Here is a 72,089-nt window from a genome sequence, read left to right as displayed (position 1 = left end):
CCAGCACAAACACATTGGACAGTGGCTATTTATCTGCCTCTCTTGTTCTCCTACCATATTGTGAGCTGAGCCTTCTTCATCATTGTATTTTTAAGGACTAACTCAGTGCCTGGAAGGGGAGGCACCACCTGAATATTTGTTAGATGAATATAATGAAAAATGAATAAGTAAAAAAACTTTCCTTTATTTATCTACGGTTACTATCCTATTTCTTATATGCTGGACTCCACCAGCCCCAACCAAACAGACATTTCTCAAGCAGACCAAGTCCTTTCAGACCTTCTTGGTATTCTTCCGACATGATTGAATCTTACTGCCTTGTTTTCGTAGAAACTTTCTATTACAAGGAACTTGCTTGCACATCATGACCTTTTCTGTGAAGACCTGCTCAACATCCAAAGACTGAAATGCTCATTCCCACACGTCCTCTCCTAACGCTTTGTTCCTTTCTCTGTTCTGGCAGGAACTACTTTTAGGGAGTTGTTAGCTTATTCTTCTGCCTGCTCCTGAGGAGATGAAAACTCTTGGGTGAATTGGTGTTACATAGTAGTCTGTTTAATGTGGATTCCAGGGAACACTAACCTTTATTGGAACACCATACCCAAAGATACATCTTATTATTTAAAATTTTATTTTTAATCTTGCTTGATGAATCACCATATCCTTTCAGGATTTGGGAAACAAAGAGTTAGCAAGAATAATAAGGTTGCAGAATTCTCAGGATCTCACAAATGTCTTTCCTCATCACCTCCTATTTAGATAAACCTTTGCCTAGGAGACACTTACCCTCCTTTTTTTACAAAGTGTTCAAGTGTTCAGCTCACTTGACCTGCTGTTTTAATTTGTGTTTAATCACTAGGATTCCTCATTTTGGACCACTGTTCACAATTTTTATGATAACATTCTTTATCAAGAGTATGATTTCCTGTGAATGAGACACAGACTGAAACTAAAGAAAGTACATTTTCTATCAGGTACAAAAGATTTCAAAGAAGAGAAAGTTGTAATTAACTCTTAGGCATGGAGTCAACTATTATTGTGGTCAATTGTGTATGAAATAAAGCATTTCAAAGGAATCTGTAGTAGAAATGAATTTTTAAAAGATTTCTTTAATCATGTTGTTCTGGAAACTGTCCCTCTCCCTTATCTCCATCTACTTATTTATTGTGGTTGCTAACATTAGTAGAATTTTTCTTTCGTAGGAATTCATTTTGAGGAAAGTATATTATAATATGAAATAGGAATTAAGGAGGTGTTTTTGGTGTTATACTAGATAATTTGAGGAGAAAAATTTTCAGAGAAGAATGAAGCAAGTGCAGGAGAGAGGTAGAAATAACATATAAAAAGATAGCACTTCCTAGTTTCCTCAAAGTCATTGTGTCCATCAGTAAAGCCCCTTTTTAGCCCAAGCAATTTAAATTTCAGCTTGTGTTATTGCAAATAAGAGTCCCAACTGAGAAAAAAATTTCGAAGTCACATTCTGGCATTTGAAGAAAATGAAGACTTTGTATGAATATATAAGGACATAATTTGACTAGAACATTATCTCACTTCTTTCCATTATGCATCCTTTCTGTGACTATGATAAGGAAGCTGGTCTTATATTTAAATAGAGACTTAGCTCTGGCCAAAAAATGTGTTAGTTCATTATTTGTAGACAAATAAGTAAGCTACTACCAATGAATACTTCAAATCCCTGACATCTACCTCCAGGACTGTACCTTGAAATTAATAAATCTGTAGAATAAGATATAACTACATTGTGCCTCCACATGATTGGGGAATAATTTTAGGAAGAAAGGATGAAATTGCATTATCAGATTTTGAATATTGATAGTTCACTGAAGTTACTGATGGTTTTTATAGGAAAAATGGCGTGATAATAGTATATATGTTATCAGGTATTTTGTTTCATATGTTTCTCTAAAACTGCTCTGTGAAGTTTTCTGAACCTAACTAGAATCATATTCATAGTTTCACATTCTTCAGTCTCCTCTCTACTGTCTCTCATGTGTATCATGATTTTTACAGGATAAAGTATTTTGAGGCTATTTGTGTACTGGGAAGATAGCTTCCTACTTTGTTATAGTCTCCATTATTTCCAAACTCTTGGTTTTTGGATTGTGTAATTGAACAGTAATTGTGTTCACTTAGTCATATTTGTGTAACTGCACAGAAGCAATGTTGCTTAATAATAATATCTAACATTTATTGAGGGATTACTATATTCCAGGTAGTCTTCCAAGAACTGCTGATATATTATTTTGTTAAATTCTCACAGATCAGGAAGAGGTAGGTACTTCTGCTGTCACCTCCATTTTAGAAATTAGAAAAATGAGGCAAAGTGAGTTAATCAATTTGCCTGAGGTCACATAGCTAGTCATTGTCAGCCAGGGTATAAACTAAGAGTCTGTGGGACCCTACACTCTACACCTGTTTTGGTAAAAAGGTCAGTGGATTAGAAGGCCAGAGTCTGAGTCCCGATTCTACTACTCACATCATGGTAGCTCTTAGCTAGCCTCCTGTCTGATGGGTGTAGAAAGACCTATCTCATTGGGGTGTGGAGATTTAATAGGCAACACTGCTTACCTAGCTACGTGAGAAGTGCGTAGGAATTGATCAATATAGTTTTATTGGTTCTGACATTTACATCAAAGGTTCTCAGTTTGAAGTTGCTGATACATTTGACTCAAATGTTATATGTATGTATATCTATGCAATTTTTATGAATACATGGTCTGAGTTTGTATAGTATTATCTAAGGGATCCCCAATACCAAAAGAAATATAGACTAGATAAACATCTAATTTATCTTCTAAACCAGGAGATCTTTGAGAACGAAAGGAGGTATTATTATTAATTATACTGAGACAGCAGGTCCAAGTCAGAAAGTATGGTCACTCTATAAATGATGAATAAAAATACACAAATCTGGATTTTAGTTTGCTCTTACATATAAACAGAGAGGTAAAATTAAATTATTCCCAAGGGCCCTTCTAGTTCTAAGGTTATATGACTTTTTTTCAGTTAACTTTAAATCCAACTGGTTTAACATGTCAGTCACATCACTGAAGACTGCTTCTTGTCATCTGTTATTTGAGAAGATAAACCACATTTACCATTGCATTTAGCTAAAATATGATTAGGAAAGGAAATATGCAGTGACGACAAAGAAAAAGATCAAAATGCAAATCCAAATATAAATAGAATTTTGATAATTTGTTATGTTATCGTTTAGGATGCCACATTCATCCATTTGCATGAAGAGTTATGGGATGACTCTGTTTTCTTTAAAGTCCAGAACAGCAGAACCCTCAAGCAGAGTAGAGAGTAGAAATGTTCAGATGTCCAGTAAGGTTCAGATTGTCAAGGCCACTTTTTTTTTTTTTTTTTTTTTTTAAATTTTTATTTATTATTTATTATTTTTATTTTTGGCTGTGTTGGGTCTTCGTTTCTGTGTGAGGGCTTTCTCCATTTGCGGCGAGTGGGGGCCACTCTTCATCGCGGTGCGCAGGCCTCTCACTATCGCGGCCTCTCTTGTTGCGGAGCAGAGGCTCCAGACGCTCAGGCTCAGTTGTTGTGGCTCACGGGCCCAGTTGCTCCGCGGCATGTGGGATCTTCCCAGACCAGGGCTCGAACCCGTGTCCCCTGCATTGGCAGGCAGATTCTCAACCACTGCGCCACCAGGGAAGCCCAAGGCCACTTTTTGAACTCTGAGTGTGGTGTGTGATTTGTCAATTCTACACCTGCTGTAAAACTATATTACCATAGCATCAACACACCAGTGGTCTTCCAGTGGTCAGATATCTTTAATGACAAAACGGACTAAGGATCCCAACATTTGTGGTGGATTATAAGATAGTATCATTACCATGTTGGTGATTGATGAGATTCTCTTGGTATCCATCTTTACTGGGGTCTGTGTCCTCTTTAAATATACCTTGGAACTCTTCCAGGCCTTAAGTAAGGATGGTAAGGATGAACACACAGACCAGTGACTGGAACCAAACAGTTATTCAAAAAATATTTGTTAGATTGAAGGAAGAAAAAAATATGAAATTCCAAAGAAATAAAAAAAGAGGAAGAGTGCAACTACTTTCTTTGCTTGAGGTTTTATGCTAATATTTGTCTTTAAATATAATAAAATATTATAGGTTGAGGTTTGATTCAGTAAGCCACGCTTTCTTTCTAAATTGTGGTAAAATGCCCCCAGACTACAAAGTCACTCTCAATCCTCCCTTCTTCAAGCTCCTGGCAATTGCAAATCTACTCTCCTTCTCTTAACATTTGCCTGTTGGTATTTCTTATAAATGGAATAATGTAATATGCGTCTTTTTCTGTCTGGCTTCTTTCACTTAGCATAATGTTTTCAAGGTTAATCTATGTTGTAGCATGTGTCAGCAATTAATTCCTTTTTATGGCTGAATACTATTCCATATTATGGGTGGGCCACATTTTGTTTATTCATTCATCCTTTGATGGATATTTGGGTTGTTTCCACACTTTGGCTGTTGTAAGTAGTGCTGCTCTTAACATTTTTACATAAGTTTTTGTTTGAATTTTTGTTTTGAAACTTTTGGGTATATACCTAGTAGTGGAATTGCTGGGTCATACGGTAATTCTGTTTAACTTGTTGAGAAACTGATAGTTGTTGCCTGTTTAACTAATTAAAATTTGAATTATGTGTAATATTACAACCCCCCATTCATATTCCTTCTCTCATAATTTAGAGTTGCTGCAGAAATCAGCTGCCCAGCCAGGTATTGTATTTCCCAGTTCAGTGGCATTTAGGTGAGGACACGACTAACTCCTGCCAGTAGAATCTGAGTAGGAGAGATGTGTGTAGGGCTAAGATTGTGAGAAAGTAGGTGTGCCTTCTTTAGTCTCTTTCTCCCTTTTTCTAGCTTGATGTAGATGAGTATAGCAACCTTGAAAGTCACGTGTGGACAGTATTGGAAGGGCCAGATGAGAGGGGGCTTGGTCTGAGAATCATTATTGATAATGATAAAGGTCTATATTGATGATAAAGGTATGTTTAAATAACTGATCACAGACCTTAACATTCTTCATATATTTACATGTATTTAACAAAAATATTTTAGTGTGATAAACATACATATTGTGTCCCTTATTGGTTTAGAGGTAGGATATGATATTCTTTAATCTTTTAAACTTTTTTCCTAATGGCCTAACTTTATCATAATGGTTTAACTTTTTCTTGGTTATTAAAGTTCCAGTTGCCCTTGAACAATAATACCATTTTAAAATTTTAAATGAGTAACAAACTTTTATCTTCTATGAGCTGTGACATACAGTAAGGTTTGTTTAATTCGGTAAATAACACAAACTTTAAGTTGGAGAAGATAAGACAATCAAAGATGATAAAAGAGTCCTCTACAGCTTCTGTCCATCCTCCGCTTATCCTTTTTGCCTTTAATTGTTAAAGTTTTGTTGAGAAACTGGGAGAAGAAGGTTAGGAAACACGTCAAAATAGGGTCTTCAGGGGCACATAGACTATTGTCAGGCACAGCCTGTGGAGAAATCAATTTCAAGTATGTTATCACAGCATGTGCATCAATACAAAGCCTCTTGATCTTTTTGTCTGAAACTAGAAGTAGTGGAATGTTGCTGGAGCTTGGATGGAGATTGATTTAGGATGAGAGGACTGGGTGGAGGGGAGGCTTGAGAGTGCACAGAGGTCAGATTATGGAAGGTTCTAGATACCACAATGTAAAGTTGGTACTTTTCCCCGTAAGTGATGGGGAAACTTTGTGTTCTAACTTGGTCCTATGTATAGTTTTGATTAAATTTCAGAAGTGTTAACCATTTTGATGCCCAAGAAGGATCTCTCCTGTGACAATAGCATTTTTGTGGGTTGGTCCTGGAGTATCATAAAGAAAGGTGGAGGCCACAGGTGAGCAGAACCGCATAATCTGTTATCGGCACAAGACAATGGCCTGATCCAAGCTCAGTTTTGCTTGAAAGGCTTTCACAAAGGACGCATGGACAGGGCTCATCTCACCAGTTCTCTGGTAGGCGGTGAAACCAAGCACAGGAGACAGAGGAGAGCACATTTTCTGGGGAGATTGGAAAAATTAATCTGGAACCTTTCTTTTGTCGTGGGATGTTTGTTTCTATCAGTGTGTTGGATTGGAGAGATTTTGGCTATCTTATTGCATGTTGCTCCAAATAGGCCTCGGTGAGACTTTGTGGCATCATAGGCTAAATATCAAACATCATACATTACCTGTCCCTGACTCTATGCCAACACGTCTCTAGTCCTGAACTAGGTTAGTCTAACTTGCCAAGCAGAAGGTCCCGGTGTGAAGCTCCTTTTTCATCCAAAGCTACTGTGAATTCAGTGTCATCTCTTAGAGAATGAATCAGGTTTGCCTGAGATCTTGATCCTTTACACAACTGAAAACAAACCCTAATATTCTTCATATATTTACATGTATTTAATAAAATTATTGTAGTCTGATAAACATACATATTGTGTTCTTTATTGGTTTAGGGGTAGGATATGATATTCTTTATTTAATAAACCTTTTAAACTTTTTTTCCCAACGGCCATGTTTACCAACTCTTATCCTAATGGTTTAACTTTTTCTCAATTATTAAACTTCCAGTTGGACTTCATTAAGGCATTACTTTCTCTGCTTAATGAGACAACATGCAGTTTCCTTTTTCCTCCCTGTTTAAAGTGCATCCTTAAAAACACTGTTTTTCCTTAGAAACCATTTGTCCTTTATTTTTCCAACAGAAATATTTGGGGTTTAATTAAAACAATCAAAAATGCCATTAAAAGATCATTAGTAAAAACACCTGCTGCTATTATTACAGAACGCTGTTCTCCCTACAGCCCAAAGGAACTTGCAGTTTGTGGAAATGTGTATATCATGTGCTTTATGGAATTGTGGTGCTGGATTTTTGCTGAGGTTTGGAAATTTTCATCCACTCATCTCAGTAATTCCTACGGTGGACAGTTGAGAAGTGCCACACCCAAGTGAACCAAGTACCTTTACACATTCTGTATAAACATGAGATCTAGATTCAGGCTCTATTAGAATTTCGCCTTCAATTTTAAATCAGAAGCAAGAGAAGCTGGGTAAAGTACGGGGATAAACTTTGCTCACCACTGCATTCCTGCCACATCAAAATGATTCCAGATCTCTGCTGTCTGCAGCACATTTGTGATTTACCACTGGAAGGAGCTAGAGTAAAGATATTGAAAGAACACACTGTAACTGCGTAGCAGTGTGGTTAAAAACGGCATGGAGGAAAATGATAAGGGGAAAAAAATAAAAGAAAAAGAATGGCCTTACCTTCTGAAAGACAGAGGCTCAGGTTTGAAATTCCATGGCACTGAGAATAACGTAAGATCATTTAAAAAATTTGAAGTGTGGGACTTGTGTTAAAGTAGTAAGACAATAGCTTGAAAGCCTGTCATTTCCTTTTATTTTGCTTACATCAAAGATTTGAAAAGGAAGCGCTAAAGAGATAGAGAAGGAATTGGAGACCATTACTCTCTCAGAGAACCCTTAAATCTTTACAAAGAAGAGATCTCAGAAAAAAGATCTGCTACAAATATTTAACTCTTTATTGCCCAAACTTCACAATCTTCCCATCTCAGAGAAGAAATTTATTTGGTTTAACTGAAAAACTTTTTCTGAGCCAAAACATTTGAGATCACTTATAATTCAGTTAAGTGTGAGAGTACTGGTAAAAGTTAAAACTGAAGTCTAAGACTGATTATAAAAATATTATCATCCACTCTTTTATTTTCCTAGAAGAAAAAAAAAAAAACACTAACGAGAGATACTCAGTAATAAATCCTAGAGACTCTCCCTATAGTCAAAAATTCTTCCCAGCTTCTAAGTTAATACAACTATTTTTGTTCTGTTCTCATTGATAAGAGGTAAAATAAGTAAAGTGCAAAAGAATTACTTATGACAGGCCATGCTTATTATCTCTGGGCAAAGGTTTTGTTTAAAGCATTAAGAGAAGTAGAAAATGGATAATTTTTTAGTCACATTGACAAGTATATAGCTCAAATTATCAATAATATCCAAAACATTCAGATAAGTATTCTTTGTTCCTGGTTACTGGCATGACAGAAAATTGACCAGGAAAATTCTAGACCAGCTGTTACTATGAGGCCCGAGGTGTCTCCATGATGAAGTAGACAGAGACTAGTAGTCAAGGATGTTCTGTCTTTCAGACACCATTCTATCTAGGCATATCATTCATTTCAATAATAATTTTAAAAATCAAGTCATTTCCTATATATCCAAATCATATAGCCATTTCTTCTGGTAAATGGTTAACTTTTTGGTGGAACCTACATTTCCAAAAATTAACCTTGATCTAAAAGTGTGATGTTTAATCTTATGCATCAATTTGACTGGACTATGGGATGCCCAAATAGTTGTTAAATCATTATTTCTGGGTGTGTCTGTGTGGATGTTTCCAGAAGAGATTACTGCTAGATTCATGAACTGAGTAAAGCAGATGGCCCTTGCCAGTGTGGGTGGGCACCATCCAATTTGTTGAGGGTCTGAATAAAACAAAAAAGCAGAGGAAGGGCAAATTCATTCGCTCTGCTTGAGCTAAAACATTCATTTTCTCCTGTCCTTAGACATTTATGCTCCTGGTTCTCAGGCTTTTGGACTCATACCTGATGGTGTGTCAGCCCCCCATTCTCAGCCCTTTCGACTCAGATTGAATTGTACCACTGGATTTCCTGGTTCTGTAGCTTGCAGATGGCAGATCATGAACTTCTCCGCCTCCATAGCCATGTAAGTCAATTCCTGTTAATAAATCTCCTGTTACATATATCTATATATATCCTATTAGTTCTGTTTCTTTGGAGAACCCTGACTAGTACAACAAGGGAGGGAAGGAGAGAAAGAGAGAGATTGATTTCATTTGAGGGAATTGATTCAGATTTGCCCTCTCTTTGAGAGTCATGGTTTTTCTTTAGTATATGAGCACTCCTAGAATTTCTGCAGTTAATGTTGTTTAACTCATTCATTTCCAAAATTATTTGCTCTCAGGAACATTAAAAATGTTTTAATATATAGCATACTTTGAAAAATGTTTTATTACACAAAGTAACTCCTGGGATTTACCTTCTATGGGCTAATGAAGTATGGCCATTAAAAAAATATATATGTATACATGCACATACATTGGTTGTTTTATATAATTTGGCTGATAGTTGCATGCTTTATTGTGGCTTAAAAACGGTGTCTTTCTTGAGGGGGAGATTGGTGTCTATTTTGGTTTTCAATGCTTGTTCTTTACTGTAGATTCTACAGTTTCCATAGAGCATTATTTTGAGTAGAAGGAACAACATAATAAAAATTAATTATTTATGCTGCCACATTTCTGAAAGAGTTGATAGAGATGTTGACAGTTAAGCAGTAAAGCAAGGGGGTAGTCTTTATTTATTTATTTATTTTCTTACATAATAATTTGGCGCATAGTTATCTAGAAATCACACCATTATAGCTTTCTAATCTCTCAGTTGGAAGAGTCACTCCTACCTCCTTTTCACAGTCACTTTTGGAATTTTTTTTTTTTTTTTTTTTTTCACACACACACACTGTATTTTATTTTTACAAGAGATAAATAGACTGACACCAAGCATTGTACCTGGATGACCACAACAAAAGCAACGATGATTGCAATTACCAAACATGAAAACACACTCATACTATTTCATAATATTGACATTCAGTCCAGTAATCCTCCACTGTAACAGCTCCTTTACTTTGCAGTGAAAATTAATTTGTATATTCTTTGCCTCTGAGTCCTTGTGGGATTTTTTTTTTTTTTTAATTCAGACAGAAAGTCACAAAAATTATACTCATCCTCATCAGTTCACTCAGTCCCATGTAATTAATTTTTTTTTTCATCTTGATCTTTTGTTAGCACTTTTATGAGTTCATCAGTTTTTCATTAGAGTTCTGAAAATGCTTATTCATTCAGTTCAGCAGTACAGTCAGTTACCAGAAACCTGTACTTGTCAGAGTCTTTTCCATGAATTTCTTGAAGATGGAACCCTTTTATAGGAACATATTTGCAAAATCATCAGAGTACACCCAGAACTGTCTGTAAATGACAAAAGACTTAAAAATGACCATGGTTAAAGATTTGATGAAAGTTCATAATAATGCAGTTGACAAGAAAATTAATTATTTCTGAGATATACATTTTAAAGTAATAACTAGGATTATTACTTATAACATTATACCAGAACATATAAGATTTTTAGAAATTTCATGTAATCTCTGAAACATTTATATTAACATATTTCCATACAAATACAAATATAAGATTTTTAGAAATTTCATGTAATGTCTGAAACATTTATATTAACATATTTCCATACATATTTCCATACAAATACAAATATAAGATTTTTAGAAATTTCATGTAATGTCTGAAACATTTATATTAACATATTTCCATACAAATAACCCAATGAAAGTTTAGTATTAGTTGTTTTGTTTGTTTTTTTATACTGCAGGTTCTTATTAGGCATCAATTTTATACACATCAGTGTATACATGTCAATCCCAATCGCCCAATTCAGCACACCACCATCCCCACCTCACTGCAGTTTTCCCCCCTTGGTGTCCATATGTCCATTCTCTACATCTGTGTCTCAACTTCTGCCCTGCAAACTGGCTCATCTGTACCATTTTTCTAGGTTCCACATACATGCATTAATATACGATATTTGTTTTTCTCTTTCTGACTTACTTCACTCTGTATGACAGTCTCTAGATCCATCCACGTCTCAACAAATGACTCAATTTCGTTCCTGTTTATGGCTGAGTAATATTCCATTGTATATATGTACCACATCTTCTTTATCCATTCGTCTGCTGATGGGCATTTAGGTTGCTTCCATGACCTGGCTATTGTAAATAGTGCTGCAATGAACATTCGGGTGCATGTGTCTTTTTGAATTACGGTTTTCTCTGGGTATATGCCCAGGAGTGGGATTGCTGGGTCATATGGTAATTCTATTTTTAGTTTTTTAAGGAACCTCCATATTGTTCTCCATAGTGGCTGTATCAATTTACATTCCCACCAACAGTGCAAGAGGGTTCCCTTTTCTCCACACCCTCTCCAGCATTTGTTGTTTGTAGATTTTCTGATGATGTCCATTCTAACAGGAGTGAGGTGATACCTCATTGTAGTTTTGATTTGCATTTCTCTAATAATTAGTGATGTTGAGCATCTTTTCATGTGCTTCGTGGCCGTCTGTATGTCTTCTTTGGAGAAATGTCTATTTAGGTCTTCTGCCCATTTTTGGATTGGGGTGTTTGTTTCTTTGATATTGAGCTGAATGAGCTGTTTATATATTTTGGAGATTAATCCTTTGTCCGTTGATTCATTTGCAAATATTTTCTCCCATTCTGAGGGTTGTCTTTTCGTCTTGTTTATGGTTTCCTTTGCTGTGCAAAAGCTTTGAAGTTTCATTAGGTCCCACTTGTTTATTTTTGTTTTTATTTCCATTACTCTAGGAGTGGATCAAAAAAGATCTTGCTGTGATTTATGTCAAAGAGTGTTCTTCCTATGTTTTCCTCTATGAGTTTTATAGTGTCCAGTCTTATATTTAGGTCTCTAATCCATTTTGAGTTTATTTTTGTGTATGGTGTTAGGGAGTATTCTAATTTCATTCTTTTACATGTAGCTGTCCAGTTTTCCCAGCACCACTTATTGAAGAGACTGTCTTTTCTCCATTGTATATCTTTGCCTCCTTTGTCATAGATTAGTTGACCATAGGTGCGTGGGTTAATCTCTGGGCTTTCTATCTTGTTCCATTGATCTATGTTTCTGTTTTTGTGCCAGTACCATATTGTCTTGATTACTGTAGCTTTGTAGTAGAGTCTGAAGTCAGGGAGTCTGATTCCTCCAGCTCCATTTTTTTGCCTCAAGACTGCTTTGGCTATTCGGGGTCTTTTGTGTCTCCATACAAATTTTAAGATGATTTGTTCTAGCTCCGTAAAAAATGCCATTGGTAATTTGATAGGGATTGCATTGAATCTGTAAATTGCTTTGGGTAGTATACTCATTTTCACAATGTTGATTCTTCCAATCCAAGAACATGGTATATCTCTCCATCTGTTGGTATCATCTTTAATTTCTTTCATCAGTGTCTTATAGTTTTCTGCATACAGGTCTTTTGTCTCCCTAGGTAGGTTTATTCCTAGGTATTTTATTCTTTTTGTTGCAATGGTAAATGGGAGTGTTTCCATAATTTCTCTTTCAGATTTTTCATCATTAATGTATAGGAATGCAAGAGATTTCTGTGCATTAATTTTGTATCCTGCAACTTTACCATATTCATTAATTAGCTCTAGCAGTTTTCTGGTGGCAGTTTTAGGATTCTCTATGTATAGTATCATGTCATCCGCAAACAGTGACAGTTTTACTTCTTCTTTTCCAATTTGTATTCCTTTTATTTCTTTTTCTTCTCTGATTGCCATGGCTAGGACTTCCAGAACTATGTTGAATAATAGTGGTGAGAGTGGACATCCTTGTCTCGTTCCTGATCTTAGAGGAAATGCTTTCAGTTTTTCACCATTGAGAATGATGTTTGCTGTGGGTTTGTCATATATGGCCTTTATTATGTTGAGGTAGGTTCCCTCTATGCCCACTTTCTGGAGAGTTTTTATCAGAAATGGGTGTTGAATTTTGTCAAAAGCTTTTTCTGCATCTATTGAGATGATCATATGGTTTTTATTCTTCAATTTGTTAATATGGTGTATCACATTGATTGATTTGCGTATATTGAAGAATCCTTGCATCCCTGGGATAAATCCCACTTGATCGTGGTGTATGATCCTTTTAATGTGTTGTTGGATTCTGTTTGCTAGTATTTTGTTGAGGATTTTTGCATCTATATTCATCAGTGATATTGGTCTGTAATTTTCTTTTTTTGTAGTGTCTTTGTCTGGTTTTGGTATCAGGGTGATGGTGGCCTCATAGAATGAGTTTGGGAGTGTTCCTTCCTCTGCAATTTTTTGGAAGAGTTTGAGAAGGATGGGTGTTAGCTCTTCTCTAAATGTTTGATAGAATTCACCTGTGAAGCCATCTGGTCCTGGACTTTTGTTTGTTGGAAGATTTTTAATCACAGTTTCAATTTCATTACTTGTGATTGGTCTGTTCATATTTTCTATGTCTTCCTGATTCAGTCTTGGAAGGTTATACCTTTCTAAGAATTTGTCCATTTCTTCCAGGTTGTCCATTTTGTTGGCATAAAGTTGCTTGTAGTAGTCTCTTAGGATGCTTTGTATTTCTGCGGTGTCTGTTGTAACTTCTCCTCTTTCATTTCTGATTTTATTGATTTGAGTCCTCTCCCTCTTTTTCTTGATGAGTCTGGCTAATGGCTTATCAATTTTGTTTATCTTCTCAAAGAACCAACTTTTAGTTTTATTGATCTTTGCTATTGTTTTCTTTGTTTCTATTTCATTTATTTCTGCTCTGATCTTTATGATTTCTTTCCTTCTGCTAACTTTGGGTTGTGTTTGTTCTTCTTTCTCTAGTTTCTTTAGGTGTAAGGTTAGATTGTTTACTTGAGATTTTTCTTGTTTCTTTAGGTAGGCTTGTATAGCTATAAACTTCCCTCTTAGAACCGCTTTTGCTGCATCCCATAGGTTTTGGGTCGTCGTGTTTTCATTGTCATTTGTCTCTAGGTATTTTTTTATTTCCTCTTTGATTTCTTCAGTGATCTCTTGGTTATTTAGTAACGTATTGTTTAGCCTCCATGTGTTTGTCTTTTTTACGTTTTTTTCCCTGTAATTCATTTCTAATCTCATAGCGTTGTGGTCAGAAAAGATGCTTGATATGATTTCAATTTTCTTAAATTTACTGAGGCTTGATTTGTGACCCAAGATGTGATCTATCCTGGAGAATGTTCCGTGCGCACTTGAGAAGAACGTGTAATCTGCTGTTTTTGGATGGAATGTCCTATATATATCAATTAAATCTATCTGGTCTATTGTGTCATTTAAAGCTTCTGTTTCCTTATTTATTTTCATTTTGGATGATCTGTCCATTGGTGTAAGTGAAGTGTTAAAGTCCCCCACTATTATTGTGTTACTGTCGATTTCCTCTTTTATAGCTGTTAGCAGTTGCCTTATGTATTGAGGTGCTCCTATGTTGGGTGCATATATATTTATAATTGTTATATCTTCTTCTTGGATTGATCCCTGGATCATTATGTAGTGTCCTTCCGTGTCTCTTGTAACATTCTTTATTTTAAAGTCTATTTTATCTGATATGAGTATAGCTACTCCAGCTTTCTTTTGATTTCCATTTGCATGGAATATCTTTTTCCATCCCCTCACTTTCAGTCTGTATGTGTCCCTAGGTCTGAAGCGGGTCTCTTGTAGACAGCATATATATGGGTCTTGTTTTTGTATCCATTCAGCCAGTCTATGTCTTTTGGTTGGGGCATTTAATCCATTCACGTTTAAGGTAATTATCGATATGTATGTTCCTATGACCATTTTCTTAATTGTTTTGGGTTTGTTTTTGTAGGTCCTTTTCTTCTCTTGTGTTTCCCACTTAGAGAAGTTCCTTTAGCTGGTTTGGTGGTGCTGAATTCTCGTAGCTTTTGCTTGTCTGTAAAGCTTTTGATTTCTCCATCGAATCTAAATGAGATCCTTGCCGGGTAGAGTAATCTTGGTTGTAGGTTCTTCCCTTTCATCACTTTAAGTATATCATGCCACTCCCTTCTGGCTTGCAGAGTTTCTGCTGAGAAATCAGCTGTTAACCTTATGGGAGTTCCCTTGTATGTTATTTGTCGTTTTTCCCTTGCTGCTTTCAATAATTTTTCTTTGTCTTTAATTTTTGCCACTTTGATTACTATGTGTCTCGGCGTGTTTCTCCTTGGGTTTATTCTGTATGGGACTCTCTGCGCTTCCTGGACTTGGGTGGCTATTTCCTTTCCCATGTTAGGGAAGTTTTCGACTATAATCTCTTCAAATATTTTCTCTGGTCCTTTCTCTCTCTCTTCTCCTTCTGGGACCCCTATAATGCGAATGTTGTTGCGTTTAATGTTGTCCCAGAGGTCTCTTAGGCTGTCTTCATTTCTTTTCATTCTTTTTTCTTTAGTCTGTTCCGCAGCAGTGAATTCCACCATTCTGTCTTCCAGGTCACTTATCTGTTCTGCTGCCTCAGTTATTCTGCTATTGATTCCTTCTAGTGTAGTTTTCATTTCAGTTATTGTATTGGTCATCTCTGTTTGTTTGTTCTTTAATTCTTCTAGGTCTTTGTTAATCATTTCTTGCATCTTCTCAATCTTTGCCTCCATTCTTATTCCGAGGTCCTGGATCATCTTCACTATCATTATTCTGAATTCTTTTTCTAGAAGGTTGCCTGTCTCTATTTCATTTAGTTGTTTTTCTGGGGTTTTTTCTTGTTCCTTCATCTGGTACATAGCCCTCTGCCTTTTCATCTTCTCTATCTTTCTGTAACTGTGGTTTTTGGTCCACAGGCTGCAGGATTGTAGTTTTTCTTGCTTCTGCTGTCTGCCCTCTGGTGGTTGAGGCTATCTAAGAGGCTTGATGGGAGGCTCTGGTGGTGGGTAGAGCTGACTGTTGCTGTGGCGGTCAGAGCTCAGTAAAACCTTAATCCACTTGACTGTTGATGGGTGGGGCTGGGTTCCCTCCCTGTTGCTGTGGCGGTCAGAACTCAGTAAAACCTTAATCCACTTGACTGTTGATGGGTGGGGCTGGGTTCCCTCCCTGTTGGTTGTTTTGCCTGAGGCAACCCAACACTGAAGCCTACCCGTGCTCTTTGGTGGGGTTAATGGCAGACTCTGGGAGGGCTCACGCCAAGGAGAACTTCCCAGAACCTCTGCTACCAGTGTCCTTATCCCCACGGTGAAACAGAGCCACCACTCGCCTCTGCAGGAGACCTCCCAACACCAGCAGGTAGGTCTGGTTCAGTCTCCCCCAGGGTCACTGCTCCTTCCCCTGGGTCCCGATGCACACATTACTTTGTGTGTGCCCTCCAAGAGTGGGGTCTCTGTTTCCCCCAGTCCTGTCAAAGTCCTGCAATCAATTCCCACTAGGCTTCAAAGTCTGATTCTCTAGGAATTCCTCCTCCCGTAGCCGGACCCCCAGGTTGGGAAGCCTGACGTGGGGCTCAGAACCTTCACTCCAGTGGGTGGACTTCTGTGGTATAAGTGTTCGCCAGTCTGTGAGCCACCCACCCAGCAGTTATGGGATTTGATTTTACTCTGATTGCGCCCCTCCTACCGTCTCACTGTGGCTTCTCCTCTGTCCTTGGACGTGGGGTATCCTCCTTGGTGAAGCCCAGGGTCTTCCTGTCAATGATTGTCCAGCAGCCAGTTGTGATTCTGGTGCTCTCACAAGAGGGAGTGAGAGCACGTCCTTCTACTCCGCCATCTGGAATTTTTTTAGTCCTGATTTTTATGATTGAAATAGATAAAAGTCACAGTAAGCAAAATCTAGTATTATTCTTTCATTTCATCTTTATTAAAGTCATATTCATCTTTATTAACACAAATGATTTATTACCTTACAAGAGCCACAATTCTGATATCCTATTTGAATTTATTAATCCATTGACAGAACATTTGTATAAAGTACTGATTACTTTGCATCTGTCATCACGTTGATCTTCAGGATTTATTTACCTACCCTTCTGGCTTGTTGAATGATCATTACCTATGAAGATCCTTGAGCAAACCACAAACTGGGTCAAAGATAAAGACTTTTCCAAATAAAGGTTAATTATTCTTCAGTGAAAGGTTTGTGGGCTGTGCCATCCCTCTACCAGAACTGATATGTAACTGGATGTATGAGGGAAAATATGAAAATGTCTATCCTGAAAACTAAAGTGAATCATGAAAAATGGGCAAAGATCTATTCATTAAGTGCTAGTGATCTAATATAGCAGCTATAAGACCATGTATCAAAATTTAGTTTTGACTTTTGCTTCAGGAGAAAGATCTTTTTGAGCATTGCTTTTCCATTATGCTCTTTTATGGTTCCATGCAATGTTTATGGTCATGAAATTTTTTTTTCTTGTTTCAAAGCACTTGGAAATAATTTCTAGTGCTGCTTTTCCAAAAGAATAACCCCTTTTAAGTATGCTTAAGTGTTTGCATTGTTTCTCATTTAGCTCTGAAATGGATGCAGTACAATTTGCCAGTCCAAATATCAGAAGGGAAAGTTTGGGATTAGCAGATGCAAACTATTATATACAGGATGGATAAACAATAAGGTCCTACTATATAGCACAGGGAACTATAATCAATATCCTGTGGTAAACCATAAAGGAAAAAATATGAAAAAGAATATATATATATATATATATAACAGAATCACTTTGCTGTACAGCGGAAATTAACACAACATTGTAAATCAACTATACTTCAATAAAATTTAAAAACAAAAACAAAAAAAGCAGAAGGACCCTTCGGAAATGGCAAATCATAACAAAACTTTAAAATACTGATTCAGAGAAAGAATATTTCCATGAAATCATTGCAACCTGGTATCATCAAAGTCAGCCCAGCGGATACACCCCTTCTAAGAGAGTCATCGTTCCAATGAGTATATTATCTTTTGAGAAGAATGTGAATTTCTACATTTTGGAAGTCAGATTTTAGGGTATACCAAAGACAGAAAGATAAGAATAAACCTATATATTGACACCAAGAGTCTCTGGAAATATAAATGCCTATGTGTTCTATGAAAATAATTCTGGAATGGTACCAAGAGCCCTGGATTCTGCTCCCAGCTCTGCCCCTAAGTAGCTGTAGGAGCTTTTACAAATCCCTTCGCATTTTTGTGTTTCAGGGTTCAAATAGCAAAAAAAAAAAAAGGGGTCAGATGGTCTATAAGTAGCAAATTCTTTATAGATCCCCTATAATATATATCTACTTAGTGGGCCTTTATTTGTGGTCATAGCAGTGAGGCATAGGAGTGGAATGGCATTTTCTGTGAGATTATAATCAAGCCCCAAATCTCTTGGAATTTCTTCTTCATGCTCACATACTCTGGGAGCCTATGAGACTGTTTATTTAGAAAGTAACCTAAAATTAACCTCTCCAGATTCTGAATCATCTCTAGTGTGTTGCTATGCATACATTTGTCAATGTATCTCCCCAGATGTCTTCAGTTCTTTCTTACAGACTAGTCTCAGCACCAAGGCAGCCAACTAACGTGCCTTAATGGAGTCAGTCACAGGCAGCTTATAAGTCATATATATTGAAACTTCTCCAGGGCTAGCATATTTTCTACATGCTGGACAGTGACACTAAAGAAATAAAGGACTTAGACTACTTGCTCCTTTTTTAAGAGTAATTTTGAAAGGATGAGCAAGCAGTGGGTGTAGTTGACTACATATCTTGATTAATCAGTGTGGCCAAATTTACTTCTTAAAAATGCTTAACAAGTAAGTGGCCATGACTTTTTTTAAATTGAAGACTTACTGTTTTTCAGAGCACTTTTAGGTTCACAGCAAAACTGAGAGGAAGGTACAGAGATTGCCCACATGCTTCCTGCCCCCAGACATGCACAGCCTCCCCCTTATCAACGTCTCCCACCAGGGTGACACATTTGTTACAACTGATGAGTCTACCTTGATATGTCATTATCACTCGAAGTCCATATTTTACATTAGGGTTTATTCCTGGTGTTGTACATTCTGTAGGTTTGAACAAATGTATAATGACATATATCCATTATTAAAGTATCATACACAGTATTTTTACTGCCCTAAAAATCCTCAGCGTCCACCTATTCATCCTTCTCTCCACTTCCAACCCCTGGCAACCACTGATCTTTTTATTGTTTCCAAAGTTTTGTCTTTTCCAGAATGTTATATAGTTGGAATCATACAGTATGTAGCCTTTTTAGATTGGGTTATTTCACTTAGTAGTATGCATTTAACGTTTCTGCATATTTTTTCATAGCTTGATAGCCCATTTCTTTTTCGTGCTGAATAATATTCCATTGTTTGGATGTACCACAGTTTACCTATCTGTTCATCTACTGAAGGACATCTTGGTTGCTTCCAAGTTTTAGCAATTATAGTAAATAAAGCGGCTATAAATATCCATGTGCAGGTTTTTGTGTGGATCTAAGATTTCAACTTCTTTGGGTGAATAGGAAGGAGCGTGATTGCTGGATTGTATGGTAAGAGTATGTTTAGTTTTGTCAGAAACTGCCAGTGTTCCAGATTTTGGCCATTCCAACAGCTGTGTAGTGGTATCTTACTGTTATTTTGATTTGCATTTCCCTGATGACATGTGATTGGAAAATCTTTTCATATGCTAATTTTTCATCTGTATATCTTCTTAGGTAAGGTGTCTGTAAGGTCTTGGACCCAGTTTTTACTTGGGTTGTTTGTTTTCTTGCTGTTTTAAGAGGTTTTGGTATATTTTGGATAACACTCCTTTATGAGATATGTCTTCTGCTGGCCATGACTTTTTACTTAGAATGGTGCGGCAATATATTTCACTCTCTATTATTGTACACCCCTATTTTCTTTATCTCAATTACCCCTAGCCTAGTTCAAACAATAGTATCTGCCCTAGAACTTTGAAGTGTCTCCTTAACTGGACTTTCTCCTGAATTCATCCATCAAAGCACCATGTTGAACACATTGCTTCCTGATTTTAAAATATTCAGTGTCTTCAAATGGTTTCTAAATAATGGCTAAAATCCATAGTTTGGAAAGTAAAGTTCTCCATTTTCTGTCCCTATCCACACTTAGAGCTTTATCTTCTACTCTAACCTCTAATACTCTGTAGTCCTATTCACATAGGTTAAGTAGACCCCTCTGCAGTATTCACTGTCATGTATTGGCTTACTCTTGTTTCTTTTGCCTCAGTGCATTTCCTCTCCCTTCCCATAAAATTCCAGTTGTCTTTTGAAACTAAGCACAAATGCCAACTTTCCTCATGAAGGTCACTCTTTGGTCTTTAACCTCTGCCTTTTCACATAGAGCATTATGTTCATTATTAGTCATATTTTATTTCTGCAACCTGTGTACATGTCTTCCTCAAAAGATAACATTTAAAAAAAAAAAAAAGATAACATTTTTCCTTGAGGGCAAATTCTATTCCATACATATTCATCTTTTGGCTCTCAACAGCACTCACCAGAGTTCTATACATGAACTTCTTACAATTTCAGTAAGCCGATTGAATCAGTTGCTACATCATTTTGACCGCTCAGAACCATTTTATATGAGTTTTTTGGTTCTGGACTTATTCATTAAATTTCTAATTTATTCTTTTAGGTATACTCTGAAGACATTTATTTGAAAATGATGACACTAAGTAATGAATTTAATCCTAAATGAATGAGAATAACTACAGTTGGGGGTGATGTTTGCTTTAGGAGTCTCCAGATTTGTCTTATGTTATTAGATATACAGGCATACCTTGGAGATACTGTGGGGTTTGTACTAGACCACCACAGTAAAGCGAATGTCACAATAACGTGAAACGCATGAATCTTTTGATTTCCCAGTGCATATGAAAGTTATGTTTACACTAGGGTCTATTGGTGTGCAATAGTATATGTCTAAAAAAACAATATATATGCCTTAATTAAAAAATAATGGTATTGGAAAAATGGTGCTGATAGACTTGCTCGATGAAGGGTTGCCACAAACCTTCAATTTGTAAAAAATGTAATATCTATGGAGTGTAATAAAGCAAGCACAGTGAAACGAGAGAGAGGGTTAAAAGTGAAATAACTCAAGGTATCAAATTGAAGCTTTGGCACTGTTGACATTATGTAATTATTATTATTATTAGAGATTTCAAAAATGCTAAATGAAAAAAAAAATGCTAAATGCTAGTTTGCCCTGTTAAATATAGCATACCATTGGGAATTCCCTGGTGGTCCAGTGGTTAAAACTGCGCACTTTCACTGCTGAGGGCCCGCGTTCCATTCCTGGTCAGGGAACTAAACCCACAAGCGTCGTGGCATGGTGCATATATATATATATATATAGAGAGAGAGAGAGAGAGAGAGAGAGAAAGAGAGAGCATACCATTTACATGCTTTTAAACAATTCTTGACTGAATAGTCTCAAGTATTACACAGTTAGATCTTAGACCCTATTTTAACATAAGAGAAGAAAGCTATAAGTGGAAGGATGCTATGCATGTGAGAGAGAGAGCGCCAAAGGCAGTCAATATTCAAGCAGTAGAAATGGAAAAGAAAAATGGTTAAAGGGAATATGTCATTTGCCAGGTAGGCAGAAGGTAATGTATAAGTGACTGGCAATCCAATTAGAGAATTCTTTATAGGCAAAAAAGTGTGGCAGAGCAGAAAGTTATGAACTACATAACACACCATGACATGAATTCCCAGGACAACCAGTACCATTCCATTTTCAAATATATGTATGAGGAAAGCCATGAATAATGGATTTCACATAACATCCTTGCTATGTAGTATTTAAAATATTTGTGCTGACAACGTGATCATATACATTTTTTTTCATTACAGTTTTTTGATATGGTTAATATTTTCTGCTTATGATATTAGTGTAGATACATGATACTGGACATGTTTAAGAGCCTACAACAGACTATCAGAATTTAGATGGCAGTGTAAGCATTTGGAAAAAATCCACTGCAACACATTTTTTTTGTAAACTATTCAGTATTTGTATACTCTATTTTCTCCAGAAAGAATGATGTAAAAATAAAAAGGACAGGTGTATGCTAAATTGTGAGTTGTTTAATTTTCTGATTTAGTATCATGGTTATTTAGCATTTCACATCTCAGCAAAATCTTAGGAAAAGACTCTTTTTACCCACCTCACCTATCTCCAGCATGGCAGAAGTTATCCCAGGTAAAATAGAGTTAGACTGAAAATAACTTGATTATCTGCAAATATCAGACTCTCCAGCCAAAACACATATATTTAGCCTGTATCTCAGTAGGAAAACATCTTAATACCAGAATGTCAATTTTGGAAGCTACCTCAGAATTTATCAAGGCTGAATTCATTTTCTTACAAAGGAGGATACTGATGCATATTGGAAATTAAGCTAAGGAACCATCATGTTGTTGTTTTTCAGCACAAATATGTTACGTTTGCTCAACAATATTTACAATGCCCATGATGTTCTAGGCTATGTGCTATTATGTGTATAGAGTAATAACATGAGACAGATGTTATCAAGGCAGTAGATCAATGTCAGGGATCATTTCTTCGCGGGCTTACTGGAACTAGATTAATTAATAATCAAATTTATATATATATAAAAAAATATGTATTTATAATATAGTATCATATGTGTTAATATATCATATAAGTGTTATATATTATATATGTTATATGCTGTATAATATGTTTTATGTTTATATTTATGTAAATAAAACATATTAATATGTTTTATTTATATATATTATATAATATGTATAATATATTTAACTCTAGATTAATATTAACATATCTATTGACATATAATTTATAAAATATGATATATTTTGTTACATTATATATAACAGTAAGATTAAGATTAACAGTTTAATCTTGAGGTATAAATACTATTTCAGTGTCAGACTGAAGTTCTAAATCTATACAGGAGAGTGAGTGCTTGTAAATAGTTCTGGTTGTTGAAATAGACTGATGATTCAATATAGTGGTTTCTCAGCAGTTGCTTTTGTTACGTGAAACATACTTTATATTAGACAAATCACAATTTTTAGCATACATACCCAGATTTAAAACTTGTGCATGGAACAGGACTGTGTCTCTTTAATTCATAGCTATTATCTACAGCATCCAGAACAGTGCTCAAACATAGCAGATGCTCATTAAAATTTGTTGAATAAACAAGTTAGTGTGTGTGTGTGTTTGTGATTATTATTTTCCCTATTTTAAAACATGGTTGAAACTCAGGTTCAAGAGGAATTAAGAGTAATACATAATAATTTTAATGGACTATACATAATATATACATAATAATTTTAATGGCAAAACTATGTACCATTTTTGAGCTTTTAAGTAAAAGCCAAGTCCTGGGCTCTTTTCCATAATTTATCTCATTTAACTCTCACATGCCATGTGGATAGATAATTATTCTCATTTTAGAAGTGGGGATAGCGAAGCTCAGAGAGTTTGAGTAATTTTGCACAATATCCTAATGTGAGCCAACAGCAGAGCTGGAATTCAAAACAAGTTTTCTCTGACCCCAAAAGTCCCACTTTTTAATGTTGTGCATTTCTAGTAGTTCAGATGCCAGCATGCCATGCCCTGTGGACGTAATTGAGTATAATAAAAAATGCATAATGCAAATTTTGTTAGAAACTGAATCATTATTAATATTAACATTAGTAGAACCCTGAAAGACTGCCTAAAACTATTCAAAATGAGGGAGCTAATATTTGGCTAAGCTTTCCTCTCTTGGTTGCAAAATTCTTTGGTCTAAGGGCTTTGGTTTTGTCTTCATGAAGTAGAAATATATATCTAGCCAACTATCAAGCTAGTATTTGAATGCTTTATCTAAACTAAGTCAAGAAAGAGTGATTATTTTTTAACTTAAAAAATGTATTTAAGTATAATATACATACAAAAACGCACATATTATAAATATACAGCTCACTGAAGTTGCACAAACAGAACACACCTATGTATTTAGCCCCAGGATAAAAAACCAGCCCTCCATGAACACTGCTCGCCATCGTGGTCTCTTAGAGTCACTAATCCTTCCCCCTCTCCAAGCATAAACACTATCTTGACTATCCTGACTTCTAACAGCATAGATTAGATTAGTCTCTTTTTATACTTTGTATAGATGGTGTTACCATCCTTAATTTTTTTTTTTTTTTTTGCATGTGGTTGTTGATGTTTGATTCTCTTTGCTGTAGGTCATTTCATTGTACAAACACACTACAGTTTATTAGCCCTTCTGTTAATGAACATTTGGGTTTTTCTAGTTTTTGCATGGCATTCCTATGAACATGTACTAGGGTATTTTTGGTGAGCATATTTGTACTTTTTTTTTTTTAGTTTATACTTAGGAGTAGAATTACTGGGTCATAAGTTATATATATATATTCAACATAGCAGTTACTGCTAAGTATTTTTCCAAATTTATGTTAACACCAGCATTATATAAAAGTTCTGATTGCTCTGCATCCTTGCCAATACTTTATATTTTTTATCTTTAAAAACTTTTTTTAATTTAGCTCTCATGGTGAGTGTGAAGCAGTATTTCATTGTGATTTTAATTTGCATTTGCTCCTGACAAAATGATACTGAGTACGTTTTCATATGTTTATTGGCATATCTTTTATGAAGTATATATTCAAGTTTTTTCTTTTGGGTTACCTGTCTTTTGGTATTAATTAGCAAGGATTAATTATATATTTTGGATATAAGTCCTTTGTTGAAAATATATTTTCAAAGAACTTCTAACTTTGTGAAATGAAAGGTTTTATATAGACAAAGATAGTTTAAATTTATATATATTGTCTAAAATTATATATATACACACACATGTATATATATGAGAGAGACACCAAATTTTTTCAACATTACATTACAAATGCTTGAGTTCTTAGGACTGTTGCTCCTTTTTTTTCCTCCTCATCACAGGGGCCCCTAACACAGTACTCATAAAGAGATATTGGAAAATTTTTTTCCTGACTTCCTGGTGATTTGCAAACTTATCATCTAAGGGTGCTTTGAGATTAAGAAACTTACCTTTCTTCTTCAAGACCAAGAATGAAGAAAGGCCATCTGGAAATTATTTTCCAGGAGAACCCTAAGCAATCTAGTTGGAAAATTCAGATAGTAATAAAATTTTGGTTTGAAACAGGACTGGGTTAAATTGATTCCAAACACTTTCTACTCTTAAGCAAAACCAAAAATTAAATGAGAGCAACTTTTACAAGTTTGGGTTGAGTTTTGATGTTCAAACGTCAATCAGTATTAAATCTTATTTTCTGAGGGTTAGAAACAGCAAGATGCCACTTGCTCTTTTTATAGCAAGACTCTCAACATTCTTTATAGAACTTGTCATGGTGTGTGTCCCAATTGCTGTCAAACAGGCTGCTATATATCTTGCTAAATGTAGGTTTGAATTAAAAATCTTCAGGCATTTGTAGGAAAGTAGTGTAGATAAAGCTGAGGGGACTCTGAGAAAGATAAATGACTTCACATCCTTCCTATTAAGAACTGACCAGAAACAAGCACAGTGACTGTGTTCTCTTTCTAGAGTGACAAAAGAAGAGTGATAGTTTAATTAGTTTAAAATAAGGTTGTAAGTGACAAGTCCTGTGCTCTAGCTAGCTAGTATATGTCATTATGTATTTTCAGACAAATAAACTCCCTCCACCTCTGAGGAAGGAAAAGTATCTTTATTCACAGATGTAAAAGTCCTTTTTAGAACTTGTTTGGCACAGATGCCTTAATCATTGTCACGAACATTCCATTCTTAAGTAAGCTTGCTGATTTCATAAACTATGCTAGAAAGCAGGAAGCCTAAATTTTCCATTTTCATTAACTGACTCACTTATGCATCCCTCGCAAAGGGGGGGAATATTTGTGGAAAAGAATGACTAGAAATGTACTATTTTTTCTCCTCCATGAAATGGGGGCCTGAGGTTTGTGAGGCAAATAGGTATATGCTGTTAAATCTGAAAGTCCATCCTCCTCCCTCTAGACCATGATACTTTTATTAGGATAGTCTTACTCCTTTTTCATCTTTGTAAAAAAATCACATCCTGTCTGTATTCATGTTGGACAATATTCAGAATCCTGTCTAAATCCCCTATTGTATAAGCTATTTTCATGGTTCATGTTCATTTGAAAGAGTAGTTCTCAAACACTAAAAAAAAAAACATATTTACAACACAGACCACAGAATTTTCAGGACACTTTCATGAGGTTGTCAGATGTTTTAAAGCACATCCATATATCCCCAAATAAGAAACTTTGGCGTAAAAGTACTTGAACATGGAACTTATTTGAAGGAAAAATGGTAAAGACATGTATTAAAGCCATGATTTTCCATCTAACATATTTGCCATACCATTCATGCCATATCTATGTCAGATATTGGGAGTTTAGAAGGAGATGCCTTCTATCTTTTGTATCATTCTAAGGAGAGACAATAAAATTCCCTAAATACCCAGTGACTTTTTCCTTTCTTATGAGCAATAATATATACTGGAATTTTTTTCATGTAGGAAATAAAACAAAAGGAAAACACCTTTCTATTCAGATAATCATTTTACCTTTGAATTTTTAACTCCACCTACCTACCTGTTTATCAAAGTAACAAAATAAAAAGTAAAGTCATCCCCAAATTCCCCCAATTACTTCTAGAAGTTAAAATGTTTATTCTGACATATCTGCACCTTTTAAGAGTTTGTTCTCCTAAAGGCAAATTTGCATTTCATTTCTACATCTTGCTTTTTGTTCTGGCTGAGGAAGGGAGCTGTCCAGGGCATGTTGAGTGGAACTGTATCTACCTCATTCCTTTTAAAGTTTTCATGGTCTCTGATGACATTTTGTTATTTTGTAGCCATTATTCTGCATTGAGTTTCTAATAATTCGTATGAGGCATTGATACCTCTGACACCAAACTGCATCTGTCCCTAAATGAAGGACAAAGACAGGTGGCTTGGTGAGATTTGCTTGAGATTCCAGAACGGTGAGCATTACCATATGTTCTATTCATTCGTTAATTAGTAGGGTGACTATATAATTTATCATCTAAGCAGAGGCACTTTTGAGAGAGAAAAGGGTGCTAATAATAATAATACCACCTGATGATAGGTGTAAACTGGGACTGACCATGGCGAACTGGGGTATATGGCTAGTCTCAAGAATATGAGATACCTCCCTTTTTTCCTATTCTGTCCTAGTATCACTGGAATCTCCCACATCCAATCATCCCCCACAATTCTGTCAAGGTTCTGTTCCATAGACACACAGCTGATGGCCCTCCCCTCAATTATTTGAAATAATAGTCTTTTAGGAATTTTTAAAAATATCTAATTCTTCTAAGATTTTATATTTTAGAGCTTTGCTCGCACATGTTTTCTCTGACTAGAATATTTTTTAATCCCTTTTAAACTATTTAAAAATTCCTATACATTCTCCAGTTCAACTGTCTCCCCGCCCCCCTCCACCATGTGGAAATTCTCAACCTCTTCTTCCTCCTTACTAGCTGTGGAAGCTCTGGGGGAAAGCATTAACCTAGGATTCTTTGTCTTCATGAGTAAAACAGGAGTAATTCCAGGAGATTGTTTAGTGGATGAAATAAGAAAATCTTATGTCACAGTGTCTAGAAATCACAGAAAACAAAGATAACCCCCAAAACCTTTGAACTGTATTGAAGTTTCAAGAAACTATCAAAACTATCTTATTCATAAACTGCTTCAGCTGGAAGATGAAACAATTAATTTCCCATCTTAAATACCAAGGGTTTCACAAAGGATTTTATAAATGGGAATATAATAGATTCAAAGTATGAAATTTAATAAGCTTATCATGGATTGATTTCATTAACTAACACATTTGTGAATGATCATTAATTTTCATACTAGCCATTGATTTGTCACTTGAGGCAGTTATCCAAACAAACCTTAAAACCAACTCAAATATAAGGGTTCCTAATAGGTATTTCAAAACTTTAAGTCTAGCGAAGGATGGTACTTATATTCTTTTCCCTGGGATTCAAGAATAAGAAAGGACTGCTTATAGCAAACATTCAATCTGATTTTAAATATTTTTAAGAATTCTAGCTGGAAGACGAAATTTACTGATTAAAAGCTAGTTTCCATTTTAAGAAGGTGTTTTATATTTCTGAGTTCATATTTTCATTTTAAGAAAAGTGGTTATTGCTACCCCATCTTCACAGCATATTCAATGTTCACTTAAACGTTGGCCGGTTCCAGAGCAATTCACTTTCACAAAGAACTTAGCTACTGAACTTGAGAGCCAGAAACAGTCTGCTTCTCCATGTTTTTCTACCCTTACAAGACATGCTCACGATGCTCCACTTTTATGTCTATCTTCCCTATTTATGTAAACATCCTTCAGGACAGGAACTGTACTTTCTTTTTTCTGTTCTTAGCTCCAAGTATCCACATACTCACTAAATGTTTGTATGAATGGATCAGTAGTTTTCTCTTGAACGTTTCTTGTAGATGCCGGTCACTTTAGAGATACCTCAATTTAGTCATTCTTTATTTACTTTTTCATGAGATTTAGAATGATGAGAATAAACCCATAGTGATACATAAATCTTATCTAATTACAGATAAGTACAGTGGATTATAAAAGCTCTGTCTCTGTAGATCGTCTTTTTCTACATAGCTGTCTTTTGGAGACTTAAAGATGTAATGGATAACGGAAGCATCTTATAAATTTAACGGGAGGAAATTTTCACCAACAGTATGGATTTGTGGTTCGTTCTCTTTGTAAAGGTCAAGGTTCTTTGCAATTTCTCTTTAAAGGTTTGTTGGAAAATTCTGAATGTTATATCGTAAGATCATGTTATTCGACAGAAACTTCCGTAGAGTAAGGTTTTTAAAAAGCCACTTAAGATTATTTTTGAGAAGTGAGAGCGGTTTTAAAACATCCAGATTCCTTTTTCTTTAAGGAAACTCTAGCCCACCAGGAGAGCTGACGTCTGTGAGGTGGTTTTTCGACGAGGCCCTGGGACTGAAGATGCTGCGTACCAGCTGTCCGCAGCTATCTCGTTATCTGTGTCCCGCTATGGGAAACATACGTTTGTGTGTTGAGCTCTTCTACCGATTCATGTGGAGCTGTCCATTGTGAGAAGTGAAATGAAATGATGGAAAAGACTGCTGCTGTCATCCTGGGTGGGTGTGCTATCCACAGGTAGCAGAGTAACATTTGACAAAAGAACATATTCTCTGTCCTTGTTGCCTTGGGAGAAGAAGTGATCCTATGACTTGAAGGCAACTCGCCAGGGGATTTTGTTTTTGTTTGTTTCTAATTGTTACCCTGCCATTCTGAAAAAGGCTTTTAGATGGCTGGGTTTAAAATTCTGCTATCCTAATAAGGCAGTGAAATGGGATGGAAACGGTACATATTTTGTTGTCATATGCTTAATACTTACGGTCAAATACTTAAACTCTCTAACTTTGTTTCCTGATCTGTAAAGTAGAGATAATAACAGCACCTACTTCAGAAAGTGTTAAGAGATAATTCAGTGAAATGGTTCTGTGCCTACATACAGGAAGTAATAAACATATGTCAGCAATTACAATCATTTGTTACTAGTACCATTTAGTCATTTGTCCTTTGGGCAGATATTGATGATTGATACTTCCTACACTCAAGGCTCTGGCAGTGTTTAAAAAGACAAGGGACACACATAAAAAGCCATTCTCTTAACAAATGAATCCATGATTGCCCTAAAAGGGGACTTTGGTAGTTCTGATTTAGATGAGATAATTTTCACTTTGGGGTGCGAAGTGAGTGCAGTGGCTGGAATTGCTGGTTTGGGAAACATTCTCTTAAAGCTAGATCTGGAGGAATAAAGACTAGTTAGAGCCCTTAGATAAGAAAGCACTCTATCCCAGAAGGAATGCCATAGACATAGGAAAACATTTGGTGGAAATGGAGGGTAGTAAGGAATGGAATTTGGATGGAAAGTTTGGAAGTGTAATTTGGTACCTGACTGTTGTCAGCTTTGAATGATAGCCTAGGCCTGTGGAATTTGTTTTGTAGGCAAATGGAAGACACTAAGCGTTTTTGACAGAGAAAGGATCAAAACATAATTTGTATAAGAAAAAAGAAAAACAAAAGGCTGAGATCCAGACAGAAGACCCTTCTTGCTAAACTAGACTACTTTACACTGGATAGGAAGTACAGAGGACTCACAGGTAATCAAGTGGGAAAAGATTATGAAGGTTAAAGTGATAGGAGTTGAAGATAGATTGACTCCTACATGCAAAGGGAACATTACAATTTTGAACTTGAATCACCGAGAATTTCCCACTGTTGGAGGAGGAAGTCAGGGAGAGTTTCTAAATTACTTAAGAAAAGATGATCTTTTTAGTTTTGTACAATGAGACATCTTGGTGATGCTATCCAGCAGTCGTCTGAAATGTGGTGTAGGCGTCAGAATCTGGATTTTAAGAAATATACTGGAAACTGGAAGTAACTAGCCAGTGGAATTAAGCATAACTCAGATCTGAATTTTAATCCTTAACAAGATACAGACATTCCCTTCAATGTGATCAAGCCTCTTGGAAACAGCTGACAAATGGTACAATTTAATTAGAATTCAACCTCCTGGTTTTAAACAAAATGCCTGTGGGGCACTTAAACCTCATATAAAGGGAAACTTTCTGCTTTAGAAGCATGTTTAGACAAGGAGACATTATGGGGCTCTGATATTAGTATTCTATTTAGACATCCACTTGTCATGGTTGGATAAATTCTCAGAAGGCTGGAAATTAAATCTTTTGATTCGGTCATTTTAGAAGAAATTGAAATTCCTTAAGAAAATTTGCTGCTGTTCCCTAGATGGTTATTATCAAGTGGAAGAAGTAAATGGTGGCATAGATAGCCCCCACAGATACTCCCTCACAAATACTCAATTTCAGATGGACAAAATGGTAAATGCATTTCTTGTGTTCTCTATGCATTTAACGAGTGTCAAAAATTGGAGTCAGGAGACCTAATATCTTGTCCTAATTCTGGCCCAGCCCACTGTGAGACAATAAGTAAATCATTTAAAACCTTTGTCCTTGGTTTCCTTATAATGTAAGACATGGCAGGATAGGGCGACATCTTTGGTTAACTGATCTCATTAGTGTAAAGCTCACCTTATATCGTAATAGTGCGTATTTCTGAAGACATTCATTCAGTCCTAGAAGGCAACAAGGGTGTCTGCATTTGAGCTTTAGGAGGTGATTTTAAGATGAAGTGTGAAAGTAATGCCTAGCACAGTAACTGAAGCATGTGGAGCACTTTATAAATATACACCATCTGGGTGAATGCAATTCAGCAGACATACGGAGGAAGGCAGGCAGAAGAAACAGTCAAGGCATGGTAATGTAAGTGTAGGACTTTCAAAATCAACTAAAATCTTGGAAGTTTAATTGGGTTTCCTCAGTGCCTACATCTTCTGGAAACTGGGAAGTTGAGGCTTGAAGAGAGAATCCATCATCCCAAAGTAAAAAATTTAATTTTACACAAATATGTCCCAGACTGAGCTAGTACTTTCTTACATATTAATAATAAACTTTCAAAGCAACCATACTTGCTGTCTGTTATTTCCCCCTTTTCCAGAGGTGACATCCAGAGGCTAATTGACTTGCAAAGAGTTGTCCATAGAAGCACTGGCTTTTTTTAGTAAGTACTAAAATACCAATAGCCGCAGAGTAATGGAGATCCCTTGGCTACCTAGAAATATAGTACTTATAGCAACTTGCTCACTTATTCGAAGTAGTAGTTTAGCAAAGCCAGAAAGTTCTTTCCAATTCCAAATGACTTTCTTCCAAGCTCTGAGTCTATGGGCAGTTGCCAATGCACAGGGCTGGGAAATGTGATATAATGGTGCCTGCGGGCTAGGAATCTGGTCTGTGGGACATATCGTTATTTACAGAGTTGCCATGAAACTTGGCTGGAGACTCAGCCCTCTATAAGGGAGCCAGAGTCTGAGTGTCTTTGGCTAATCAGTATGCTTCCAGGGAGAAAAAAATAATTGCTGGTAAGCAAAGGCTCTGTTAATCATTAACTGCATGGCATCTGCTTCCACAATTACATTTCTAGAAGATCGGGATAATAACATTCCTTTGAAAATGGTCTAATTAATGCATTTTTTGTTATTATTATATTTTGAGCACTGGGAGTACCAAGCTAATCATTAAAGGCTTCCAGTTTTGCAGTGTGCAAAGATACCTTATTGATTGATAGGAATATCCAAAGAAAGTGACATGGGTCGGCAAAGACTATGATGACGTTAGCCCTTATCAAACCCAAGGAAGTACACTGAATGTCTTGTGCATTTTCTACTCTCACAACTTACTCTGGGTACAATCAGGAACAGGTCCAAAATTATATGTATCTTCCCAGCACACATACATAAAGAATAAAAACTATTGCCACCATGTAAAATTGGGTTTGAGTCTCAGTCCTGACACTAACCATCTGTATGACAGTAAATATAAACATTCTCATCATCAGTTGCTTCTTCTATGCAATATGGGCTATAATTTGCGCCTTTAAGTATTCTTAGGAAGAGTAAATGAGATGACACATGTAAAATGTACTGGCACGATAAATTATAGTCAATAGTTCTTTCAGTTCTCAATAAATTATCATTTCCCTTCTCCATAATATTAGGCTATCGGTATGATGTCCCTATTTTTATGTTTTATGACCTGGCAAGTTGGAGTGTACTCATACGGACAGTAGAACAAAATATTGCAATTTGTCCTGTCCAGGATGTGTGGTTCCCAAAACTATTAGACATTTGGTGAGAAAACTGAAAGCTGCCTTGCCTGGAGCAGTTTTGAGTAGCAGAGCATTATGGCATCAATGATAACTGCCGAAAGCCCTGGATGTCAGACTTAGCATTGACCATCACCAAGACTCTGGACTCTCCCAGTGGGGGTACCTAATAATACAAGCCACCAGTCATCTGCTACATTCCCTTCAGCTATGAATAAGGTAGAAATATAGAGTTGACAAACTGAAAATGAAACCATCTTACCAGCTCTAATCCACATTTGAAAGAAATGTGAAAATTATGTATGTCTAAGATTCAGGTAATTTTCCCTATAGAAAACAATTTCCGAAATTAATACTAATGGTAATAACTGCTAACTTTTACTGTCAGTTTACTCTGTGACAGTAACTATGCCCACTTTATGCTTTACTGTCACCATAAACATGTCAAATGGTTGCTATATTTTTGAATTTTATAGATAAAGAAACCAAAATGTAGAAATGTTAAGTAATTCATCATACAACAGTGCTTGAAAGTAATAGAGTTGGGATTTGAATCCAGAACCTGTGCTTATTCAGAACTGAAAAAAAAAGAAAAAAAGAAAAAAGAGTCATGATTTTTTAAGTCTGAAAAAAAGTATCTCCAAGAGCCATGGAGTTTTTGATCTTAGGAAATCTCCAATTCCAGCTAATTTTATTTGGTTTTAATATTTGCCTGGGCTTTGAAGAACCATAAGGCATCTTGGCTCTCTTGTATTACAGACAATTCAAAGTAGGTCACGTGCAGAGAGTATGTCACTTGGGGAGAGTCAGAGGCCATCAGAAATATTCTTTGTAACCCTGTTCCTCTTAGATGGGAATCAGAGATGCTCTGGAAGCATATGTCAACTTTACAAATAAAATAGCTAGTTATTTCACCAGCAAAATGAATTTATTCAGGAATAGCCAGAGAAATTGCAATTCAAGAAATGCAGCTGTGGAGGACTATGGGCAAATACCGAGAACAAAGGATGTTTTATAGAGAAAAGAGGGGCGTTTGGAGGAGCTGTCCTAAGTGAAAGTTCATTGGAAGAAAGTAAGAGTTTAGGTGGCAACTTCTTTTCATTGGCTGAACCGCTGCACCTCTCCTTGGCTGGGCTGTTGCTGGGCAAGGATAAAATCTTCCTTCTTCTTGCTGGAGTATTAAAGTAGAATTGTAAAGTAAACTGCAACAGACCCTGTGTGCCTGAAGGCTCCCTGTTCAGGGCTTCTTGACTCCATTTTAAATGTGGTTTCTCTTTATTAATTTTTGCACATATAACGGAACATCACAATTACTCAGTATCTTGATGCTTTCTAAAAAAAAAAAATAACAAGGTTTCTCATTTTGTCTGTATTTCAAACCTTATTTCCCAGATGACAAGCATTGTTTCACCTTTCTGTACTTACAGCCTGAGCCAGTTAGGTAGGATTCATCTGCCTTCTGACATTCCCTAGCTCCTGGGCTTAGACCAATTCATGCAGTCAGGGTTTACTGAGCAGGAATTAGGGTACTTGGTGCCCTTTTTTTGTACATGGAACTTTTTAGTTTTAAATTATTTTATCGTGAAAATAAAACATGCATAAGGTAATAAGTAAATAGGTAGAACAAAAAAGCTACAGAATGAAAGGCTTTCTTCTACACTCTGAACCGAGTCCCTCTCCTTAGTCAATAACTATACAGGTTTTACTATGTTTCCAGAGAAGAATTATTCATATATACTGTAAATATATATATATATATATATATATATATATATATATATATATATGTATATACTGTATTCTGTATAAAAACACACTTAAAAACATTATTTTTATTTTTACACAGTAGTGTGTGCATTTTAGATATTTTAGCACCTTGTTTTTTTCATGAAATACATCTCAGAGGGAGATTTCCAGGTGAAATAGGGAAGTGAAAACCCAAATGTCTCAATCTCTCCCCTAATACCTAATCAAACAAACAAGAGTTTGAAAACAGAGTCACCACTACTGAACGCTGAAGTGTTGGGGAAAAGTATATTTTCATACTCTTTGAAATATGGAAGCAAAGCCAAGAAATATAAGATTCAGATGTGGTACCCCAACCATTTGACCCATATCTCAGAAACTATAATAAGGACAGGATAAGGACCAAATTCTGATATTTCCCATTATTTTGAATAAAAATGTACAATGGTTGTCAAATCATCTTGGCAAAAAGAAAGTATGGCCCAAAATTTTGCAGATTTAGAGATAGACATAAATTTACAGATTCAAGTAGCTCAGTGTACATCAAGCGAGCAAATGATGAAGAAAACCACAACTAGACAAATCATAGACAAACTGCTGAAAATCAAAGGTAAACTGAAAAGCTTTGAAAGCAGCCAAGGAAAAATGAAGCATTTCTTAATGTTTGAATAGTAATTTGAATAATTCATCAGAAATTATGGAAGTCTGAACACTGTGGAACTACATTCTAAGGTACCGAAAGAAACAAAAATACATATTTTTTTATCCAGTGCAAGTTTCCTTCAATATATGAAATAAAGACATTTTTAGATAAAACTAAGAAAATTTGGGGCTTCCCTGGTGGCACAGTGGTTAAGAATCTGCCTGCTAATGCAAGGGGCACGGGTTCGAGCCCTGGTCTAGGAAGATTCCACATGCCGCGGAGCAACTAAGCCCGTGCGCCACAAATACTGAGCCTGCACTCTAGAGCCTGCGAGCCACAGCTACCGAGCCTGCGTGCCACAACTACTGAAGCCCGTGTGCCTAGAGCCTGTGCTCCGCAACAAGAGAAGCCACTGCAATGAGAAGCCCGTGCACTGCAGTGAAGAGTAACCCCTGCTCACCGCAACTAGAGAAAAGCCCACGTGCAGCAATGAAGACCCAATGCAGCCAAAAATAAATAAATAAATAATTAAAAACAAAACAAAACAAAACTAATGTTGCCAGCAAACTTGTACTCAAAGAAATGCTTAAGGGTGTTTCTTAGACTGAAGGGAAAGTATATCAGATGAAATTCAGATCTTCAGGAAATTTTATAGAGGAACCATTAAAAATGTAACAAGACATACTTAAACATCCATTAGATAAATGAAAATGGAATTCTAATATTAATTAAATAATGGGGGAAAAGTTAGGAAAGGGTAAAAAGGACTAAAAAAAAAACAGGACAAAGAAAGAAACAAAAAAATAAAAAATATAGATCTTAATCCAACTATATCAGTAATTACAATAAATGTAAGGGACAAAATGTTCCAAGTAATAGTAGACATTTTAAGAATGAATAAAAATTCAAGACTCAACTTTATTCTGCCTATAAGATAAAAATAGTTTAGATATAAAGACACAGATCTATTAAAAGGAATGGATGGGAAAAAATACACATGTAAGTAGCTTAAGAATACTGGAGTGACTATAGGAATATCAGCCAAAATAGGATTCAAGGTAAAGAGCATCACCAGTGATAAGTAAGGACATTTTATACAGTTAGAAAGATCAACTTTCAAGTCATCAGAAGGACTAACAATAATAAATGCATATGCATCTAATAACAGAGCTTCATATATGGGATGCAAGACTTGACAGAATTAAGGGATAAGTAGATTCAACCCCATACTGCCTTCAAGATAAACAGTTTAGATACAAAGACTTTGCATGAGATTTTAGAATGGGCAGAACAACTTAACTGTAGAAAATAATCAGCACAGTACTTGACTCTGGGAGAAAGGGATAAGGATTGACTAAGAAGGTGCATGAAAGAACATTTTAGGGTGATGGTAATACTCTTTATCTTGATAGGGGTTTGGGTACTATCTATGTATGTATCAGTCTACAGTGTTAAATTCTGTGAATTTAATTGTGTGTATAGTGTTTCCCCAAAATTCATGTTCATCTGGAACCTGTGAATGTAATCTTATTTGGAAATAATCTTTGCAGCTATAATCAAGTTAAAATGAAGTTTTACTGGATTAGGGTGGGCTTTAACCCAATGATAGTGTCCTTGTAAGAAGAGGGCAATGTGGACACGGACACAGGGGTGAATGCCATGTGAAGACGGAGGCAGATATAGGAGTAATATGTCTATAAATCAAGGAATGCTAAGCATTGTCAGCAACCACCAAGAGCTAGGAGAGAGGCATGGAACAGATTTTCCTTCAGTACGTCCAGAAGGAACCTGACATGGCTCCTAAATAGAAGAGCATGTATGGAAATTTGTTAATAAATGGAGTATTTTTCTCAGTCTGTCTCACAGTGAGGCTGCTGGATTCATTTGTTATGTTCATAGATGTATAATTTTAAAAAAAACATAATTAGGGATAGGTCAGTCTCATATTGTTTCCATGATCTGTGGAATCAAAGATCCAAATTTGCTGCCTATAAGATATCCACTTCAGCTTTAAGGACACACATATGTTGAAAGTGAAGGGATGAAAAAAGGTATTACATGCAAATGGTAACCAAAAGAGGGCAGGAGTGGCTATACTTATATCAGATGAAATAGGCTTTCAGTTAAAATCATTCACAAGAGACAAAGATGGTCACTATATAGTGATGATGGGGTAAATAACAGAGGAAATAACAATTGTAACTATATATGCATGTGACATTGAAGCATCTAACTATTTAAATCAGATATGAAAAGAAATGAAGGGAGAATAAGACAGTATTTGTTGCAATGCATCAATAGTAGGAGAATTCATACCCCACTTTCAACAATGAATAGTTCAGCCAAACAGAAAATTGATGAGGAAATAGAGAATATTTGAATAACACTATAGGCCAAATGACCTCAGAGACTCATATAGAACAGTCCATTCAATAGCACCAGAATACAAATTCTTCTCAAGGGCATATGGACGTTCTCCAGGGTAGATCATATTTTGGGCCACAATTTAAGAAGACTGAAATCATATCAAGTATCTTTTCCAACAACAAAGGTATGCAACTAGAAATTAATAACAGGAGAAAAAGCTGAAATATTAAAAAAAAAATTCATGGAAATTAACACACTCCTGAGCACCAATAGGTCAAGGAAGAAATCAAAAGAGAAATAAAAAGTATCTTGAGACAAATGAAAATGGAAACAAAATATACACAAATCTCTGAGATGTAAAAGCAATTCTGAGAGGGAAGTTTACAGTGATAATTGCTTACTTTAAGAAAAACAGAAGATCCCAAATAAACAATGTAATGTTATACCTTAAGGAGCTAGAAAAAAGAATAAAGTAATCCCAAAGTTAGAAGTGGGGAAGTAATAATCAAGATCAGAACATAAATAAATGAAATAGAGACAAGAAAAACTGTGGAAAAGATCAACAGAACTAAGGGCTAGCTTTTTGAAAAGATAAACAAAATTGACAAAACCTTTTGACTCACCAGGGAAGAAAGATAGAGAACAAATATAAGTATAAATGAAAGAGAAGACATTACAACTGATACCACGGAAATACAAAGGATCATAAAAGACTGCTATGAACAGTTATCCCCCAACAAAATGGATAAACTAGAGGAAATGGATAAATTCCTAGAAACCTTCAACCTACCAAGACATGAAGAAATAGAAAATCTGAACAAATTATTAGTAGAGAGATTGAATCAGTAATCAAAAACCTCCCCAAACAGAAAAGCCTAGAACCAAATCACTTTATGGATGAATTATGCCAAATGTTTAAAAAGAATTAATGCCAGTTCTTCTCAAACTCTTCCAGATATTTGAAGAGGAAGAAAAACTTCCAAACTCATTTTACAAGGCCAGCATTACCCTCATACCAAAGTCAGGCAAGGACACTACAAGAAAAGAAAATTGCAGGCCAATATCCGTGATGAACATAGATGCAAAAATTCTCAACAAAATACTAGCAAACCAAAGTCAACAGCATAAAAAGGGTCATTCACCATGTTCAAGTGGGATTTATCCCTGGGATGCAAGGATGGTTCAACATACGAAAATCAGCAAATGTGATATACCACATTAATAGAATGAAGGATAAAATAACATATGATCATCTTAATATATGCAGAAAAAGCATTTGTTTTCTGCAAATGGTAGGCTCCAGGCGCCTGTGTGCAGAAGATGATCTGTGAGTCCTTGATTCGTACAGACAGGCCATGACAACCTTGGTGGTAGAAGCAAAAGGCATAGACTTAGCCCTGTCATCCTGGTTTGAATACTAGCTCTGTGTTTATGGGAGTACAGTCTCTGTTTTAAAGACACAATAATTCCTTTCTGGATGGTCTAAACAACAAATCAACACAGAGTTAGGGACTTTTGTTTAATTTTGTTTTTATTTTTAAAAGCTTGCTTTTATTTTTATTTTTCAATTGTTTAACCATCTATATGGTTTTCAAAGTCAAATCTACACAGGAAACTTTATTCAGAAAAATTTAATTTTCTTTAGATGTGTTTTATTATTTTTTCAATGAACCCTTCACTCCTGTTCTCCAGAGTTTTCTGATGTATTCATTTACATTTTTGTTAGTTATCTATGTTTTATAGAAATTACGGTTAGAACTGTTATCTTTTAAAATCCCTTACTTTATTATTTATTTTACATTTTAAAAACGTAGTCAAATTATCAGTATTTTTCTTTATGGCCTCTAGACTTTGTGTCTTGGTTGGAAAGCCTTTCCTGCTCAGGAATTGTTTTCAATGGCATGTTTTCTCCTAGTAATAATGTTTTGTTACTTTAAATTTTAATAAACTTTAAAATTTATTTTGGGGTGCAAGAAATAGAAATACAGAACATTAGCCCTAACATGTTATCCAGTTATCTCCACAATATTTATTGAAAGATTCATCTGTACCCCTATTGCCTGAAGTGTCATCTTTATCATATGATGAATTCCGTGGGTGTTCAACCACATCTGCAGAATCTATCTTCCATTGCTCAGTTATTTTTGGTGCCAAAGTCAACATGTTTTAATGCTCATGTCTTTCTAATACAGTTTGGCATCTGATAAGGCAAGTCCTCCTCCCTTACTCCCCCCTTCTAGAATCTTCCTGGCTCTTCTTCGATGTCTAATTTTCCATGTCTACTATAGATTTGGCTGATTAAATTTCCTTATCATTTTTTTTTTCTGATACTTTTGGGTAGGGATCTGATCGAGTTGGTTATTTGTATTAGGATGAATTTTCTAGTGGTAGTTTTAAAAATGTGTTTCCAATGATTTGTTAACATTAACAATATGGTAATAAACATTTAACAACATCTCTAGTTGTCTCCTCAGAATAGAGCCTTAGGAATAGCATCATAGACTGTGTTAAGTATATAGAGATTTGTGTATCTCTGTCTATTACAAATTTGCTTTCCTTAAAGGTCAGAACAGGTGCATGAATGTGCCTGTTTTTCCCTATCTTCTGTCCAGGACTGAATATATTGAATATATTATGTCCAAGTATTTTAGAAATTTTCTCCACCAAAATATCTATGAAATATGTTGGAAGTGAGACTCACTGGTATGATTTAGAGGTTATGTCTTATTTCCTTTATTGTATTGATGGGAAAATCAAGACACAGAAATGGTTAAGACCTGGTCAGAATCATTACAGACATTGGCATTAAAGAAGGGATCAATGGCCAGTGCTCTTGACTTATAAACTAGGGTAGGAATGTATGTGCATACATACACACACACCATTTCAGCCTCAGATATGTTCCCTAGTTAGAATTCAATCTGGCCCTCGTAAATCTGTTGGAATATCATTTATGAGCCACAAAGTAATAAGCAAAGAGGTTTTTAAAAATAAATTTATTTATTTATTTATTTTTGGCTGCGCTGGGTCTTCATTGCTGCGCACAGGCTTTCTCTAGTTGTGGCGAGCAGGGGCTACTCTTCGTTGCGGTGTGCAGGCTTCTCATTGAAGTGGCTTCTCGTTGCGGAGCACAGGCTCTAGGTGCGTGGGCTTCAGTAGTTGTGGCACGTGGGCTCAGTAGTTGTGGCTCGCAGGCTCTAGAGCACAGGCTCAGGAGTTGTGGCGCACGGGCTCAGTTGCTCCGCGGCATGTGAGATCTTCCCGGACCGGGGCTCGAACCCGTGTCCCCTGCATTGGCAGGTGAATTCTTAACCACTGTGCCATCTGGGAAGTCCCAGCAAAGAGTTTTTTTTTTTTAATTTTTATTTATTTATTTATTTATGGCTGCATTGGGTCTTTGTTTCTGTGCGAGGGCTTTCTCTTGTTGCGGCAAGCGGGGGCCACTCTTCATCGCGGTGCGCGGGCCTCTCACTATCGCGGCCTCTCTCGTTGCGAGGCACAGGCTCCAGACGCGCAGGCTCAGTAGCTGTGGCTCACGGGCCCAGTTGCTCCGCGGCACGTGGGATCTTCCCAGACCAGGGCTCGAACCCGTGTCCCCTGCATTGGCAGGCAGATTCTCAGCCGCTGCACCACCAGGGAAGCCCGAGCAAAGAGTTTTGATGATAGCAAAATTCAAAAATTTTAGGTGGCGACTGAATGTAAAATAAGATCACAGCATTTCTTCCAAATTGCTGCTTTCTTGAACTTAGAAGAAACGACAGTGACTAGAAGTTTGTTTTTAACTTTGCATCGCTTATCTATAAACCCCTCTTTAATGAAGGACGAGAATGATATCCAAAACATTTTTCAAACATGATAAGCACTAAAAACAATGACAATAAAAAGACTAAGGAACAGTTTCATATAAATTTCATAGTTCTTTTCTGAGTTACGGGCCACATACCTTTGTGATTATTACAAGGGGTATATTTCTTTGGTATAAATGTTTCCAGTGTGGTGATATCTATAAGACTAAAACTTCCAGGACCAGCCATCTATTATAACTGCATTATTATTTCCTGACATAATTGATTTTTGTTAGGCACACTCAACTAATCTGTAATGACGGCTTTAGAACTGATAGTGGTAAAATACTGATAAAGTCTTGAAAAATGGTGAGATTGCTGCATAGTCTTTGGACGTTAACTGTTTCGAGGATAGTGTCAGATACTCAAAATGGCATGGAGTGTGAGCAAACAGACAAAATATGGGCAATTTCCACACAGGAAAATTGAAAATAAAAGAGACAAGCATTTTCAGATGACTTGTCGTCAGTCTGTGTTAACTTCCCCTCAAGTACAGGGGGGAACAAAAGTGCCCTTTTGATAACTCTCCTTGACAAAGAAGCATCACTCTCTGACTTACGGGAAAGAGTTAAGTGCTTCTAAGAGCTACTCGAGCCAGAGCTGGTTCTGAAGAGTTATTAAGTCCATACAAAATATTTTCTTTAAGTGGCCTTCCCAACCCCAGATTTCACAACATCTTATTAGCTTTTGCTTCCGAGTGTCCTTAACTGATAGACTACATTTTCTTTAGAAACTACATCCAAATATCTTTTAAAAATGCTTTAATAAGTGATTATATCAATAGCTAGAGGATGCCGATAATTTAAGGAGATGCTTTTTTTCTTTAATATAAGTTTATTTATTTATTTATTTTTGGCTGCGTTGGGTCTTCGTTGCTGCACCCGGGCTTTCTCTAGTTGCCGTGAGCAGGGGCTACTCTTCATTGTGGTGCACAGGCTTCTCACTGCGATGGCTTCTCTTTGTTGCGGAGCACGGGCTCTAGGCGCACAGGCTTCAGTAGTTGTGGCACGTGGGTTCAGTAGTTGTGGCTCGTGGGCTCTAGAGTGCAGGCTCAGTAGTTGTGGCACACGGGCTTAGTTGCTCCGTGGCATGTGGGATCTTCCCAGACCAGGGCTCGAACCCATGTCCCGTGCATTGGCAGGCAGATTCTTAACCACTGCACCACTAGGAAAGTCCAGGAGATGCTTGTTAATATTTTGTTTCATGAATTTTGCCTACTTAGAACTAAAAAATGTTGAACACAGCACATAAAATTCTTGCTCTCAAGGTCTCTTCAATCTGGATGAGTTTCTGTGCGTGTATGTATATATGTATATGTGTATGTGTATGTGTGTGTGTGACTATCTCGAGATCACTCTGATTTTTGAATGATAATTCAAGAGTCTATATGCTGCTGCATAAGCAACTTTTAATCAGATGTCTTTTTTTTTTTTTTTTTTTTAACCAGCTGTCTTTTTCTTCTCTAGCTAGCAGTTTCTTTTATTACCCTTGCTAAGATAGATATTTTTCTAAAATCTGAGATTCTTTGTTGTCAGTCGGGGGAAGTTCTTAACCACTGTTTATTTGAATATTGTTTCTCATATTATCTTTACTTCCAACTTTAGAACTGGGAATAGGCATTTATGTTAGAACTTCTCAGTCTGTCTTACCTGTCTCAAATTTTCTTTCACATGTCTACCTGTTTGTCTCTCTGTGTTTTATTCTGGATATTTTCCATAATTCTGTCTTTCAGTTAATGGATTTTCCATATGTGTCTTTTATGCCATTTAGAATTTCTATTCTAAATCTCTGTGTGTGTGTATCATATATAATCTTTTTATTTTTATTTCTTCAACTTGAATGATCATTTTTGATTGTCTCTTTTTCTTATCTCATATTTCCAGTTTCCAGTTTCAGCTCCTTAAATATATTCTGCGTGTAACTGTTATATATGGACCCTTGTATCTAGTATTTGTTTTATCATTTTAATTATGAGCTTCTATTCCTTGGAACTTTACGTGTAGGTGCTTCTGGAGTCCTAGATTATTAGTGTATACTTCCAGAGATCATTTGAATTTCCTTTTTCCAGATACCTGGGAGCATTGTCAACCTGAATCCTTTAAATTGAATCCTTTGCTTGAATTTAGGTCTAAAGGCAAATAATGGCCAGTGAATGATTATGCACTCTCATAGGAGATTTTGTTTTAATTCTTTGCTTGAAGTTAGATTCTAGATGATTTTCTTACCAGTTCCCCCTGTGGGGTGATATTTTTTCACAGTTTACAGTTTCACAGAAGATTTGGAAACGTGGAGACTCAGCACAATGTGGGAGATTTATGATCTTCTCTTCGTGTTATGTGGATTTGGGGCCTTGCCTCTTGTGTTCCTGATGCGGTTATTAAAACCTTGTCTTACCCCTCTGGATTACAACTCATGTTCTATTTTTAGATTCTGAGGATTTCCCTTTATTTAAGGCAAAAGAAGTTTAGAAATATGTTATTCAGCACCTAGCTATCATACACTGGGGTGATTTCTCAACATATCTAATGTGCTATGTTGCCAGAAATAAAAGTCCCAAATTAGTTTTTAATGTTTATTTTGAATTCTTTGCAAAATGCATCAACTTAATTATCATCTTTTGGCAATTACCAAAGTGTCTGGGAGGTCATAGAGGAAGAACTATATTCTTGCTGATTATTTCCTTCCTTTTCCACACGATGAGTCTTTTATTTATAATTTCTCTCTTGATCTGAATTTATAAATGAACACTGATGAGTCAGTACTGATTAACTCTGAATCTCCTAGGGGGCAGGATAGTGGAGAGGAAGGTGAATGCCTGTAACTCAGCAAATTTTCCAGTGCTCATGGAGAACTAAGACTGCATTTGATGTTTCCTGTGCTCCCTTTGTCCTACTCAGCTTTACTGACTAGTGCTGCTTAGAAGTGCTTTTCACATAACTCATAGTACAACTAAGAAGATGTGCAGCTAGAAATGTGTCATTTAGAAATTCAAGCTACTAATGCCAATATGGTGTTACGTTTTTGTCCCCTTGATTGTCCACACTGATTCTCTAATTTTCTGTTTTCATATTTTACAGTGCTAGCTTTGATATTTTCTTTTCTGACTTGGCTATATTCCCCTCTTAGAAATGTTTCTCTTGAGAAGGAAAGTGACCCTGGACTTTGCCCTCAGGCTCACCTCCCCACTCAGTTAAGACTTGATAATATGTAGCTTTCATTTCTAAACTAATCACTTTAATTATACTCCCACTGGTCCTCCCTTATAACAGCCTCAGTTCTAGCATTAACAGTTGCCACAGAACAAATAAATATTGGGGAGGCTAACATTGTATTTTCCAGTTTTGATAAGGCCTGTTGCATTGCTTTGCATTAGTTTTCAGAGCAATGATAGAAAAGAAAGCATCCATAGCAACTTTCAAATTGAATCAATGTGTTTATACTGCTGATATTCTGGAAACCCTTTCACCCATCTTATTAATTTATACTAAGGGAGCAGGCAATTTTCCGATTTTATTTTGAGATGATAAAGTGTAATGCATCTAAACATGTGAAGATACATATTTAATGCACTTTAATGCCTTTATGATCTCACTGTTAAAATGTAAAGCCCTAAATAATTCTGCATAGGAATGCTTAACACTGTCACTGCGACATTCCCTACAGAGCTATGAATATGTACTAGTGGGGGCTCTACCATTCTAACTTGTAGAAATATTTCTATGTCTGCAACTTCTGCTTGGTACTGGGATTCCACTGGTCAGTGAGTTTAATGTGCTGCTGTGCATTGTAAATTCAAAGACGGAGACCAGGCTTGATTTTACTTTCCACAGAGTATTTAAGGCTAGTATTTTATGGAAAATAATTCAGGAAACGGATGTAATTATTACTGTGGATATTGCATGTCTATTCTTGTTATTAATGTTGAGTTTTGTCTCTCATCACAGAAATCACCTTTTTTTTTTAAATAAATTAATTTATTTATTTTTGGCTGCATGGTTCTTCGTTGCTGCGCACAGGCTTTCTCTAGTTGCGAGCGGGGGCTAATCTTCCTTGCGGTGCGCGGGCTTCTCATTGCGGTGGCTTCTCTTGTTGCAGAGCACAGACGCTAGGCGTGCGGGCTCAGTAGTTACGGCTTGCAGGCTCTAGAGCACAGGCTCAGTAGTTGTGGCACACAGGGTTAGCTGCTCCACGGCTTGTGGGATCTTCCCAGACCAGGGCTCAAACCCGTGTCCCCTGCCCTGGCAGGCGGATTCTTAACCACTGCGCCACCAGGGAAGTTCCAGAAATCAGCCTTTAATTGTACAAAATCTATGCCATAGGTACTGCTATTTACGTTTTATGTTTGAAGAATATGAATAGATAAGGTACTTTGAATAATAATTGTCCAATATTTATTGAGAAATTATTAGTGAAAAGTCATATCCTGGTATTTTTATTGCCTTATCTCTTTTATGCGTTAATGTAGATTTTTTTTTGTACATGAGAAAACTTGAGTCCTAGAGACTTCTTCTCAAAGTCGTATACTCAGTGAATGTTGAAACTTATATTGCAACTTTGAACTTTCTCCACTAGAAATGAGCATTGGCTTTGGAGTGCTGGTTTAGGAAGAAAAGAACAAGGAGAATATGAGCTAGTCCTCTGGATGCTTGAGATCTAGTTGAGCTTTTAATGCTGACAATGACTGTAACCTTTAGCAAGTACCGTGGCATACTTTACCAATAGTAAAACTATAGTTTAAAGAAGAGAGATGATTTATTTCAAATACAGGCTGGTTTTTTTACTTTTATTTCACATTTATTGATCATTTTATCCACAACAGGAGGTAAATTGCTTAAGGGTAGACATTGTGACTATCTCACCAGAGCACACAGTGGAGTCTTGAGAATGTTTTTCTGTAATATATTAAGTGAATGGAAATTACTTTTATAACAATTTGACCCACTTTCTACATACTATGTATATAACCTACCATTTGTGTAATAACAATCAATGAGATAATTTATGTATAAATGCTTTAAATATATGAAGGTTTGCATTTCCTTTGAAGCGTAAGCCTCCAGATAGAATCTTGATGACCAAGATGGTCATTCTGACTTTTGTCTCCGTGTTGAAAATAATGATGATGAATGTTAGCTGATATAATCATCATTATTGTTAATGAGTTCTTAGAAAGTCCTTGGCATGGCCCCAAGTGCCTTTATAATTATTATCTCAATCCAAAACCCAACCCTGTGGAGGAGGTGATATTATTCTACCAGTTTTATAGATGAAGGAATGAAAGCTTAGAAAAATTAGCTAAGTTACCCAAACAAGTGAGTAGCAGAATTGGAATTTTGAACTCTCCTTCCCCTTGTATCACTGTTCTTTCTTCATTTTGGTGTCTTCATTATTTACTTAATAGAAGTTGTAACAATGTGCAATTATTTACTTTTTCTTTCCTTTCTTTTCCACCAAATGCAAGCTTCATGGCAACACAGACTAATTCATGTTTTCTGTATTATATTTCCAGTGTGTAGCGTAGTGCCTGCTACACAGAAGACAATTCTCATGTCAGTAGTATTTGCGGAAAGAGTGAATGGATATCTGATTCCAAAGTCACATCTGGGGCCACAATACACACGAGAGAAAGTTTCTGCTAAACACACTTACCCATTATACGGGGGGGAAATCCAGGTTTTAGTGTAGGTAATGATTTAGTTGGCTAAAATTAGAAATGAGGTAATTTCATAAGAATTTTATGTTACAATTTAGTATCCTGAATTATTGAGTCTCCAGAACGCAATGTAGAAATGTGACTTAATTACTGCCATCATATATTTGAGGGAAATTGTAATGAGAGGGGTGACCAGCTGTTTTCTATCTGTACTGAGTACAGAACAGGAGGAAAAGGGCTTATATCAAAAGTGCAGAAATTAAGCCCATCTCAGAAAGGGCTGGAAGATATTAGGCTAAGTTTCTGAGATGTTATCAGGAGTCAGTTTTTCCACATATTTTAAATTTATTTTTGTCTTTGTGCTGTCAGATGATGTACCTATTAATCTGACTGTGTCTTCTTTCTGGTTTCCAAAGTTCTGGTCTTACTAGAAACATCAAAGGCCAAGTTACCAAGAACAAATTCTGCAGACCATGGTCATCACTGTGAGTGACACCACTCGTATAATTAATTCTGTATGCTCTTGTACCAGCCAGTGAGATGAGACATAATTGATTCTATAAGCCAGGCAATTTGCAGTTTTTGACAAAGCAAGGGACTTGCTTGAATATCATTTAGACTGTATAACTTTGCTGGACTTAATTTTCTTAATGCATTTGTACTTCTCATGTTTGATAATACCACTAAGAAATAGATGTAATCTTCCAAAACGGTGATCAACTCTGAAATGAGCAATTAGTTGAATCAAATATCCAAATCTGTAATTGATTACATAAGGAAGAAGTTTAATCTTCTCTGGCATTCTCACAGATATTAAAATGAAAGAAAATAGGGTGGGCTTGCTTTTCACTGTTGTAGGGTGGCATTTTTTGTTTTACTTGGTTTTGAGTAGAGCCCATCAGCCAGGGCATGGCTTAAACTTCTTGTTGCCCTTCATTCTACCCAGCATTGTTTCTCATGCACTGTAAGGTTTTAATTTAATAAATATTTTGGGGTGCCCACTATATTTCAGGTTACTTCAGGTGGTGGTACTGTTGACCAGTTATGAAGGCAAAACACAGGCAAGGGTTAAAGGGGAAGTTAAGTCGCAGCTCTGGTTACTCACAGATGCCAAGCACTAGAAGACATCATGTGAGTGTAACGTATTTTTCAGTACATTTCACAAGTGAAAGAAATAAAGTGCTGTCTGCACACTCCAGGGAGGAGAAACCCTAGCAGAGTGTTTAAGAACATAGCTCTGAAGCCAGTTCAGTACTGCCTCCTCCATTCATTTGCTACAGGATTGAACAAATTGCTTAATATTCTTGTAACACAATTTCCTCATCTTCAGATTGGGGATAATAATGGTGCTAATTTATAGAGTTGTGAGGAATACAGGCTGTGTGTGTGTGTGTGTGTGTGTGTGAGGAATACAGGTTGTGTGTGTGTGTGTGGTGTGTGAGGAATACAGGCTGTGTGTGTGTGAGGAATACAGGCTGTGTGTGTGTGTGTGGTGTGTGAGGAATACAGGCTGTGTATGTGTATGTGTGTGTACACCTGTACTTACAAAAAGTGTTGACAGATTAGTCTGTGGGCCAAATTTGGCCTGTTGCCTGTTTTTGTATGGCCCAGGAACTAAGAATAGTTTTTACATATTTTAAAGATCAAAAAAAAAAATTGAAAAGGAATAGGGTATGTTTTGATACATGAAAATTACATGAAATTCAGTGTCCATAAATAATCCAGTCATGCTCATTTGCTTATGTATTGTCTATAGCTGCTTTCACTCTACAAAGGCAGAGTGGAGTAGTTGTGACTGGGACTATATATGGCTTTCAAAGCCTAATATATTTATTATCTGGCCATTTACAGGAAAAAAACTGTCAAACTCTGGCTTGTAACATGGTCTGATATAAAGCAAATGCTATAAATTGTTACCTATTATTATTGTTGATCAATTTTCTAAGTTAGAATAATACTTTGGCTTGAACGTTAGCATGAATATCTATTCATCTTAGCAGCTAAATGTAATGAATTGAAGAGGTTCATGTGGTTGTAAAGTACAAGCATATGTCAGATTCAGATGTCTGTCTCCTTTTCGTATCTTAGAATTTCATTAAGAGTGAATATATCACAAACCTCTTGTCTAGGCAAGTGGACTTGTAATGCTTCGTGGAGCAAAATGTGTGCTAACTGGCCTCACTGGCGTGATTATCATATCATAGCATACAGTTGTAAAATGTTAACTTAAGCTCATGGGTCTTATCCACTACATTCCTCCCCCGCCAGCACCACCCGTGGGAAATTACCTTTTGAGAGTAACAAAGTACTGTGGACAAAGAGGAATTAGAATTATATTCCCAAGGCATTACCTCGTAGGAGTCCAACTGGTGAATGATAGGTCAGCATTCACTTCTCTGGTGCAAAAGTGTCCCTCCAAGGTCCTTCTAGTTGGAAACTCATTTTGGTTCCATGATCACTCAACACATTTGAAGAAGTACATTCAGTATACCATTATTTCAATTCCTGCTATGAAGTATTTCTTTAGCGAGGTGACTCTTTCGTTCTGCTATTATTTATTCATGTGTAGACTTCTTATACAAATTGCTTCACTTACTGCTTTTGGGCTCCCAGTTCTGACTCTCTCTTTTGAAAATCAATAACACCTATCTTCTGAGGGAAACTCTCAGCAAAGCCAGCTGTGATGACTTTTGTTATACTTCTTGGCATTAATTATTCATGGTTATTTATTGAATAATTCAACATGTTATATGACAATTTAAAAATTCTGTACCTTGTTACTGAAAAGTAAGGACTTTTTGGTCCACCAATTGATTCATGCCAAATGAAGCTGTTATCAGTGAGCTGCACACTGTATGTGAGAAGGTGACATTCAGTTTTTAGGTCTTCATTAAATAAAAGAAAGATGATTTGAGTATACTCCATGGCCCTTAAGTAGAACAGGGGAGCCTATTCCTACCCAACCTATACTGTAAGCAAAGGGGAGTTACCAGTATACTTATAGAGAAAAGGAACATTTCCTTGTATGATAAAGTACCAATGAAATAATGAAGTAAAACATCTTCCCTCTATATTTAATTAAATGGCATACACTTTTCCCAGAAGGTAGTCTCTTCTTTCTCTCCTTGTTTTCCTCTCCATTTAACGTCTTTGAATTTAATTGGCAAAAAGCAAGAGATTTTTTAAGTGTTTGTTTTTGTGATTTTTAATTATTTCTCTGTTTTTATCAGGGTTTCATTCCATTACTTATTCCTTTATTCTGGACTTGATTCTACATTAACTGTCTTTCAGATGCTTATGGTTCCCTTGTAAATGCATAACCCCACAATCTAAACAAACCAATAATAATCCACAATGTCACTTAAAGCCGTTTGGTATAAAAAGCAGCAAAATCAGGATTTCTGACTTTCTCTCAGATCCTTCTCTGGATTTCCAGTATTCCTACACTAAATGATTCTCTTTCTGGCCGGGCCTCTAAACAGTTTTTATCTGTACTGAAATATCTTTAAGTGACATATAATTTCAAAATTCTGTAGCTGCGTTGAACCAGTGGCATATTTTAATACTCTGCCATCAGATGACACATCGATTCACACTGGGTTGGGGCTGGGCCAGAGAAGCTGAATATGAACTACAGTATTTTACAAGCATAGTGTCACAGGGATAAAATGTACCAGATAGGTAGCACAGAGAAGCTGTACCACAAATATGTAATGAGATACAAACTTAGAACTTCTATATCTTAGGTATCTCTCTACAGAGATATCTTCAGAGTTCCTGTGAGGCAGATTTTGAAATCAGACGGTTTCCTTGTGATTATGGAGTCAGATCAAAATAAAGAGGAATGGATAAAATATTTATTTATTAATTGATTTATGCCTCATCATCTGAGGACTTAAAGCCGTTTAAAAACTAATGAGGGAAAGGAATCAAGATGGCAGAGTAGAAGGACGTGCTCTCACCCCCTGTTGCGAGAACACCAGAATCACAACTAGCGGCTGGACGATCATCGACAGGAAGACACTGGAACTCACCAAAAAAGATACCCCACATCCAAAGACAAAGGAGAAGCCACAGTAAGATGGTAGGAGGGGTGCAATCACAGTAAAATCAAATCCCATAACTGCTGGGTGGGTGACTCACAGACCGGAGAACACTTATACCACAGAAGTCCACCCACTGGAGTGAAGGTTCTGAGCCCCACGTCAGGCTTGCGAACCTGGGGCATCCAGCAATGCGAGGAGGAATTCCTAGAGAGTCAGACTTTGAAGGCCAGTGGGATTTGATTGCAGGGCTTCAACAGGACTCGTGGAAACAGAGCCTCTTGGAGGGCACACACAAAGTAGTGTGTGCATTGGGACCCAGGGGAAGGAGCAGTGACCCCATGGGAGACTGAACCAGACCTACCTGCTAGTGTTGGAGGGTCTCCCGCAGAGGCGGGGGGCGGCTGTGGCTCACCGTGAGGACAAGGAACTGGCAGCAGAGGTTCTGGGAAGTACTCCTTGGCATGAGCCCTCCCAGAGTCTGCCATTAGCCCCACCAAAGAGCCCAGGTAGTCTCCAGTGTTGGGTTGCCTCAGGCCAAACAACCAACAGGGAGGGACCTCAGCCCCAACCCATCATCAGTCAAGCGGATTAAAGTTTTAATGAGCTCTGCCCACCAGAGCAACAGCCAGCTCTACCCACCACGAGTCCCTCCCATCAGGAAACTTGCACAAGCCTCTTAGATAACCTCATCCAGCAGAGGGCAGACAGCAGAAGCAAGAAGAACTACAGTCCTGCAGCCTGTGGAACAAAAACCACATTCACAGAAAGATAGACAAGATGAAAAGGCAGAGGGCTATGTACCAGATGAAGGAACCAGATAAAACCCCAGAAAAACAACTAAATGAAATAGAGACAGGCAAACTTCCAGAAAAAGAACTCAGAATAACGATACTGAAGATGATCCAGGACCTCGGAAAAAGAATGGAGGCAAAGATCGAGAAGATGCAGGAAATGTTTAACAAAGATCTAGAAGAATTAAAGAACAAACAAACAGAGATGAACAATACAATAACTGAAATGAAAAATACACTAGAAGGAATCAATAGCAGAATAACTGAGGCAGAAGAACGGATAAGTGACCTGGAAGACAGAATGGAGGAATTCACTGCTGCGGAACAGAATACAGAAAAAAGAATGAAAAGAAATGAAAACAGCCTAAGAGACCTCTGTGACAACATTAAATGCAGCAACATTCTCATTATACAGGTCCCAGAAGGAGAAGAGAGAGAGAAAGGACCAGAGAAAATATTTGAAGAGATTATAGTCGAAAACTTCCCTAACATGGAAAGGAAATAGCCACCCAGGTCCAGGAAGCTCAGAGAGTCCCATACAGGATAAACCCAAGGAGAAACACACCGAGACACATAGTAATCAAATTGGCAAAAGTTAAAGACAAAGAAAAATTATTGAAAGCAGCAAGGGAAAAACGACAAATAACATACAAGGGAACTCCCATAAGGTTAACAGCTGATTTCTCAGCAGAAACTCTACAGACGAGAAGGGAGTGTCACGATATATTTAAAATGATGAAAGGGAAGAACCTATAACCAAGATTACTCTACCCGGCAAGGATCTCATTCAGATTCGATGGAGAAATCAAAAGCTTCACAGACAAGCAAAAGCTAAGACAATTCAGCACCACCAAACCAGCTCTACAACAAATGCTAAAGGAACTTCTCTAAGTGGGAAACACAAGAGAAGAAAAGGACCTACAAAAACAAACCCAAAACAATTAAGAAAATGGTCATAGGAACATACATATCAATAATTACCTTAAACGTGAATAGATTAAATGCTCCAGCCAAAAGACACAGGCTCGCTGAATGGATACAAAAACAAGACCCATATATATGCTATCTACAAGAGACCCACTTCAGACCTAGGGACACATACAGACTGAAAGTGAGGGGATGGAAAAAGATATTCCATGCAAATGGAAATCAAAAGAAAGCTGGAGTAGCCATACTCACATCAGATAAAACAGACTTTAAAGTAAAGAATGTTACAAGAGACAAGGAAAGATACTACATAATGATCAAGGGATCAATCCAAGATGAAGATATAACAATTAAAAATATATATGCACCCAACACAGGAGCATCTCAATACATAAGGCAAATGCTAACAGCTATAAAAGAGGAAATCGACAGTAACACAATAATAGTGGGGGACTTTAACAACTCACTTACACCAATGGACAGATCCTCCAAAATGAAAATAAATAAGGAAACAGAAGCTTTAAATGACACTAGAGACCAGATAGATTTAATTGATATTTATAGGACATTCCATCCAAAAACAACAGGTTACACTTTCTTCTCAAGTGTGCACGGAACATTCTCCAGGATAGATCACATCTTGGGTCACAAATCAAGCCTCAGTATATTTAAGAAAATTGAAATCATATCAGTCATCTTTTCTGACCACAACTCTATGAGATTAGAAATCAATTACAGGGAAAAAAATGTAAAAAACACAAATGCATGGAGGCTAAACAATACGTTACTAAATAACCAAGAGATCACTGAAGAAATCAAAGAGGAAATAAAAAAATACCTAGAGACAAATGACAATGAATACACGACGATCAAAAACCTATGGGATGCAGCAAAAGCAGTTTGAAGAGGGAAGTTTATAGCTATACAAGCCTACCTCAAGAAACAAGAAAAACCTCAAGTAAACAACCTAACCTCACACCTAAAGGAACTAGAGAAAGAAGAACAAACAAAACCCAAAGTTAGCAGAAGGAAAGAAATCATAAAGATCAGAGCAGAAATAAATGAAATAGAAACAAACAATAGCAAAGATCAATAAAACTGAAAGCTGGTTCTTTGAGACGATAAACAAAGTTGATAAGCCATTAGCCAGACTCATCAAGAAAAAGAGGGAGAGGACTCAAATCAATAAAATCAGAAATGAAAAAGGAGAAGTTACAACAGACACCGCAGAAATACAAAGCATCCTAAGAGACTACTACAGGCAACTCTATGCCAATGAAATGGAAAACCTGGAAGAAATAGACAAATTCTTAGAAAGGTATAACCTTCCAAGACTGAACCAGGAAGACATAGAAAATATGAACAGACCAATCACAAGTAATGAAATTGAAACTGTGATTAAAAATCTTCCAACAAAAAAAAGTCCAAGACCAGATGGCTTCACAGGTGAATTCTATCAAACATTTAGAGAAGAGCTAACACCCATCCTTCTCAAACTCTTCCAAAAGATTGCAGAGGAAGGAACACTCCCAACCTCATTCTACGAGGCCACCATCACCCTGATAGCAAAACCAGACAAAGATACTACAAAAAAAGAAAATTACAGACCAATATCACTGATGAATATAGATGCAAAAATCCTCAACAAAATACTAGCAAACAGAATCCAACAACACATTAAAAGGATCATACACCACGATCAAGTGGGATTTATCCCAGGGATGCAAGGATTCTTCAATATACGCAAATCAATCAATGTGATACACCATATTAACAAATTGAAGAATAAAAACCATATGATCATCTCAATAGATGCAGAAAAAGCTTTTGACAAAATTCAACACCCATTTATGATAAAAACTCTCCAGAAAGTGGGCATAGAGGGAACCTACCTCAACGTAATAAAGGCCATATATGACAAACCCACAGCAAACATCATTCTCAATGGTGAAAAACTGAAAGCATTTCCTCTAAGATCAGGAAGAAGACAAGGATGTCCACTCTCACCAGTATTATTCAACATCGTTTTGGAAGTCCTAGCCACGGCAATCAGAGAAGAAGAAGCAACAAAAGGAATACAAATTGGAAAAGAAGAAGTAAAACCATCACTGTTTGCAGATGACATGATACTATACATACAGAATCCTAAAGATGCTAGAAGAAAACTACTAGAGCTGATCAATGAATTTGGTAAAGTAGCAAGATACAAAATGAACGCACAGAAATCTCTTGCATTCCTATACACTAATGATGAAAAATCTGAAAGTGAAATTAAGAAAACACTCCCATTTACCATTGCAAGAAAAAAATAAAATATCTAGGAATAAACCTACCTAAGGAGACAAAAGACCTGTATGCAGAAAATTATAAGACACTGATGAAAGAAATTAAAGATGATACCAACAGATGGAGAGATATACCACATTCTTGCATTGGAAGAATGAGTATTGTGAAAATGAGTCTACTACCCAAAGCAATCTACAGATTCAATGCAATCCCTATCAAATTACCAAATGGCATTTTTTACGGAACTAGAACAAAAAATCTTAAAATTTGTATGGAGACACAAAAGACCCCGAATGGCCAAAGCTCTATTGAGGGAAAAAAATGGAGCTGGAGGAATCAGACTCCGTGACTTCAGACCATACTACAAAGCTACAGTAATCAAGACAATATGGTGCTGGCACAGAAACAGAAACATAGATCAATGGAACAAGATAGAAAGCCCAGAGATAAACCCATGCACCTTTGGTCAACTAATCTATGACAAAGGAGGCAAGGATATACAATGGAGAAAAGACAGTCTCTTCAGTAAGTGGTGCTGAGAAAACTGGACAAGCTACATGTAAAAGAATGAAATTAGAACACTCCCTAACACCATACAGAAAAATAAACTCAAAATGGATTGAAGACCTAAATGTAAGACCTGACACTATCAAGCTTAGAGGAAAACATAGGAAGAACACTCTTTGACATAAATCACAGCAATCTCTTTTTTGACCCACCTCCTAGAGTAATGGAAATAAAAACCCAAATAAACATATGGGACCTAATGAAACTTCAGAGCTTTTGCACAGAAAAGGAAACCATAAATAAGACGAAAAGACAGCCCTCAGAATGGGAGAAAATATTTGCAAACGAATCAACAGACAAAGGATTAATCTCCAAAATATATAAGCAGTTCATGCAGCTCAATATTAAAAAAACAAACAACTCAATCCAAAAATGGGTAGAAGACCTAAATAGACATTTCTCCAAAGAAGACATACAGATGACCAAGAAGCACATAAAAAGCTGCTCAACATCACTAATTATTAGTGAAATGCAAATGAAAACTACAACGAGGTATCACCTCACACCAGTTAGAATGGGCATCATCAGAAAATCTACAAACAACAAATGCTGGAGAGGGTGTGGAGAAAAGGGAACCCTCTTGCACTGTTGGTGGGAATGTAAATTGATACAGCCACTGTGGAGAACAGTATGGATGTTCCTTAGAAAACTGAAAATAGAATTACCGTATGACCCAGCAATTCCACCACTGGGCATATACCCAGAGAAAACTATAATTCAAAAAGACACATGGGGCTTCCCTGGTGGCGCAGTGGTTGAGAATCTGCCTGCCAATGCAGGGGACACGGGTTCGAGCCCTGGTCTGGGAAGATCCCACATGCCGCGGAGCAACTGGGCCCGTGAGCCACAATTACTGAGCCTGCGCGTCTGGAGCCTGTGCTCCGCAACAGGAGAGGCCGCGATAGTGAGAGGCCCGCGCACCGCGATGAAGAGTGGCCCCTGCTTGCCACAACTAGAGAAAGCCCTCGCACAGAAACGAAGACCCAACACAGCCATAAATAAATAAATAAATTAAAAAAAAAAAAAAAAAAAAAGACACATGTACCCCAATGTTCATTCCAGCACTATTTACAATAGCCAGGTCATGGAAGCAACCTAAATGCCCATTGACAGATGAATGGACAAAGAAGATGTGGTACATATATACAATGGAGTATTACTCAGCCATAAAAAGGAACGAAATTGGGTCGTTTGTTGAGACGTGGATGGATCTAGAGACTGTCATACAGAGTGAAGTAAGTCAGAAAGAGAAAAACAAATATCATATATTAACGCATCTATGTGGAACCTAGAAAAATGGTACAGATGAACCAGTTTGCAGGGCAGAAAGTGAGACACAGATGTAGAGAACAAACGTATGGACTACAAGGGGGGAAAGCGGCGGGGGGTGGTGGTGGTGTTGGGATGAATTGGGAGATTGGGATTGACATGTATACACTGATGTGGATAAAACTGATGACTAATAAGAACCTGCTGTATAAAAAAAAATAAAATTCAAAAAAAAACCTAATGAAATAAATGCTAATGAGAAATGGGGTTAAGATCATGTGGAGTTAAATGACAAAAATCCTATATCCTGGCTTCTGCATCAGAAGGTAAACTGGCTCACTGTGAGCAAAAGTTGTTTTTAAATTAATATTCAAGAAAAAGCATGAAATTTCAGACTGCTAATTTTACCATAATTACCATACATGTTATCATAAATGTCCTTATATTTTTAACCTGTTTAATTTATTATTTTTGTAAAAAATCTTTGAGTAAATTTGGTGATCCAGAAATATGTGCAGTTAACAGCAAAGGCTATAGTGAAGGACTCTTAGCTCCATCCATAGGGTGTGGACAATGTATCAATAGCATATTCTGTTACTTTCTTTCAACAGCTATCTAAATACACCAGTGAGATTAGACCACCACTTCCAGGGTTGTGTTCAGAAGCATATCTGTTCTTGGCAATAATAATGGGTAGTGTGAGAACCACATTTCCATTGTTAGCCTGAGGAACACTATATAAGGATTCTTCTTGTTTTCTAAAACACATAATATACACAAGCATATTGTATCCTTTCAGTTGCTAATTAATGTGGACACAAGTGCATGGAAAGGCATTATCTCTGTTGCTCCAATAATTTTCATTTCAATAAAAATGCAAATTATGGCTGGACACTTGCCAGTCTTTTTTTCAGTTAAGTTTTGATCGGCTTTCTGGGTTTCTGCTTTTTTTGCTGTCTTTTAAGGTAACATCTAGAAACAACTAAGTTATTACTTATATATTGAATGTAATTCTAAGAGACTGATCAAATTCCCAGAGCCTTGGGAAATTCTAGAAATACAGAAATTCTAGAATCAGGTGTTCTCAGTTCTTCATAGTTGGTAATAGCAAATGTTACATGGAAAATATTTTCTTGGAAAACACAAATAGCATTTATATTTTTTTTTGAAATATACCATTAGAATGGAAAACATTGCCACGTTCAATTCTATATCACAAACAACTATATACAGCTTTAATTTCTAATTTAAAGATATATATCAAGGTGATATTTAATTATGTATTAAAAATCACTATTCTTTATCACATACTGGATAAACTGATGCTTGCTTGAAAGCCATGACAAAATAATTTTATATTCCTGGAGAAAAGTGGAAGTACACAATTTCCTAATAAATATATATGTCAGCTAGTAATAAATATAAAATTATAGAGATACTCTAAATTGCTAAATAATTTTCACCATTCAAAGATAGAGAAGACATTTTTTACTGCCCAAGTGTGGCACAAATTTTGTGTTCATTTCACTGCTTTACGTTTTGGGATTTCAGGTCAATTTTGTGCTTTATATCACTAATAATTCTAATATTCATAAGCATAAAATGAAGAATCTGGTTATTTGCCTCATTACAAAGCTCATAACAGGTATCACATGATAATCCATTGAGATATGAATTGGTTTTTGGTTTTAGATGCTGTAAGATGCTTAAGATAATGAGAGGAAAATTTTCTTTCTCCTGTTTTAGAGAACGAAGTTTTTGTTTTCTGGAGGTGTGAAGTTACACTTGTCCCCAGTGAGAATTAACAGACCTTTAAAATATTAAAACCCTGCAATTTAATGGCTGATGATATTGGATAATCCTAGAAGGGATAGTCCAAGGGTAAGAGAGACAGAAGTATCCCATCACGGAGAAGGAAGATTTCAAAGAGTAAAGAAGATATGAGCAGCTGTTTTGGCAAGGAGGTATGGTAGAGGTAGTTCAAGAATGGTGTAGATCCCTGCACTATTTATTCACATGCTTTTGTTGAAAACTGGCTTTTGGTTCCTTATAGAAGCTGGACTCTAGGTGATATTTCCTAGGAGGTTTGATGAGAAATTGTGAGACTGAGCTTATTGGTAGTATGAAAGACCTCTTTTAGAGGCATCTGTGGCAGTCGTTGCTCCAGGAAGCATTACAGAGGATGCTTAAAATCAGGCTTGTATGGCATCTGTGTTGGCTCTGGTACATCTGTTCCTTCTACCACGTAAGGCCATAGGTCTCAAATGAGTGCAAGGTGGACATGGGTTGGAGCATAATTTACTTTGGAAATCTGTTTTGCCCTTTTCAAGAATTAACTTGGTGCCAACAAACACTAGTGTTTCTGTTACCTATATATTATGGAACAAATTTATGCTTATCAGAGAAGTAAACATGCAGAATATTTTAATTTGAACTAAATAATACATTATGGATCAGACAATTACAAATTTTCTGGAATAAAAGATTTTGGTGTAGCTTAAATTTGTACAACTTGTCCAGGGTAAAGACTTCCTTAAGATCTATAGTTATAATGGGAAAGATGTTTTCCTTTTACTTATCTTAACATGTATCTCTTACTCTCCATTCATTTATGCAGTTTCACTCCATAATATTTATTGCTTAATATGGTAAACAAACAAACTGGAGATTCTCTCTGACCTTAATTCAATTACAGTGTAGGGAGTGATTGAAGAAGCAATATGGTTAATATAAAATTTATTATTAAAATTTTACGTTGTTGCATTGAGAAAAATGCTTTCCAATTCCCTTTTGGAGATAGGAGACCTGAAAGATGACCTTAAGAGTCTTGGTATTTCCAGTGTAGAGAATCGATGTCAAATAATATGGCTGTCAGAAAAGTCAAAGCCACCTGCTATGCAGATATTTTTAGATGAACACAAAAGTTAGCAAGTCTCTCTGATTTTTATGTCTTACATTTTATTTGCCTTAAGGACAGGTCTGACCAAAAAGAAATACATCCTGTTTGGATGTCCAAAAAGTCACGAAAGCGTCTTTTCAAAAGTAGTGTCTTAATAAATAAATTAGTTGAGTTTGGTCATTCCATATGTTCATCCAACCAACTTTTCTTTAAGAATCTGCTAGGTCCTACATAGTGTAGTTATTATGGTTATGACTACACACTGAAGGAGCTTATGTTTAATCAAAGAAGATATAATTGTTTGTTAAATGGTAAAAAGCATGATGCATATTGCAAAGACATGTTAGATGAGATTTCAGTCTAGCCTAGGCTTCTCAAACGGGAAATTTTGCTCCCCTGTGGACATGTGGCAATGTCTGGAGACCTTTTTATTGTCACAGCTGGGGAGGGGAGAGCTACTGGAATCTAGTGGGTAGAGACCAGGGATGCTGTTAAACATCTTACAGTGGCACCTGACAGCCCTCACAACAAGGATTTCTTTGCTCTTAAAAGTCCACAGTGACACTGTTGAGAAACCCTGGTCTAGAGTGATGGGAGGGACAGACAGGGCATGGAGGTTTGAGAATCACTGTGGCAGCCATATAGCTGAGCAACTGCTTTCTGGGTGGTGATACCTTTTAAATATTCCACTCATTAGACCTACAATTCAGTAATCCCATTGTGTTTTATATCTAGATAAAGCTTCGTAAAGGTTGATTGAATAAATAAATCATAAAATGGCAAATGTTAATGTGAGACAGATAGTACCCAACCTTCATTCTACTTTCCTACCCCTTTATTTTTTGACAGAATAATCAATGTTCCTCAGATTTGTCTTGGCTCTGGTTACTGGCTGCATGACCTACAATTGTTACTGAAACTGTAAGCTGGAGATAATGATAGCTTACTTTACAATTGTTGTGAGAATTAAATGAGAATGTTCAATAAATATAAAGTATCCTGCATAGTCTCTGAATAAATGGCAGCTATTAATCAGAGAAGATCACATTATGCTCCAAATGATATAAGTCATAGAGCTTCTGTGGCCCCATAAATTACAGAATTACTATATCTTACATGAAGACCACAATGGAAATGATTACCTCTTTTGATAAAGAGCTTTGTTGTGAATTACTTTCTTAAACCTTCAGTTAGATGAGTTATATGTGAAAAGCCCTGGAATGCTAAGTGTTTTTACAAGATTTGTTACTGGCACGAAACGGGCAGGCATAAATGAGATCAATTCAAAAAAATTACCCTGCAGACTTGCTGAGGGGCTGTCTGCTAAAGTAGTGACAGATCGTAAAACTACTGAGAAAGACAGAGGTATAGGGCACTGGAAATATAAAAGGCACTGTCTCTGGATCTTTACAAATGCAACTTTTTTCAGGATTTATACTGCTACACTGCTATGCTTAATATCATAGTCCCTTTTTATGTGTAGTACAGGAAGTTGACCTGAGTTCAGACGAAGGTAAGAGTTATCAGCGGTGACTATGGCACTATTGCTGTGCCAGTACCATGTAGTTATGAATCAGGAGTTTAAGTCAGCTGTAATGTCCCAACTTTGCTGTGTTACAGCATTGTGACCTTGAGCAAGTTAAGTGTCTCAGATAAATTTTCTCTTCTGTACAATGGGGATATTGATGATACCTGCTTCTTCAGTTGTGTTGATTAAATTGAGTAATTCATGAGAAGCACTTAGTATAGTGTCTGGGATTACGATCGTCATCATCATTTATCATTTTTACTGTCATCTCTTAAAAGCTTTCTATTCTTAAAATAATTTGTACCACTTAACTTTTTAGCTTTGTTAAAAGGAATAGCTCTTAAAGTGATTCTTCTGTAGGTTTTTAAGTAGGATGAAGTTTCTGGATTAATATCTATTTTTATATATTTTCTGATTATAAATTTTCTCATTGTGTGGAAAGAACAGAGGATCTGTCTGTGTGTGAATTTTTCCATTTGATAATTCTTGAATCTGATAGTCAATATCTATAGAATCTCTTCTCATTAAGTAATCTGATTGTTCTTCATTTTCTTATATGCCACTATCCACTTGTTTTCTTTCTTCAACTATATGATCAAACAGTATTGATGATGGCATTTGGCTTTGGAAGAACTTCTTAAATGCTCAAAATTTGGACTTGTGTGGACTGAGGTGCCTCCTGGTTGTGTCTGACTTTTTAAAAAGTGGGAGATGGGTAGATGATTGCAGAAATCAGGCCACAGAAGGCATAAGCTGACCATGTATAGATGGCATCTGGGGAAACCTTCATGCATTATATATTTTGATATCTCAGCTCTTTAGGTAGAAATAGCCTGCAGGAAGCCATTCCCCTCTCTCCTAACCATGGCAGGCATCCCTGGTTGATTATAACATTCATTTTCACTGGCCTCAGAATACTTTTCAATTCACAAAGCAGCCATTATCCATTGATTACTGTCAGCATGCTTAATGAAATCTCTTCCTCATCTCTACTTGTATAGGGATCCAAAAATGCTAGTATGGACTCTTAGATAAGCAGCAGGAGAAAGTCAAAATGTTTAGATTGGATCTAAATACTACCTGCAAAAATTCAAGATGAAAGAGATAACACAATAGGAACTTTTATAAGGAAAGCATTAGTTTATTGTGTTACATAAATAGATAACCACAAACACTTGTGTCATGGAATGCTGGAGAACTAGAGAATCTATTGGCCATTGATCAGCTGAGGGAATCTGAAGACACACAGTTTTGAAGAACGTGTCACAAATACGAGAAAATCCACTTTTATGACATCGGAATATAGTAGAATTGATAGATAATATTAATAATCAAGGAAGTCTAATGACCTTTATTTTATTTCTTAGATATTCTACCCACTCATTTGTTCCCATGCACCTGTTGTCTAAAGGGAAAGCTGGGTACGAAGCAAGCCACAATTATTTTTATTCGTATGAAAAGGAAAACAAAGTCAGAGTTTTCAAAGTATGTAAGATTGTTTAAAGTAAAGAGAGAAAGTGTGGAGAGGAGTGTGTGATGCTCCAGCATTTTTTGTAGTTACTGTTCTTGTTTCTGTTGTTTCGTTTTGTTGATTTGGTTGTGGGGTCCTTATTTTCCAGAGTGAATAAGCAAGCAGTGGATTTAGTTTCCACTGATTAATCCTGTCAGAACAGCAATATCCAGGCCTAATTCTTCTCCTTTGATCAGGAATTTATAGGGAGACATCAAGACTTGAGATCCTGTGTGTAGCTGTTTCATCACCAAGTCTACAATTTTATAGCTCATTAATTTCTTTTCATTGGATAATCCTAAAAACAAACACTCATTGACTGTCTATAGATGTCAGGCAACTGCACTGATTATTTTTCATCATATATTTTCTCATTTAATCCTCAAAACAATCCTGGGAAAAATTAATGCTTTCGAGCCCCAGTTTCCTAACTTATAAAATAGAGATTGAAATGGATGCATATCTTAAGGAGTCACATCTAAAGATTGGGACAACAAAATTTGATGATATGAAACTCTTATTATAGTCGTATTTCTAACATGTGACAAGAAATACTAGAGAATACATGAAAAAAATCTCTACTACCAACTATCTTTATGACTAAGAGCACATTAGTACCTGCTCTATTCCTTTTCCTCAATTTTAAAATAAAAAATGATGAATTTAAAGGAATTGCATATTATTCCAAAGCATTCTTTTCAGATGGAACTGAAGAATATTTGAGAGTTCAGGTAACTTCTGTAGCTTCAGGTTTATTCTAAATTAAAAGAGTAAAGGCATATACCAAAGCAAGTTTTTTTTTTTTTTTTTAAAAAGCAAAGTTGATGTCAAAAGTGTTTAAATGTAAAGCAATATTTAAAGAGATACTAATGGGAATTTATTCTTAAAACTCAACTTGGGAAATAGTTATATTCTTTCCATCAAATGACATGAGATAGATTTTGGTAAGTTACATATTAATACACATATATCACATATATGTACACACATACACACACACCAGCTGTTAGTCCAGTGAGCTTGACAATGAGGGGGTAGTTGGCTCCAATTGATGGGTGAGGAAATAGGTTCAGAGAAGTTATGTACCTTGGGTAAGCCTCTCAGTCATCCATCTTTTTGTTTATTCATGCATTCTTTTCCTCAACAACATTAATTGTCTAATATAATAATGAAGAAGTAGAGGAGAAGGAACAAGAGGAAGTGATCCTAATACACGTAGAACACTATTTCTTTAAATAGTCATGTTGACCACAAAAATCACTTACAAAACTCTGGCTTTCAATCTTGGCTTGCTTTTTACTAGCTGTGTGATTTTTGGTGCAACTAGTTAAACTGCTTAAAGCCCCAATTTCTTTATCTGTAAAATGGGGTTAACAACGACTCCTCAATCATCCCACAGCACTTACTTTCATGTACCCTGTGTCATCAACCATCATCTTTATATTCTTCAGGCATGGCACAAAGACACTATACAGGGCTTCGAGAGCTCAGTATGATGACAAATAAATACTGTAAATATATAATTTCAACACAGTATGGTGAGCTTCACCTATGGCAGCAGAGAGGAGATAATTCTTTCTGCCTGAGAGAATTGTCACATTAGACTCATACCAGATTCAAACCCACATTTTCAAAGAGGTATTAGAAGACTGGTGTTGTTTTTCTACTACAACTAATATCTTGTCTATATATACCATTATATCTAGATCAATTATGTATCTATCTATCTATCTATCTATCTATCTATCTATCTATCTATCTATCTATCTATCTATCTTTCTTTCTTTCTATCTGTCTTGCTACCTAGCTGTTTAGCTAGATAGCTATCTCCTCTCTGTATATATATGTTCTATATATTGTGCTATTTATCTAGCTCCTGATCATAATACTCTCAACCTATTGTGGAAGATTCCCCCCAAACCTATAAATTTTACAAATGTTCATTAGTTTTAGTGCTAGCATATTTTAAAAATAGTCTTCAACTTATATTTAAACAATTAATCACACTGTAGATAAAACACTGGTACTTATGAATGCTTGAATATGTAACTTTCTTGTAACATCATTTTCTACCAAGTCCTGTTTTGTGAAAGGAACCCATATACATGAAGAAGCAATTGTAAAAAGTGAGATGCAGGATGAGACACACATGTCCAATGACAACTGAGAGGCTTTGTTTTTGTGAATAAGTGAGAATGCATGAAAAAACAATCCATGCATGACGCCTTATGTAGAGGAGGCACACAGCAAGTTTGAGTTCTCTATAGGATGTGAATGGTGACATTTTATTTTCATTAATTTCTCCTGAGCAAACGTGTAGAATATATACACAGGAAGGAAACAATAACAAATGACACTGAACACTAATGCATCATTAAGAACTAATGCAGAATTTCAAGGGAAAATATCCAACAAAGGATGTATGTCATGGAAACACCTTCTGGGAACGGTGGCAGAGTCTGCTGCTCTAAACCATTTAAAACAACCTGTAAAAACCCACCAGGATAATTACATGATAGAAAACAATCCTTATTAAGAAGCTGCCTTATTAGCTTATAAGTGTCCTTCATCTTCCTTTTTTCTAGCATTTCATGGTACTTTTCAGCTGAAGAAACTTTTAAATACTGTTGACAAATTGATGGAAGAACTTTATGAAAGGTTGAGTCTCCCTTCAACAAGCATTTATAATGTTGATTAAAAACAAATGCTATTTCAATGTGTCCCTTAGAAATAGTCAACAGTCATATCAAGTCCTTTACTAAGCTCTATTGCATAAAAAATACAAGTACAAATGCAAAAAGAGCAAAAACAGTGCTCTTTAGAAAAGGGGTTTGCAGTTTGTTCTGTAAAATTGAATCATTATTTATCCCAGAGGAGCTTCAAGATGGCAGAAGAGTAAGACGTGGAGATCACCTTCCTCCTCAAAAATACATCAGAAATACATCTACATGTGGAACGACTCCTATAGAACACCTACTGAACGCTGGCAGAAAACGTCAGACCTCCAAAAAGGCAAGAAACTCCCCACGTACCTGGGTAGGGCAAAAGAAAAAAAAAAAAAAACAGAGACAAAAGAATAGGGACAGGGATGGGACCTGCACCAGTGGGAGGGAGCTGTGCAGGAAAGGTTTCCACACACTAGGAAGCCCCTTCGCGGGCGGAGACTGCAGGTGGCGGAGGGGGGAAGCTTCGGAGCCCCAGAGGAGAGCGCAGCCACAGGGGTGCGGAGGGCAAAGCGGAGAGATTCCCGCACGGAGGATGGGTGCTGACCTGCACTCACCAGCCCGAGAGGCTTGTCTGCTCACCCGCCGGGGCGGGCGGGGGCTGGGAGCTGAGGCTCGGGCTTCGGTCGGATCGCAGGGAGAGGACTGGGGTGGGCTGCGTGAACACAGCCTGAAGGGGGTTAGTGCGCCACAGCTAGCCGGGAGGGAGTCCGGGAAAAAGTCTGGAGCTGCCAAAGAGGCAAGAGACTTTTTCTTGCCTCTTTGATTCCTGGTGCGCGAGGAGAGGGGATTCAGAGCGCCGCCTAAACGAGCTCCAGAGACGGGCGCGAGCCGCGGCTATCAGCGCGGACCCCAGAGACGGGCATGAGACGCTAAGGCTGCTGCTGCCGCCACCAAGAAGTCTGTGTGCAAGCACAGGTCACTCTCCACACCGCCCCTCCTGGGAGCCTGTGCAGCCCGCCACTGCCAGGGTCCCGTGATCCGGGGACAACTTCCCTGGGAGAATGCACGGCGCACCTCAGGCTGCTGCAACGTCACGCCGGCCTCTGCCGCCACAGGCTCACCCCGCATCCATACCCCTCCCTCCCCCCGGCCTGAGTGAGCCAGAACCCCCGAATCAGCTGCTCCTTTAACCCCGTCCTGTGTGAGCGAAGAACAGACGCCCTCAGGCGACCTACACGCAGAGGCGGGTCCAAATCCAGAGCTGAACCCCGGGAGCTGTGCGAACAAAGAAGAGAAAGGGAGATCTCCCCCAGCAGCCTCAGGAGCAGAGGATTAAATCTCCACAATCAACTTGATGTACCCTGCATCTGTGGAAGACCTGAATACACAACGAATCATGCCACATTGAGGAGGTGGACTTTGGGAGCAAAGATATATATTTTTTTCCCCTTTTTCTTTTTTTGTGAGTGTGTCTGCTTCTGTGTGTGATTTTGTCTGTATAGCTTTGCTTTTAAGATTTGTCCTAGGGTTCTGTCTGTCCGTTTTTTTTTTTTTTTAATTAAAAAAATTTTTTTCCTAATAATTATTTTTCATTTTAATTATTTTATTTTATTTTACTTTATTTTATTTTATCTTCTTCTTTCTTTCTTTCTTTTTTTCCTCCCTTTTATTCTGAGCCGTGTGGAGGACAGGCTCTTGGTGCTCCAGCCAGGCGTCAGGGCTGTGCCTCTGAGGTGGGAGAGCCAAGTTCAGGACCCTGGTCCACAAGAGACCTCCCAGCTCCACGTAATATCAAATGGCGAAAATTCCCCGGAGATCTCCATCTCAACATCAAGACCCAGCTCCACTCAATGACCAGCAGGCTACAGTGCTGGACACCCCATGCCAAACAACTAGCAAGAGAGGAAAACAAACCTATCCATTAGCAGAGAGGCTGCCTAAAATCATAATAAGGCCACAGACACCCCAAAACACACCACCAGATGTGGACCTGCCCACCAGAAAGACAAGATCCAGCCTTATCCACCAGAACACAGGCACTAGTCCCCTCCACCAGGAAGCCTACACAACCCACTGAACCAACCTTAGCCACTGGGGACAGACACCAAAAACAACGGGACCTACGAACCTGCAGCCTGTGAAAAGGAGACCCCAAACACAGTAAGTTAAGCAAAATGAGAAGACAAAGGAACACACAGCAGATGAAGGAGCAAGGCAAAAACCCACCAGGCCTAACAAATGAAGAGGAAATAGGCAGTCTACCTGAAAAAGAATTCAGAATAATGACAGTAAAGATGATCCAAAATCTTGGAAATAGGATGGAGAAAATACAAGAAATGTTTAACGAGGACTTAGAAGAACTAAAGAGCAAACAAACAGTGATGAACAACACAATAAATGGAATTAAAAAGTCTCTAGAAGGGATCAATAGCACAATAACTGAGGCAGAAGAACAGATAAGTGACCTGGAAGCTAAAATAGTGTAAATAACTACTGCAGAGCAGAATAAAGAAAAAAGAATGAAAAGAATTGAGGACACTCTCAGAGACCTCTGGGACAACATTAAACGCACCAACATTTGAATTTTAGGGGTCCCAGAAGAAGAAGAGAAAAAGAAAGGGACTGAGAAAATATTTGAAGAGATGATAGTTGAAAACTTCTCTAATATGGGAAAGGAAATAGTTAATCAAGTCCAGGAAGCACAGAGAGTCCCATACAGGATAAATCCAAGGAGAAACACGCCTAGACACATATTAATCAAACTACCAAAAATTAAATACGAAGAACAAATATTAAAAGCAGCAATGGAAAAACAACAAATAACACATAAGGGAATCCCCATAAGGTTAACGACTAATCTTTCAGCAGAAACTCTGCAAGCCAGAAGGGAGTGGCAGGACATATTTAAAGTGATGAAGGAGAAAAACTTACAACCAAGATTACTCTACCCAGCAAGGATCTTATTCAGAATTGATGGAGAAATTAAAACCTTTACAGACAAGCAAAGGCTAAGAGAATTCAGCACCGCCAAACCAACTTTACAACAAATGCTAAAGGAACTTCTCTAGGCAGGAAACACAAGAGAAGGAAAAGACCTACAATAGTAAACCCAAAACAATTAAGAAAATGGGAATAGGAACATACATATCGATAATTGCCTTGAATGTAAATGGATTAAATGCTCCAACCAAAAGACATAGATTGGCTGAATGGATACAAAAACAAGACCCGTATATATGCTGTCTACAAGAGACCCACTTCAGACGTAGGGACACATAGAGGCTGAAAGTGAGGGGGTGGAAAAAGATATTCCATGCACTTGGAAATCAAAAGAAAGCAGGAGTAACAATTCTCATATCAGACAAAATAGACTTTAAAACAAAGACTATTACAAGAGACAAAGAAGGACACTACATAATGATCAAGGGATCAATCCAAGAAGAAGATATAACAATTGTAAATATTTATGTACCCAACATGTGAGCACCTCAATACATAAGGCAAATACTAACAGCCATAAAAGGGGAAATCGACAGGAACACAATCATAGTAGGGGACTTTAACACCCCACTTTCACCAATGGACAGATCATCCAAAATGAAGATAAATAAGGAAACACAAGCTTTAAATGATACATTAAACAAGATGGACTTAACTGATACTTATAGGACATTCCATCCAAAAACAACAGAATACACATTCTTCTCAAGTGCTCATGGAACATTCTGCAGGATAGGTCATATCTTGGGTCACAAATCAAGCCTTGGTAAATTTAAGAAAATTGAAATCGTATCAAGTATCTTTTCCGACCACAGCGCCATGAGACTAGATATCAATTACAGGAAAATATCTGTAAGAAATACAAACACATGGAGGCTAAACAACACACTACTTAATAACCAAGAGATCACTGAAGAAATCAAAGAGGAAATCAAAAAATACCAAGAGACAAATGACAATGAAAACACGATGACCCAAAACCTATGGGATGCAGCAAAAGCAGGTGTAAGAGGGAAGTTTAGAGCAATACAATCCTACCTTAAGAAACAAGAAACATCTCAAATAAACAACCTGACTGTACACCTAAAGCAATTAGAGAAAGAAGAACAAAAAAACCCCAAAGTTAGCAGAGGGAAAGAAATCATAAAGATCAGATCAGAAATAAATGAAAAAGAAATGAAGGAAATGATAGCAAAGATCAATAAAACTAAAAGCTGGTTCTTTGAGAAGATAAACAAAATGGATAAACCATTAGCCAGGCTTATCAAGAAAAAAAGGGAGAAGACTCAAATCAGTAGAATTATAAATGAAAAAGGAGAAGTAACAACTGACACTGCAGAAATACAAAGGATCATGAGAGATTACTACAAGCAACTCTATGCCAATAAAATGGACAACCTGGAAGAAATGGACAAATTCTTAGAAAAGCACAACCTTCTGAGTCTGAACCAGGAAGAAATAGAAAATATAAACAGACCAATCACAAGCACTGAAGTTCAAACTGTGATTAGAAATCTTCCAACAAACAAAAGCCCAGGACCAGATGGCTTCACAGGCGAATTCCATCAAACATTTAGAGAAGAGCTAACACCTATCCTTCTCAAACTCTTCCAAAATATAACAGAGGGAGGAACACTCCCAAACGCATTCTATGAGGCCACCATCACCCTGATAGCAAAACCAGACAAAGATGTCACAAAGAAAGAAAACTACAGGCCAATATCACTGATGAACATAGATGCAAAAATCCTCAACAAAATACTAGCAAACAGAATCCAACAGCACATTATAAGGATCATACACTATGATCAAGTGTGGTTTATCCCAGGAATGTAAGGCTTCTTCAATATACGCAAATCAATCAACATGATACACCATATTAACAAATTGAAGGAGAAAAACCATATGATCATATCAACAGATGCAGAAAAAGCTTTTGACAAAATTCAACACCCATTTATGATAAAAACCCTCCAGAAAGTAGGCAGAGAAGGAACTTTCCTCAACATAATAAAGGCCATATATGACAAACGCTCAGCCAACATTGTCCTCAATGGTGAAAAAATGAAACCATTTCCACTAAGATCAGGAACAAGACAAGGTTGCCCACTCTCACCACTATTATTCAACATAGTCTTGGAAGTTTTAGCCACAGCAATCAGAGAAGACAAAGAAATAAAAGGAATCCAAATCAGAAAGGAAGAGGTAAAGCTGTCACTGTTTGCAGAGGACATGATACTATACATAGAGAATCCTAAAGATGCTACCAGAAAACTACTAGAGCTAATCAATGAATTTGGTAAAGTAGCAGGATACAAAGTGAATGCACAGAAATCTCTTGCATTCCTATACACTAATGATGAAACATCTGAAAGTGAAATTAAGAAAACACTCCCATTTACCATTGCAACTAAAAGAATAAAATATCTAGGAATAAACCTACCTAAGGAGACAAAGGACCTGTATGCAGAAAATTATAAGACACTGATGAAAGAAATTAAAGATGATACAAATAGATGGATAGATATACCATGTTCTTGGATTGGAAGAATCAACATTGTGAAAATGAGTCTACTACCCAAAGCAATCTACAGATTCAATGCAATCCCTATCAAATTACCACTGGCATTTTTCACAGAACTAGAATAAAAAATTTCACAATTTGTATGGAGACACAAAAGACCCCGAATAGCCAAAGCAATCTTGAGAAAGAAAAACGGAGCTGGAGGAATCAGGCTCCCTGACTTCAGACTATACTACAAAGCTGCAGTAATCAAGACAGTATGGTACTGGCACAGAAACAGAAATATAGATCAATGGAACAGGATAGAAAGCCCAGAGATAAACCCACACACATATGGTCACCTTATCTTTGATAAAGGAGGCAAGAATATACAATGAAGAAAAGACAGCCTCTTCAATAAGTGGTGCTGGGAAAACTGGACAGCTACATGTAAAAGAATGAAATTAGAACATTCCCTAACACTATACACAAAAATAAACTGAAAATGGATTAAAGACCTAAATATAAGGCCAGACACCATCAAACTCTTAGAGGAAAACATAGGCAGAACACACTATGACATAAATCACAGCAAGATCCTTTTTGACCCACATCCTAGAGAAATGGAAATAAAAACAAAAATAAACAAATGGGACCTAATGAAACTTAAAAGCTTTTGCACAGCAAAGGAAACCATAAACAAGATGAAAAGAGACCCCTCAGAATGGGAGAAAATATTTGCAAATGAAGCAACTGACAAAGGGTTAATCTCCAAAATTTACAAGCAGCTCAATAACAAAAAAACCAACAACCCAATCCAAAAATGGGCAGAAGACCTAAATAGACATTTCTTCAAAGAAGATGTACAGGTTGCCAACAGACACGTGAAAGAATGCTCAACATCATTAATCATTAGAGAAATGCAAATCAAAACTACAATAAGATATCTCACACTGGTTAGAATGGCCATCATCAAAAAATCTTCAAACAATAAATGCTGGAGAGGGTGTGGAGAAAAGGGAACCCTCTTGCACTGTTGGTGGGAATGTAAATTGATACAGCCACTATGGAGAACGGTTTGGAGGTTCCTTAAAAAACTAAAAAGAGAACTACCATACGACCCGGCAATCCCACTACTGGGCATACACCCTGAGAAAACCATAATTCAAAAAGAGTCATGTACGAAAATATTCATTGCAGCTCTATTTACAATAGCCAGGACATGGAAGCAATCAAAGTGTCCATCAACAGATGAATGGATAAAGAAGATGTGGCACATATATACAATGGAATATTACTCAGCCATAGAAAGAAACGAAACTGAGTTATTTGTAGTGAGGTGGATGGACCTAGAGTCTGTCATAC

Source organism: Eschrichtius robustus, chromosome 19 (assembly GCF_028021215.1).
Source record: "Eschrichtius robustus isolate mEscRob2 chromosome 19, mEscRob2.pri, whole genome shotgun sequence".
Lineage (NCBI taxonomy): Eukaryota > Metazoa > Chordata > Mammalia > Artiodactyla > Eschrichtiidae > Eschrichtius > Eschrichtius robustus.
This window is presented reverse-complemented; position numbering follows the sequence as displayed.